Below are 72089 nucleotides of genomic sequence, written 5' to 3' on the forward strand. Positions count from 1 at the left end.
TGCCTCCCAATACAGGAGACACAGCTTTGATCCCTGGTTTGGGAAGGTCCTCTGGAGAAGGGAATGGCAACCCATTCCAGTACTCTTGCCTGGAGAATTTCATGGACAGAGGAGCCTGGCGGACTACAGTCCATGGGGTCACAATGAGTCAGAGACAGCCGAGCTACTAGCACTTTCGCTTTCATTATTTGATTTCATAATTGATTCACTGTGCTGTATAACAGAAACTAATAGAACTTTGTAAATCAATATACTCTAATGAAAATTTTGAAAAAAGAAGTCAGCAATTTACAGGCTCTAATTTTTATTCAGTGATATATTTTGAAGGTTTTTTTTCTTGTTTGAACCTTGTATTGTAATGTTATCAATGTCATCATCATTTCTTCATACTTTAAAAAAAAAATGTGGTTAAATGTAAAAATAATATAACACAGAAAAAAACATAGAAAACCCCCAGAATCCAAGAATATTAGAAATAGTATTAACTTAATCACCAGCAATTAAACAAAAATGGGACTCAGAGTACATAGCATAAAGCAAAATCATGACTGTGGCATCTTTAGAAAATAGCTATAATGAGCCAAACACATCATCAAAATCTGTGAACTATGGTCAAAGTTAGAGGAAAATTTATAGGCTTCAATATTTTCATTACTGAATAGGAAGCATAAAAATAAAGTATTGAACACAAGAATTTTAAAAAGAGAGCATAATTTTAAAAATGTCCAAATAGTGATATCAAAAATACAATGGTGGGGGGCAAGGGGGCAGTTTGTTTGGTTGGATGATTACATTAATCTAAAAAACTCTCAGCTCTTTTCTAGGTACTTTTTAATAGAATATGTTATTACATATGTGGTTTATAGTCAGGGTCCATCCAAATCTCAAGAATAGCTCATCCTAATCTTATCCAAACTCTTAAAGAGAGTATGAGATATAAGAAAAGCTTCCCAAGTACTTTGAGAGGCCAGTATATCTTCTAAACTAAAATCATGTTTAAAAAAAGAAAATTATGAATATAGCTTAAACTATCTTAATTAAGTATCAGCATTTTGGCCAAACTTGATTATATTACATCCTTTCTAATTAACAAACTCTCTGTGAGAAATTAAGATTAACTATTAGCTTTCTTGAATTTTAAAACAATAAAACATTTTAAGTTCAAAATATTTTTCTTTTCCTTCATACTTAGAAGTCCAAAGACCAAAACCTTAAGTTTAAGTCTAAAACTGTTCTCCCCAATTCCTTTTTTCTGTTGAGCTTCAAGTTTCTTCTCAAAGTTTATTTTCTTTATGCAATTGCAGCCTATGCTGTTTTGTCTGTTGATTGTTAAAGTTTCTGTAGAGTCTCTGAATTGTATTGGTTCAACATTAAATGTATAAATGTGTCCATACTTTTAAATTGCCAAGTGTACAATTTAGTGTACTTTTCAAATATGCACAGCCCTGTAACCGCTACTGCAGTCATGATGTGTAACAGTTTTATCACTTCCAAAATCTCCTTTGTAAGACTTTTCATTTAACTCCTGGACCCTGGCAATTAGTCAGCTGTTTTCTATCATTAGACTTTCCAGAATGTTATATGAGTAAATGATAAGGTATGTGGACTTTATGTCTATTTTATTTCCCTTTTAAGAGGCATCCACGCTGTTTCTTGCTTTTAGCAATACATAACCAGAAACTGTAAATAACCCAAACATCTACCACCTGGTCAATAGATAAATTATCATACATTTACCCAGTGGAATTATTCATATTTTAAAGACAGTAAAAGATTAAGAAACAAGATCTTTAAAGCATTAGCCATATATTTGGGAAACAAAGTCACTCCAATGCTAAACACTCCAGGACTGAGTACACAGGATTACTATAGTCCAAGAATGAGTTTTATTTGTACTCAAGTGAAGGAGCGAGTACAGAAATGTACTGTTCAGCTTTAGTGTTAAAAAAGAAAAAAAAAAAAAAAACAAAAACAGAAACACCGGGAAGTCTGGAACACCAAGAAGTCTGTGCCAGTTGTCTGGAATCCATGATGGATTCATTAACATTCAATTAGGAAAAGTTCCAACAAGAACTTAATTTTGTTACAACACATTTACCACATCTAGAAGCCAGCCATTCTATGAAGTCTGCCTCCTAGGCAAGGTCCCCACATGTGTTTCAACTGGAGAATCAAACTCACCATATTTTTGACCTGAAACTGCTATGTTGCTGAAGCCTAGGCCACAGTGGGTGGAAATTAGGGGTGAGGTGAACTGGAATGGACCAAACTTCAGTTATGTGCTCTTCAAAATGCTGTTTTCCTCCATTTTCAATTCTGTAAGTTGTTCAGGAATAATCCCTATGTGCACAAGCAGTATCTGCATACCCACTTACTATCATCCTCTCACCTTAAACTCCACTGTAATATTTTCATAGAGTAATTCTCATTCTCGAGCTTGTGGACAAGTCTCTATATCCCTCCACAGAATCCTCTATGGCCCAGAACGCAGAAAGGAATTTGATTCAGTGTACTTAGTCATGTCTACATAAGCCTAGCTCTAACAATTTAAAGCTGGAAATTCCCCTGTGCTCCATAGAACAAGCAAGCTCAGATGCCTTGCATTTTAACTGCAATGGAAATTATTCTGCACATAAATGCTTAAAAAGACTGAAAATATCCATTTTCTTACAATCAAATCTTTGCTTCAACCAAACATCCCTAGGAGATACTGCACCTGTATGCAAATTAGCAACAGCCTGAAAATTTACAATACCTCAGCCTGCATACACGCCCTTGGAATTGTGACTACTCTCTTGGCCACCTAGTGTTGGAGAGGTCACCCATCTACTGTTCTTATAATTGAATTATCTCTGGATCTGTGCCCACCTACTTTGGTTTCTATACCCTGTAGTATATATGAGATTCTCTTCCAGCCCCCAAGTAGCCATTCATCCCTTTCCTTTTGCATTTGCTTTTGTTCACATAAACTCATTTACCTTTACATGTTTGCATTCCCAACACCTTCCCCAAGACTTGTTTACATTTTCCTACTTCTTCACTTTGCTAAACATAGCCATTGAACCATGAACAAAGCTTCTTCCATAAACAGGACTCATCACCAAATTCAAAATACCATAAAGCCCAAGGCTTAAAACTTGTCAAGATGCCACTAGAAATCATTAAAATCAAAAGTGAAAGTGAAGTCGCTCAGTCATGTCAGACTCTTAGTGACGCCATGGACTGTAGCCCAGCAGGCTCCTCCGTCCATGGAATTTTCCAGGCAAGAACACTGGAGTGGTTGCCATTTCCTTCTCCAATGCATGAAAGTGAAAAGTGAAAGTGAAGTCACTCAATCCTGTCTGACTCTTAGTGACCCCATGGACTGCAGCCCACCAAGCTCCTCCGTCCATGGGATTTTCCAGGCAAGAGTACTGGAGTGGGGTGCCATTGCCTTCTCCGATTAAAATCAAAGCTCTACTCAAATCCTATAAGGTCCAAAGACACATAGCTTGATTTCACAAAAAGTCACTTCTATATATTTTGTGTTTTCCTACTCTACAAAGTCTACAGTCATGCAAAAGATATTGGTGTCTCCAACAGGGCACCTCTCCTGTTGAAGTTCTAAAAATGTTTAAAAAAATTAAAAGCAATAGCTAATTAGGTAAGGAATAAAATATGACCGCTATTTTTTTTTATAGCAATTGGATTAGAGAATACAGTTAGTATGGAATACAAATGGGCCTTATAACTGAATTCAAGGAATTAAGGAATTACATCTAGAAAATTACTAACAATATCAAGCCAAAGAATGAGTCTCCATATATGTAGTCTGGCTAGTTATATTTGTAATATGGAGAAATAGAAGACAATCCATGATTTCTATTAGTGCAAAGATCATAAGAGAAAGAGGACAGACTGAGGTAAGAATACCCAGAATATTGTTCCCATAGAGTGAAAGAAAGAGGACAGACTGAGGTAAGAATGCCTAGAATATGGAACTCTAAGCATGTGCAAGAATTTTTCATGATTAGAGGTAATTCTTTCAAGTAGGTTTAAACAAATTTATCTTGTAAAAACTACTCTTGTAAACATAGATTTGTTGCATCTTAGGTGCATTAGCAAAAGTTCTGGGGAAATCAAAACATCAAAATTCTACTATATATTTGTTCTAGGAAGATCAAAATTAGGCTATTAGGTATTTTCAATTATAACTATATTTACATTAAAAAAATTAAGATCTCTTTTCCTTTTGGAATGAAAAAACTGGAAGAATAAAGTTGAAGAGATAGATGTCTCTGAGGAGGCAGAGGGACACCAGGGACTGATTTACATGTGGGAGAACTTAGGAAGACATGACTGATATTAAGTGAATAAGACTAAACAGAACTAATGTTGTAAAGAACTGTGAAAAGAATGCATGTGATCTGCAGTGACAGTTAGGACCCCTTGTGAAAGTGAAAGTCACTCAGTTGTGTCTGACTCTTTGTGACACCATGGACTACACAGTCCATGGAATTCTTCAGGCCAGAATACTGGAGTGGGAAGCTGTTCTCTTCTCTTCTCCAGGGGATCTTGCCAACTCAGGGACTGAACCCAGGTCTCCCGAATTGTGGGCAGACATTATAAAGATGTCAATTCTCCTCTAATTAACCCATTAATAAAATGCAAAAATAACTCTATAATAAATGCAATTTCTATGCAATATCAACAGCTTTTAAACCTGTAATCAACAATATTTTAGCAGAAACTGTCAATCTGAATCTAAACATTTTGTGAAGAGTGAAGGACCTAGAATAGCATGCAATCCCTATTAAGCTACCAACAGTATTCTTCACAGAACTAGAACAAATAATTTCACAATTTGTATGGAAATACAAAAAACCTCAAATAGCCAAAGCAATCTTGATAAATAAGAATGGAACTGGAGGAATCAACCTGCCTGACTTCAGGCTCTACTACAAAGCCACAGTCATCAAGACAGTATGCTGCTGGCACAAAGACAGAAATATACATCAATGGAAAAAAATAGAAAGCCCAGAGATAAATCCACGAACCTAAGGACACCTTATCTTCAACAAAGGAGGCAAGAATATACAATGGAAAAAAAGACAACCTCTTTAACAAGTGGTGCTGGGAAAACTGGTCAACCAGCTGTAAAAGAATGAAACTAGAACACTTTGTAACACCACACACAAAAATAAACTCAAAATGGGTTAAAGATCTAAATGTAAGACCAGAAACTATAAAACTCCTAGAGGAGAACATTGACATTAAAACTTGTCAAGATGCCACTAGAAATCATTAAAATCAAAAATCATTAAAATAAAAAACTCTCCAATATAAATCACAGCAAGATCCTCTATGACCTACCTCACAGAATATTGGAAATAAAAGCAAAAATAAACAAATGGGACCTAATGAAACTTAAAAGCTTTTGCACAACAAAGGAAACTATAAGCAAGGTGAAAAGAAAGCCTTCAGAATGGGAGAAAATAATAGCAAATGAAGAAACAAAGGATTACTCTCAAAAATATACAAGCAATTCCTGTAGCTTCATTCCAGAAAAATAAATGACCCAATCAAAAAAATGGGCCAAAGAACTAAACAGACATTTCTCCAAAGAAGACATACAGATGGCTAACAAACACATGAAAAGATGCTCAACATCACTCATTATCAGAGAAATGCAAATCAAAACCACAATGAGGTACCATTACATGCCAGTCAGGATGGCTGCTATCCAAAAGTCTACAGCAATAAATGCTGGAGAGGGTGTGGAGAAAAGGGAACCCTCTTACACTATTGGTGGGAATGCAAACTAGTACAGCCACTATGGAGAACAGTGTGGAGATTCCTTAAAAAACTGGAAATAGAACTGCCATATGACCCAGCAATCCCACTTCTGGGCATACACACTGAGGAAACCAGATCTGAAAGAGACACGTGCACCCCAATGTTCATTGCAGCACTGTTTATAATAGCCAGGACATGGAAGCAACCTAGATGCCCATCAGCAGATGATTGGCTAAGGAAGCTGTGGTACATATACACCATGGAATATTACTCAGCCATTAAAAAGAATTCATTTGAATCAGTCCTAATGAGATAGATGAAACTGAAGCCCATTATACAGAGTGAAGTAAGCCAGAAAGATAAAGACCAATACAGTATACTAACACATATATATGGAATTTAGAAAGATGGTAACGATAACCCTATATGCAAGACAGAAAAAGAGACACAGATGTATAGAACAGACTTTTGGACTCTGTGGGAGAAGGTGAGGGTGGGATGTTCTGACAGAACAGCATTGAAACAAGTATACTATCAGGGTGAAACAGATCACCAGCCCAGGTTGGATGCATGAGACAAGTGCTCAGGGCTGGTGCACTGGGAAGACACAGAGGGATGGGATGGAGAGGGAGGCAGGAGGGGGGATCAGGATGGATAACACATGTAAATCCATGGCTGATTCATGTCAATGTATGGCAAGAACCACTACAATATTGTAAAGTAATTAGCCTCCAACTAATAAAAATAAATGGGGAAAAAAAGAAAGAAAGAAAAGAGTTGAAGTACATATAATTTAAGGATCTACAAAATTACAATAATGAAGGAAGCATAATATTATTAAAATGATAAAATGATCAGTGGAAGAGAATAGAGACAGGAACTAGATGTACTTGTATATTGTCAGTTGATTTTCAAACGTAATTCAATGGAAGTCTTGGAACAATTAGATTAGCACTGGAAAAAACATCAATCTTGAACTATATCTTGTTCAAAGCTACACTAAGTATATACAAAGCACTTTGGTCAGGACCTTTGTCTACATAAACAATTTGAAGCAGCCCAGATCAGAACTTCAGCAACACTCTGAGGTCATTCATAGCCATTAGTGTTCCAGAGACAGAAAAGGAAAAATATTCAAATGAAAAAAGCTGAAGAAAGAATGGTTGAAAACGTTCTAAATCTGTTAATGTCTGAAGACATTCTAGATTTGTTAATTTCCTAAATCTACAGATATAAGAAGCTTAATACAATAATATATGTATACACACACACAGACACAGACACACACACACACACACATATATATATATATATATATATATTCAGAGAAATAAATAACCAGAAAATAAGAATCAAATTTTTTAAAGCCATTGAAAAAGAAAAATCTTAAAGCAGCCAGCAAGAAAACAGGAGTAATCTATAGGGTAGTAACAAATTGAATAACACAGGATTGCTCATCAGAAGCCAAGAGTTTGGAAGGAAATAACATTTTTCAAATGCTGAAAGAAAAAGATGGGCAACCCATAATTATCTAGTGTAAATGTTCTTTAGGGCTGCAGGAGAAAGACACTGTCATATGAAGAAAAATCAAGAAAATCTCTTGCTCTCAGAAAAGGAAAAGATATACCCATCTGAATTCAGAGTTCCAAAGAATAACATGGAGAGATAAGAAAGCCTTCCTCACTGATCAATGCAAAACAGAGGAAAACAATAGAATGGGAAAGACTAGAGATCTCTTCAAGAAAATTAGAGTACCAAGGAAATATTTCACGCAAAGATGGGCACAATAAAGGACAGAAAAGGTATGGATCTAACAGAAGCAGAAGAGATTAAGAAGAGGTGGCAAGAATACACAGAAGAACTGTACAGAAAAAAGATCTTCATGACCCAGATAATCATGATGGTGTGATCACTCACCTAGAGCCAGACATCTTGGAATGTGAAGTCAAGTGGGCCTTAGGAAGCATCACTATGAACAAAGCTAGTGAAGGTGATGGAATTCCAGTTGAGCTATTTCAAATCCTCAAAGATGATGCTGTGAAAGTGCTGCACTCAATATGCCAGCAAATATGGAAATCTCAACAGTGGCCACAGGACTGGAAAAGGTCACTTTTCATTTCAATCCTAAAGAAAGGCAATGCCAAAGAATGCACAAACTACTGCACAATTGCACTCATCTCACTCTAGCAAAGTAATCCTCAAAATTTTCCAAACCAGGATTCGACAGTACATGAACAGTGATCTTGCAGATGTTCAAGCTGGATTTAGAAAAGTCAGAGGAACCAAAGATCAAATTGCCAACATCTGTTGGATCATTGAAAAAGCAAGAGAGTTCCAAAAAAACATCTACTTCTGCTTTGTTGACTATGCCAAAGCCTGTGACTACATGGATCACAACAAACTGTGGAAAATCCTTCAAAAGATGGGAATACCAGACCACCTGACCTGCCTTTTGAGAAATCTGTATGCAGGTCAGGAAGCAACACTTAGAACTGGACATGAAACAACAGGATGGTTTCAAATAGGGAAAGCAGTACATCAAGACTGTATATTGTCACCCTGCTTATTTAACTTATATGCAGAGTACATCATGAGAAATGCTGGGCTGGATGAAGAACTAGCTGGAATCAAGATTGCCCGGAGAAGTATCAAAAACCTTAGATATGCAGATGATACCACCATTATGGCAGAAAGCCAAGAAGAACTAAAGAGCTTCTAGATGAAAGTGAAAGAGGAGAGTGAAAAAGTTGGCTTAAAGCTCAACATTCAGAAAACTAAGATCATGGCAACTGGACCCATCACTTCGTGGCAAATAGACGGGGAAACAGTGGAAACAGTGACAGACTATTTTTCTGGGCTCCAAAATCACCGCATATGGTGTCTGCAGCCAAGAAATTAAAAGATGCTTGCTCCTTGGAAGGAAAGCTATGACCAGCCTAGGCAGAATATTAAAAAGCAGACATTACTTTCTAACAAAGGTCCGTCTAGTCATGGCTATTTTTTTCCAGTAGTCATGTATGGATGTGAGAATTGGACTATAAAGAAAATTGAGTGTGGAAGAATTGATGCTTTTGAACTGTGGTGTTGGAGAAGACTCTTGAAAGTCCCTTGGACTGCAAGGAGATCCAAGCAGTTCATCCTAAAGGAAATCAGTCCTGAATATTCATTGGAAGGTCCGATGCTGAAGCTGAAACTCCAATACTCTGGCCACCTGATACAAAGAACTGACTCATTGGAAAAGTCCGTAATGCTTGAAAAGAGTGAAGGCGGAAGGTGAAGTGGACAACAGAGGATGAGATGGTTGGATGGCATCACCGACTAGATGGACATGAGTTTGAGTAATCTCCAGGAGTTGGTGATGGACAGGGAGGCCTGGTGTGCTGCCGTCCATGGGGTTGCAAACAGTCAGACATGCCTGAGCACCTGAACTTGCTACCAGAATTGCTTTAAAATAACTTCTAATGGAATTTCTTTAATCATAAAGGAAATTTAAAAGGTGGGATATATAAATGTTTACTAATGACAAAACTTGATTTAATGACTTATTTTAATTAGATTGTATCAACTGTTTCTTGTTGTGCTATGAAACTATTAGTTATTTGTTAATTTATTCTCCAGACATTCTGGACTTGACCCAATCCATGCAATAAACAAACCTGCATTAAGTATCTGGATATCTGTAAATGATATTAGCTTTGTAAACAACAGGATTAATTTCTACCTATCCTTCAGGTCACAAATGAAAAAATTTTCTCTGGTTAATTTCCTGAAGTCTTCAAGGAATTAATAATAGTTTATGTGTTTCTACATATGTTACTGCTACATGGCATTTCTCTTATTATAGTACTTATCACTCTTTTAGTTACTGATTTATTATAAATTCTCTCAGGAAGGACTGTGACTATCTTTCAACATTTTATTCCTTCATCTATCAGACTACTGGACCATAATAAACACAGAAAATAATCAAATAATAAGCATGACATAATGGGTACTCTCTCACTATATCTTTATCTAAATACATAAATAAATTTAAGAAACTATAAATGCTTTTTATCACACTACATTTTTTTATTTTGCTGTTTTTTATTTTGCTTTTTATTTTGCTGTTCTGAAATTCTCAAATCACCAATTTTAAACAAAAAGAAAATAGAATATCTATTGAGCACTTAATGTTATATAGACTATCTCATTGAATTCTCACAATTTATGAAGTTGGCTCTATTACTTTTCTTACTTTTATAAGGGAGAAAATTGAGCCACAGAGAGGTTAACTCACTCTCCTAAGTCATAATTGGTAAGTGACTGGGCAGGGTTTGAATAAATGAAATTTTAAGAGGTAGTTCAACAATTCATTATTTTATAATTCCTAGTTTTTATTGCATTTAAAAGATGAGATTGCTTCTAAAGAAAATTACTCCTCTGTTGACAGTTTCACAATTGTTTATTTTTCACATTGTCCATTTCTCCTAGGTAATAGGTTGTGTTATTATAGATTAGTCAAGAATAGTGGTCAGATGTATGTGATGCTTCACCACATTTTTAAGTGTTAACAAAAATATACAATTATATGATGACATTCAAATGTACTTTTGGAAGTGTCAAGATTAGACTGCAAGTATGACCTTAAATAATCTTTACTATCAGCACGCAGTCAAGCCATTGTATAAAGGTTGACTTTGAAAGAATCAAAGTGCATAAAAATAACATTTATTTCTCACTATGTATTACATACTTTTATGAGAAGTAAATGTAATTAAATTAAACTTTTATCATCCCAGTGTGTAAGATAATGTGTTTCCCTGTTTAGTAGGGGAGAAACTGAGTACCAGAGAAACAACTAGACTTTTTCAACAACACAGGCAATTATTATTTGTGAAGACTGCATCAATCTGTATGTTTGGAAGGACTTACCAAATTCCCCAGAGCATACTCACAATGAGGTTTTATTTGCATGTTACAGAATGAGAGTGTACAGACAAGCACTGAGAATGCGTGAGACATCCGGGAAGAATCTCACCAAGGTCCTTATGCACACATGGGCATGGTTTGTCTCCACATAAAAACACCAGGTTTTTAGTGTGTGTCCTGATTCAGAATAGCCCAGGGCACAAGTTCCCCAGAAGTGGGGTCTTTTCATGCCCCTCTGATTGGCTAGTCAAGCCCAGCAGTCTAACCAAAGAGGTCAGGTGAAAAACATCAATAGACAAACTGGCTCTGGGTGTCACCATGGGAGTTTTGCACCTTATAAACTGCCCATTATAAATTCCTTTGCCCTGATATTAGCCAAAAGTCAAGGTCAGATATGCAGGCATCCCCAGAGATAAGGCTAGCATTTCTATGTCCAGTTGTAAATGAACACTATTCTCCACCTCATTGGAACCTGGATTTTAATCCCAGCATTCTCGTTCAAGAGACCATGTTCTTAAAACTACATTACTGGGGTAACAGGAGAAATTTACTATTCCTTTGGCCTAATATAAAAGGTGAAAAACCTAGTCTTGGAGAGGTAAGTTGATGTGCTAATATTAATATATCATTTCATCATAATGTTAATAACTGACATTTACAATATTATAAAGTAGATAATTTTATAAGTATTCTCATTTTACAGGCAAGGAAACTGAGGCTTAGAGAAGGTATTCAATGTTATATAGCTGTTCTTAGAAGATCTATCCATCTATCCATCCCCACTACTGCCTTCATGACAAGTATAAATCTAAAGCTAGGCTGCTTGGGTTGTAGTCCTTGCTCAGCCCCTAAGTGTTTTTGTTTTTGACCACATTTCTTTACTGTTTTGTGCATTAGTGACCCTATTTCTAAGCAGGAATGATAATGGTACATATGTGCAATATTATCTTCATTGCAAGGATCAAATGAATTGATATATAGGTGACATGTATAACTGTGCCAGGCATACAATTAATGCTACTATGCATCAGCTATTATTACTTAGTCAATATATGTTTATGGAGTGTTTACAGGACCTGTTCTAGACATAGGGCATATAGTCCTGAATAAACCAGACAATGTTAATGCTTTCAAGGAGTTTACATTCTAGTGGGAGAAGGCAAATAATGTCTAAGCAAGTAAATATGTACCATATTAAGTGACAATAAGTACTATCCAGAAAATTAAAAAGCAGATAAATGTTTTAGAGGCAATGAATGAGCCTGCTCCTTCATATATATAACATATATGTATATATGTGACATATATGTGTGTGTGTGTGTGTGTACCCATTTGAGGACCAACCTAATAGAAACTGGGAGAGAGGCAATCAACTGGGAAAGATGCAGAAGCGCTGAGGCAGGCCTACGTTTGGATAGTACAAGGGTGCAAGGAACAGCAGAGGAGGGCAATGTGGCTGATACAGCGAGAGGGCGGGGCTGGGGGAGGGCAGATCATGTAGAGTTTGTCCATCATGAGGACTTCAAGCTGTATTAAGAGCATTTAAGCATGATTAATGACAAAATCTAAGTTATATTTTAAAAGTCTGTTGGTTCCTGTGTGTAAACAAGAGCATATGTGAAAAGTGGCAAGGATGAGCGTGTACTCTTTGAGGAGGATGGACAATTGCTCAGATAAGAATAGTAGATTGACATACAGGTAAGTAGTATAAAATTGAGTGTACTGAAATGGTGACACTCAGATTTAACCTGGGCCTGTTTAGCTTCAAATCCCGTAAGTCTTAAGACCAGACACAGGAGAAATAGCTTTATCTCCTAACTCCCAGGATTGCATGGTTACAGCTAAACCATATCTCTGCTTCTCCAACTGAGGAAGGACTCTGTTGATGCTGAGCACTTTGCCCACAATGTGCTACAGCCTATTCTCTCTCCCAGGGTCTCAAATCATTCTGTATTCTTTTTCTGGGAAAGCTCACTCCTATCCTCTTAATTATCATCTATACATGGATGCATTGCAAATCTATAACTCCGGCTGAAATATAACATTGCCTAAGACTATTTATAATTTTCTATGGGAAAAAAACAACAACAAAAAACCTCAAACAAAACCAAACCACCTACTTCTTTGTCTTTTAGTCATAGCAAACTCAAAACCAAATTCAATATTGAACACTCTCTGCCTAACTAAGTCTGCTTATTATCCAACAGGCAAACCTAAATTTGTGCTTCCTCTATTCTGCTGGTTGCTATCTCAGTGAATGTTAACAATGCTTCAACTTGTTGCAAAAAAAAAAACAGTGCTTCAAAAACAGATACCAAGGCACATTGATGACTACAGATGAAAAGAAGTTTAAGTTGTATATCGGCTTTAAATAATCAGTAGCAGCTGGCAGGATTAGAGAATGAGAAAGCACAGCACAGTTTACATTTCATGTCTCTTTAACATAAACATAATAGGAGTTCAGTGTAATTATTCCTTTATTATGCAAAGATTCATTTAAACAAACTGAAATTACATTGATGGTTGGAAGGGTATCTGAGCATGTGATTTTTATTCTAAATTTTGAGTAAAATCCCACATAACAGGTTATATTACAATACAGGATAATATTTTAAAAAATTTGTAATGTGATATATTTAATTATAGGATATCTGTTTGTTTGAGAGACAGTAAAATTACCTTGGTTCAGAATGGATCTTAAGGTCTCTAACTTGGAAGTTACAATTAAAAATATCTCAAACAATGTAGGACTCTACTCTAAAACAACCCTTGACAGACTTCTAGACTCTGCATGAGAATGTTCAACAATGTAGTAAGGAAGAACTCTTGTGGTGGCTAGTGGATTTTAAAAACTCTAATTATTAGACAATTCTTTATTTCTTATTAAAAAGGAGTTATGGAGTTACTTGAGCAGAGAAACATAATGAAATTTGAAGTACTTAGTATGCTATTCAAACATTTTTACAAACTAAATCCAAATAGCTGGTCTACCTGCTTCATTGTTTATCTTTTAAATGAATCTAGCATCCCTTCACAAGTGTAACCAGGGTAAATATCTCTAAACCAATTTCACATTAGATTTTCTGCTCTCTACCTGAATAAGAACAAGTTTTATCCTCACTATATCTCAGTCTCTATATCTATAAACAAAAGATTCGTTATAACAAAGTCCATCTCTTAAATACATAGAGAGAATTAAATGAATTAATATACATAAAGTGCCTAGGACAATGCTTAGAACAAGTGATCAATTTATGCTAGGCATTATTATTGTCATTGTTATTTTTTACTAATATTATAATATCTTACTTTCTCTTATTCCCTACTTTTAATTCTAGTCCATTCCTTTGACTCTTGTTGGCCATGTATTTCCATGGATAGGACTCATCTTCGGCATTTGTCATCTGATTTGATTTTTGCCATATCCCAGACTGTGACTCCTGCTTTTGTCCTTGAGCTTCACCTGCAAAGTCCAAGTCTCATTTCACCAGGAGCTGGCAGTTAAAGTGAGAGAACATTCCTGGAGTCAAAAATGCTCTAGGGCTCCCAACTGCTGCAGGTTCACATAGAAAATCTGAGCTCATGTTTCTAACGAGACAATTTTTTCACTTCTAAAATTCATATCAGCTATCACTCTTTGGTACAGAATGCAAGCTATGCATTTCTAACCTCCCACCTTCCATCTTCATGGGCTATTATCTGCACAATTCTTGCTTGGTAAGCTTTGTGGTGTTCTTTGAGACTCTCTTTTGCTTTTGTTAAAATAGCAAATAATGAAGACCTAAATTTTCAGGGCATTCTAAGAAATGCACATCTTTAATGTCTAGCAACAAAGCCACTGCTTCCTGTCCTGACATCTTGATGTCTATTCTGCATGGACTATTAGGGGCCCAGGGTGGTAAGGTTCATGAAGAATTTTCTACCAATATCTTTTATCCCTTAGGGGCCAGTGTTTTGGTGATCCTCAAATCTCCTGATGTTTTCCACTACTTTCTCCAAACCCAAGTAAAGGTAATTGAGTATTGTGGATTTATTGCTGTATACCTCTTTTGGCATTAATGGATACGTATGAATCTCTCCTTGCAAATGTTGTACATGGCCATTTAGGAGAGAGCTCAGAGAACTTCCTGTGCAACTCAGCAGTTTCTTTAGATACTCATCACTTTAAATTTTATTCAAAATAGTTTTTGAATATATTTTAAGATATTTATTTTCAAGCATAGATAATTATGCTTCAGTTATCTTCTTTGTATTTATTTGTAATAAATATCAAGTACAACTCATACATCCATTCTTACCTGCTTATCACAACTAAATCTATGCATCAACCACCATTAGCACTTCCATTCTATTGCAGTCCTTGAGTCAGTCCTGTATTCAAGGGTCCTATCCAGATATGACTTTAAAAATATATAAATATATTCTACATATAAATTTAAAAAAAATTGTGCCAAAGTCTAGGATATTGCTTCTCCAACCATCCATGAGGAAAAGCCAGATTTTCTTCATCCATAAAGAAAAGCCATGGATTGATTTTACTATAAGACACATACACAACCAAAAAAACTAAGAACTAGAAAATGAAATTTAGAAAAATATACACAAATTATAAACCCCAATTTTTACTGTTAAAGTTACATTTCAATAAATACAATTAAAGCTTATCATAAAAATTAAAAATAAGCACATAGGCAATAGAGAAAATGGTTTTATATTCACAACTGTTTGATCTTCTGCAATGAAACTGTGGCTGATTCATGTCGATGTACAGCAAAAACCGTCATGATATTGCAAAGTAATTCTTTTCCTATTAAAGTAAATTAATTAAAAATGGCATAAGTGTAAAGCAATTATCCGTATTTAAGATATATTTGCACATTTTGAACATTACACATATAAAGTGTTATGAGTTTGCTTATTTGTTTGTCTTACCTAAGTTGAATTGATGACAATGACACAGTATCTGACACTCTACCGTGAAAGTTTCTATGTTTTATTTTATCATCACTCATAGGAGAAACACATCTAACTAAATATATAAATGAGAGCAAAAGAAAAAATCTAAAGCAATTTCAGCAACCTCAGGAAATTCTTTTTAAACTTTTACTGAAAATGGAGCAAAATTTGGGATGATGTATTTTTTTTTTTATTTTCCATTATTTATCAAAATCTGGAACCAACAATTTATCTTATAAATTATAGATAAATTAAATAATAATTTGATAAAAAGAGTAAGTTATGGATTTTTATTACTTTTTCTTCTGGATTAAGAAAATTGCCTAATGTTATATTCTTTTCACTAATTTGCTCTCTTTGCTAAAAATATCAGGTTACTTTTTTGTGTGTCATATAACATAACTTAATCATGGAAGTGATATTCCATCATATTCAAAGGTTCTGCTTACATAAAATAACAAGGGTTATTCAATGGTTTTGGTCATTGGCAGTCATCTGAAAATTCTGCATTTTTTTTCCTTTCCAAAGCCAATGCTTTAAATACATAGTTGGCAAGTAACATATACTTATAAAAGACATTTAAAAATATACTATAAATATTACATTATTTTACGTAAGAATTAGCAAATTAATTTTGATGACAAAAAACAACAAAATTCATGCCTTAGCCTTAGTATGGTCACCAAAATACTGATGATCTGAACTCAGCCTAGAAGTTTCTAAACCAGTGGGTTTGATTTAATGGAGGGAGCTAATATTTGACTTTAACAACAGCAGTTTAGCTTAAGTACCAGATATAATATAACCTTTTATTTTAATGTAGCAATTTTAGTTTTTCCTAATCCATATTGGCATACATGCTTTGCTTATTACTTTCTAAATGGTGTAAGTACCAGCTAAAAATTTTATATCTTAAAAATAAATGTAATATATTTTAAAGATATCTATGAAAACACTTTTGGAGAATCACCTAGCAATACTGTTATAGATTTACATGTTTCTTAGAAAGATTTCACGCTCTATGGTAAACTTCAAATTTTTAAATCATTTATCAGCATCTCTGTATTCATATACTGAATCCTGTCCCTGGGAATGAACTTTAATTTCCACCATCTGTGCCTTGGCCAGGAATGTCCATATTCCTTTAATGCATAAATACATTCCAGATATTTCTCATTCTGTTAGTAAGAGCTGTGAAGCACAGAAAATAATGTTTCAAAGAGGAACCACAAGGGATCATTTATTGCTCCAGCACTTTGAAAAATCTATGAAATTTCTTTATGGCTTCTTCATTATATTTTCAATGGAGCAATTAGCTTGAGTGGCTACAAACACTGAATTTTCATGACCACATTAGCCTTTGAAACCAAATTATTGAATGTATTATTCTCAGTGCAAAATATAGTGGGATGTGGCAAGTTAGCGATTAAAAAGCATAAGTTGCCTCCAACCGGAAAACTAGTTGAGAGTTCATTTCCTAACAGCCTATCTGGTCACACTTTAAAACCCACTCAGTTCACATAATTCAGCTTTTTGTTCCAAGGATCCATTTTGCAAGTGTTGAGATTAGTAACTCTGGCCTTAAAAAGGAAAAAAAAAAAAAAAAAGTATATATATATATATATATACACACACACACAAACACATACACATTAGTAAAGCTCTTGCAATGAACAGTAACATCTCAAATACAAAAGTAGTCCCTTGAAAACTTTGTTTGCAGTTTCTAAAGGCAATAAGACATTCTCATGCCCAATTCATTCAAACCCACACCATAGTTACCTCAAAATTACAAAGAGCACAAATTTACCACCAATTGAAGTTATTCCCCATTGTTTAACAGAGGGAAAGTGTGATGAATATTATAGCTTTACTTTTCCTGGATCTTATATGTTTCATATTAAAATTCTAGCATATTTGGGTAACATATGAATGTTTTGATTCTAGACCAATGGTTAGTATTTTCTATAAATAAAAATGTAGTAAACAGTTTAGATTTTGGGCCACCAAGTCTGCATAACAACCACTGGACCCTGGCTTTGTAGCATGAGAGCATCTCTGCACAATGCTTGAGTGAATGGCTATTCCAATAAAACTTTATTTACAAAAAAGCTGGCTAATGGAGTTTGACCTTCAAGACCTGCTTTGCTAAGGTGGCTTAAATCAAAAGAATAAGACCCTTGTCTCCCATTTTTTCAACCTAAAACTACTTTCCTGGTTGAAGAGGCAGTCATATCAAGAAATAAATACATTGTCCTTTTTGGAAAAACATTCTATATTCATTGCAGCAACTCTACTTCATTCAATGACCTTGTGGTTGTTAATTTTATGTATCAACTTGACAACTCCACTGTGCTTGGATATATGGTCAATCTCTGGTCTGGATGTTTCTAAGGAGGTAAAATTTCCAATGATATTAACATTCATTTGAGTAAAGCAGATTATCCCCCATAAAGTAGGTGGGCTCCATCTAACTAGATAGTTAAGTCATTGTCTCCGAACATACTTCTGTGTCCATGTGTGTTCAGTTGTACCTGACCCTTTGGGATCCCATGCTCTATAACCAGGAGGCTCCTCTGTCCATGGGACTTCCCAGGCAAGAATACTGGAGTGGGTTGCCATTTCCTTCCCCAGGGGATTGGCCTGATTAAGGGATCAAAGCCACATTTCCTGCACCGGCAGGTGTGATCTTTACCAACTGAGCCACCTGGGCCAGCCCCTGTTCCCGAGTGCAACTGTAGAAGTTAGGTTCACATGTATCTTTATGAAACATGCCTTTCACCTAAATAACTATTCTCCTGCAATAACCTTATTTATTTGAACATGTTGTAAGTGAGGATAGATGTTAATTGGTAGGCTTCATTACAGCAGCAGAAGTTTACATAGAACTTACAAATTGTTAACATTATTTCTTTAAATAGAAAAGAAGCTGAATTAATTCCAACAATGGTTTAATTTTTGGCAACTAATTCATGGAATCAAAAACCTTTTGGAATTTCACTCTGGTTAAACATGAAACATCTTGTGTCATTGGGATTATTAACATAAATTCAATTGGAAAGCTCAAAATTCAGAGAAATTTTTGTAATAACACAAGCACAAGTTTTGGTATAGGACATGATCTTGATAAACATATCACTTAGTAAATAAGAAAAATATGCAGTAAATATATGCCATTATTAGGAACATAAAATAAAAATTTCATCTAAACAAGTTGCAATATTAAAGTAAAAATTGTCAAAAGTTTAAAATGTTTTATATGCCTATTATACTTGTTATATAAAAATGTTGATAAAACATAAATATATGCATGCAATAATATGTTTTCTCTCTGCAGTCTGCTATCAATAAGACTTTCAAAATATGTGTACCTTTGATGAACTACTTCATAAATTAACCTAATTCTATTTTAACATTGTATTTTTTTGTACATATTCTAAACGTTGGTTGTCATTTGTTTCAGTTCAGTTCAGTTCAGTCACTCAGTTGTGTTTGACTCTTGGCAACCCCTTTAACTCCAGCACGCCAGGCCTCCCTGTCCATCACCAACTCCCAGAGTTTACCCAAACTCCTGTCCACTGAGTCAATTATGCCATCCAACCATCTTATCCTCTGTCGTCCCCTTCTCCTACCTTCAATCTTTCCCAACATCAGGGTCTTTTCCAATGAGTCAGCTATTCACATCAGATGGCCAAACTGTTAGAGTTTCAGCTTCAACATCAGCTCTTCCAATAAACACCCAGGACTGATCTCCTTTAAGATGGACTGGTTAGATCTCCTTGCAGTCCAAGGGACTTTCAAGAGTCTTCTCCAACACCACAGTTCAAAAGCATCAATTCTTTGGCGGTCAGATTTCTTCATACTTCAACTCTCACATCCATACATGACTACTGGAAAAACCACAGCCTTGACTAGATGGACCTTTGTGAACAAAGTAATGTCTCTGCTTTTTAATATGCTGTCTAGGTTGGTCATAACTTTCCTTCCAAGGAGTAAGCATGTTTTAATTTCATGGCTGCAATCACCATCTGCAGTGATTTTGGAGCCCAGAAAAATAAAGTCAGCCACTGTTTCCACTGTTTCCCCATCTATTTCCCATGAAGTGATGGGACCGGATGCCATGATCTTAGTTTTATGAACGTTGAGCTTTAAGTCAACTTTTTCACTCTCCTCTTTCACTTTCATCAAGAGGCTCTTTAGTTCTTCTTGGCTTTCTGCCATAAAGGTGGTGTCATCTGTATATCTGAGGTTATTGATATTTCTCCTGGCAATCTTGATTCCAGTGTGTACTTCCTTCAGCCCAGCGTTTCTCATGATGTACTCTGCATATAAGTTAAATAAGCAGGGTGACAATATGCAGCCTTGACTTACTCCTTTTCCTATTTGAAACCAGCCTGTTGTTCCATGTCTAGTTCTAACTTTTGCTTCTTGACCTGCATACAGATTTCTCAAGAGGCAGGTCAGGTGGTCTGGTATTCCCGTATCTTGAAGAATTTTCCACAGTTTATTGTGATCCACACAGTCAAAGGCTTTGGCATAGTCAATAAAGCAGAAATATATGTTTTTCCGGAACTCTCTTGCAATTTTAAATTAGCCAAAAGTTTGCAGTCATCACAAATAAAAAAATGGAGTAAAAAAAAAATGGAGTCAAAATAGCAAGATTTTTGTTAACTAAAATGGATGTAAAGAACGATCCCAAACAGATACAGATAATTCTACAAAATAATGAAAGAAATAGTACAAGCTTAAAAAATGAGATTTTGAAATTCTTTGAACTTTGTTCTATCTCAGCCTTAAGAGGAAAATATAGTATTTTTTCCTACCATGTAAAAAAAAAATAAAAAGTGTGTACACTTTAGTGGCATTAAGTACACTCACATTTTTTAGCAAACTTCACCACCATTTCCTAAACATTCTTCATTTTCCAAAGCTGAAAATTTGTGCCCTTTAAGCAATGGCTCCTTAGTCCTCCTCTCCACTTCCAGGCCACAACTGAGATAAAGGTGTCTATAGGACCTTTGAGCTGACCTGTAGATAATAAATCCTCACTGCTCCCCCCCTCCCCCCATCCAGGTGAAGAAGTTAACTACATGATGACCAGACTATAGCCATGATATAAGCTGCCATATCTGAGAACTGGCCTCAAAGAAAGGGAAAAACTGACCCTGGAACTGAAGATTAACTGTACTTAACTGCTCATCAGATCACAACGACCAATTTTAAGGTGACTGTGAGAGGTGACTGTGCCATTTCTGCATGTAGCCCCTCCCTCTGCCTATAAAGTCTCTTGAATGTTAATTATCAGGTAGCAGGAGTTAGCCTTTGGACAGGAGTGACCCCACCTTCTGTTGCCAGCCTTTGAAATTAAGTTAAAACAAATTTGCTTTCCTTTCCTGTCCTTTCTACCTATCTTGCCTCTTTATTGACTTTAGAGCTGTGAGAAGCCAGACTACACTTTTGGTAACACTATTGTTTAATATTGAAATAAAACTGAGAGAGACTATGATACGAACTGTGGAAAATTCTTCAACAGATGGGAGTACCAGACCACCTTACCTGCCTTCTGAGAAATCTGTATGCAGGTCAATAAACAACAGTGAGAACAGGACATGGAACAACAGACTGGTTCCTAATTGGGAAAGGAGTAAGCCAAGGCTGTATATTGTCACCCTGCTTATTTAAATTATATGCAGAGTACATCATGAGAAACTCTGGGCTGCAGGAAGCACAAGCTGGAATCAAGATTGCCAGGAAAAATATCAATAACCTCAGATATGCAGATGACACCACCCTCATGGCAGAAAGTGAAGAACTAAAGAGCCTCTTGATGAAAGTGAAAGAGGAGAGTGAAAAAGTTGGCTTAAAATTCAACATTCAACAAACTAAGATCATGGCATCCAGTCCCATCACTTCATGGCAAAAAATGGTGAAACAGTAGAAACAGTGACAGACTATTTTCTTGTGCTCCAAAATCCCTGCAGATGGTGATTGCAACCATGATTAAAAGACACTTGCTCCCTGGAAGAAAAGCTGTGACCAACCTAGACAGCATATTAAAAAGCAGAGACATTATTTTCCCAAGAAAGGTATGTCTAGTCAAAGCTATGGTTTTTCCAGTAGTCATGTATGGATGTGAGAGTTGGACTATAAAGAAAGCTGTACGCTGAAGAATTGATGATTTTGAACTGCGGTGTTGGAGAAGAGTCTTGAGAGTCCCTTGAACTACAGGGAGATTCAACTAGTCAATCCTAAAGGAAATCAGTCCTGAATATACATTGAAAAGACTGATGCTGAAGCCGAAACTCCAATACTTTGGCCACCTGATATGGAGAACTGACTCATTGGAAAAGACCCTGATGCTGGGAAAGATTGAAGGCAGGAGGAGAAAGAGACAACAGAGGATGAGGTGGTTGGATCGCATCACCAACTTGATGGACATGAGTTTGAGCAAGCTCTGGGAGTTGGTGATAGACAGGTAAGCTAGCCTGCTGCAGTCCATGGGTTTGCAATGAGTCAGATGTCTGAGCGACTGAACTGACTGGTGATACTTTGATATTGTAGCATCTAAATTTGGCAAGGAGGCAAGAATATACAGTGGAGAGAAGACAATGTCTTTAACAACTATTGCTGGGAAAACTGGTCAACCACTTGTAAAAGAATGAAACTGGAACACTTTCTAACACCATACACAAAAATAAACTCAAAATGGATTAAAGATCTAAACATAAGACCAGAAACTATAAAACTCCTAGAAGAGAACATAGGCAAAACACTCTCTGACATAAATCACAGCAGGATCCTCTATGACCCACCTCACAGAATATTGGAAATAAAAGCAAAACTAAACAAATGGGACCTAATGAAACTTAAAAGCTTTTGCACTACAAAGGAAACTATAAGCAAGATGAAAAGACAGCCTTCAGAATGGGAGAAAATAATAGCAAACGAAGCAACAGACAAAGAATTAACTTCAAAAATACACAAGCAACTCCTGCAGCTCAGTTCCAGAAAAATAAATGACCCAATCAAAAAAATGGGCCAAAGAACTAAACAGACATTTCTCCAAAGAAGACATACAGATGGCTAACAAACACATGAAGAGATGCTCAACATCACTCATTATCAGAGAAATGTAACTCAAAACCACAATGAGGTACCATTACATGCCAGTCAGGATGGCTGCTATCCAAAAGTCTACAAGCAATAAATGCTGGAGAGGCTGTGGAGAAAAGGGAACCCTCTTACACTGTTGGTGGGAATGCAAACTAGTATAGCCACTATGGAGAACAGTGTGGAGATTCCTTCAAAAACTGGAAATAGAGCTGCCATATGACCCAGCAATCCCACAGCTGGGCGTACACACTGAGGAAACCAGAATTGAAAGAGACACATGTACCCCAATGTTCATCGCAGCACTGTTTATAATACCCAGGACATGGAAGCAACCTAGATGTCCATCAGCAGACGAATGGATAAGAAAGCTATGGTACATATACACAATGGAATATTTCTCAGCCATTAAAAAGAATACATTTGAATCAGTTCTAATGAGGTGGATGAAACTGAAGCCTATTATACAGAGTGAAGTAAGTCGGAAAGAAAAACACCGATACAGTATACTAATGCATATATATGGAACTTAGAAAGATGGTAACGATAACCCTGTATGCAAGACAGCAACAGAGACACAGATGCATAGAACAGTCTTTTGGACTCTGTGGGGGAGGGGGAGGGTGTGATGATTTGGGAGAATGGCTTTGAAACATGTGTATTATCATATGTGAAATGAATTGCCAGTCCAGGTTTGATGCATGAGACAGGGTGTTCAGGGCTGGTGCACTGGGACGACCCAGAGGGATGGGATCGGAAGGGAGGTGGGAGGGGGAACACATGTACACCCGTGGCGGATTCATGTCAATGTATGGCAAAACCAATACAATATTGTAAAGTAATTAGCCTCTAATTAAAACAAATAAATTTATATTAAAAAATAAATAAATCAATTTGGCAAAATTCAAAAGAATTATAGAAACAACTTAAGTGCCACACTTTTTCCAGCAAAAATATCCATGTATAATCTCTTTTGTTTAATTCTCTTTATATAGTTCAATCAAGCAGAACTCCTACCTAAATTGTAGCATGGCATGAAAGGGGGTTGAGGGTGGTGCACACCCTTTAGATTTTCATGTTAAAGGAAATAATGCTATTAACTATGCTTCATCTGAGATTCTTAAAAATTAATATTAACATATGGTAAAGTACAGAGCAAAGAAATGCCTGTCTCCAAGGTTTGGGGTAAAATCTCACACAAATCCAATTTTCTATCTAAATAATTCTATGTATCCACTTACTTATCATTAAAAATCAGGCACAATGTGTTGTTTAGTTGCTAAATTGTGTCCAACTCTTTGAGACCCCAAGAACTGTAGCTCTCCAGGCTCCTCTGTCCATAGCATTTCCCCAGCAAGAATACTGGTTGTTATTGTTCAGTCGCTCAGTAGTGTCTGACTCTTTGTGACCCTGTGGACTGCAGCATGCCAGGCTTCCCTGTTCTTCACCATCTCCCAGAGTTTGCTCAAACTCATGTCCATTGAGTTGGTGATGCCATCCAACCATCTCATCCTCTGTCAACCCCTTCTCCTCCAGCCTTTGATCTTTTCCAGCATCAGGGTCTTTCCCATGAGTCAGTTCTTCTCATCAGGTGGCCAAAGTAATGAAGCTCCAGCATCAGTCCTTCCAATGAATATTGAGGATTGATTTCCTTTAGGATTGACTGGTTTGATCAACTTGCTATTTAAGGGGCTTTCAAGAATCTTCTTCAATACCACAGTTCAAAAGCATTAATTCTTCAGTGCTCAGCCTTCTTTGTGGTCCAACGCTCACCTCCATACATCACTACTGGAAAAACCACAGCTTTGACTAGATGAACCTTTGTTGGCAAAGAATACCAGAGTGGTTGCCATTCCCTTCCCCAGGGGATCTCCCTGGCCCAGGGATCAAACCTGTGTCTCCTGCTTGGCAGGTGGATTCTTTATCAGTGAACTGCCTGGGAAACCCACGTATAATAGCAGATACTACCTGTAATGTAAATTCCATTCCCTATCTTAGAGTAAATGAGAGACTTATAAGAAAAGTGTCAGTGTATTCCATGTTCATGGTGTCTCTATTTCTCTGCTTCAAGTTCACAGGGACAATCCCAACAGAACAGTCCATAGACTCTTTAACAGATTATTTAAAACTGAAAGAACAGAATGTAGCAGGAAACAGTATAAAATCAGCTGTTTTCATGGTCCCAGACATCAAACTTGCTTTGCTACTTAGTTATATTTTAGGCATTTAGGAGATTCATCATATTTCTGTAAGCTGAATAATTGTGTTCAGACATAAAAAATTATAGACGGAAGATTTTGAGTATCCTCTGTAGTCAGACAGCTAGGCTTTGTGTAAACAAATGGAATTAGAAAAAATTGCTGCCAGTTACAAGACAATAAACTTCACCAACAAAATGTTGACCATGGATTAGGAATTTGCAAACCTCTGAGAATATTTAGCAGATTGTCAGCAACAAAAACACATCAGAAAACCTGTGGTTTTACTATGCCCCAGTGGTATTAAATGAACTGTAAATCACTTATTGAAAATTATTAATGGGGTTGAACATATAGTTAATTGATTTATTCTTTCATTTGTCTTATCTTCTTAAATTATTTTGTTGAAATATATCTATTTGTAAGTTCATACTAATAGAAATGTTAAAGATGAAGTCAAAAACTCTTGATTATCCAAGTAATATTTTTAAAGAAGAGTCCCTTGATGTTAGATTATAATTCCATTTTTTTGTATATGTACTGTCTTTTACCTGGTGTTTGTAGGTGTCTTATCTGACAATGCAAATCAAGTTACTATTGCTTTAGTAAATAAGATTAGTTGGTTTGACTTACACTGCATTATAGAAGCAATGTCTATCTTATAATAATAGATGAGCTGTATATTAAGTTTATTTCTTCCTACTGTTCATGTGATAATTGAGTCTTTAAATTTGAGTCTTTAAATTTATGAACAGTCATTTTTTGGTGATGAAAAAGGCAATGGTAAGAATATACTAACTGCATAACTGAACTCTGATTAGGAAGTTTTAATTATACAGCAATGCAGAATTACCACCTGGGATAAAAAATGAATAAAATGTAACACCAATGTTCCTTTTTCTTTATTGTATAGGTGGTGTTTATAATCTGGGAACTTGATATAGTTTCTCTACCTTCTTGTATCCCAACTCCAACACTTTGTTCACAGGAATACTGAACAAATTGAAATGCTGAACGAATTAAAATCCTGAAAAAATTCTCTAAGAAGAAAAAAATAAAACCTCTCTCCTCCCCCTATTAAATAGAAGTAAAAGAGACAATGGATGAGTCATCTGAGAATTTAAAATTGCAATTGTTTCTTTAAAAGGAGCATTTTAAAGTGTTCCTTCTAAGAAGACACAACTACTTTTGATAATTGCCTTCCTACTTGGTCAATAATAATAATTTAAGAATCATAAAAATAAAACAAGCAGAAAGTACAAGCAACTACTAGAGTATATAAACTGCTGAGAACTTTCATTCTTTGTAAGAGACAAATATTATATATCATTCTTATATAACCTGTAATAACCTGAGGTGCTAGAAAAATCCCTGTTGCTAAGAGATAGAGAACTTGCCTAAATTTCATTTTCAGGATTGCTAATTTTCAAATTCATATATTACAGAAGCCTGTGGAGAATAGTGGAAAACAGTCTACAGAGACAGAAGAGGACTTTATTATCTGATATGGGTTAAAAGTGTAACATACGAGATATATGATTTGGGCCAATGACTTAACATCTCTAGACACTTAAGTGGGTGAGTACATGCATACTATTGATAGAACATTTAATCTGAGCCAGGCATTGTGGGTTGTACGCCTCCACATGATCCATAGGCATTTTATGTATCTTTTCTGAAATAAATCTTATGATAATGTAATGACTTAAGCAAAAACTAGCTTTATCTTATAAATTGGCATTATTTTTGAAAAACATAGTTATTTTCTCCAAATAATATGCAAGTAACAAAGCTAGGATATAAAAGTAATACTTTTTTCATTCATAAATTTATAACAACTATGTTTCATTGTATTAATTTATCAAAAGTGATCTGTTTATACATATATATTTTAATTGGAGCATAATTGCTCTACAATGTTGTGCTAATTTTGGCTGTACAGCAAAGTGAATCAACTATACATATACACATATCCCTTCTTTAGTGGATTTCCTTCCCATTTTGGTCATTACAGAGCATAAAACTATCCTTGGATTATGCTCAATAAGCTTTAACAATTACTATGCAGTATTCCACAGTAATTGTTATTCCAAGTATTCCAGGAATAACTTATTCCACACTAATATTAGTCCAGTATTCCAAGGATCAAACATCAGCAGCAGAGGGTCTCTAGAATTTACTTAAAAACAACTTTTTTCCTCAGTGTGTTTCCTACCAGCTATCTTCTAATGTAATCCTTTAATGACAGATTAAAACCATGAGAATGTTTAATATAATAGGTTCAGGAAAGTTGCATTATCCTTTATACCAAGAATTATAATGTTAATTAAAAAGAAGGAAGAACAAGTTCATGTTTCTGACTATCTTACAAGAAATAGATAAGCGAATGCAGGCTGCCTTGTGACCCTATTACATAAAATAATAGAGATTACTTTAGAAAAAACAAGTCCAGAAGAACTTCCAAGATGGCAGAGGAATAGGACAGGAAGAGCACATCCCTCCCTGCAAATACATCAGAAGTCCATCTGCATATGGAATGGCTCCTACAGAACACCTTTTGAACATGGGCAGAAGACCAAAGACTTCCAAAAAGGCAAGCCAATCTCCTTAGAACAAGAGCATTTGGATCTTCAGGGAGAACAGAATTTTCCACCATATGCTGATGGCCATGTTTCATCACTTCATTCATCAGGTGGTTAAGAAAAATGACAATGCTTAACAGCAGGGATTTTTCAGCCTTCACACTGCTGGGCTATATCTTCTTGTTCTGGAAGTAGCAAACAGGGTAATTCAATCAAGTTTTCCACCCACTGCTGTTTGACAAATATGGTCAGATTCTAAAGAGGAGTGGCCTCAACAACCCAGCTTGGATGAGAAAAGAAAAAAGAGGAACCAAAGAACACTGAGGCCAACCCAAAGAAGAGAAGGAAGAGGGAAGCCCTGCAGCAAAGAGGTAATGAGGATGGATGAGGTTACTAAAGAAGAAGAGGATGAAGAGACACAGGAGGTGAAGAGATTTTTTTTTTCTTCTTCTGAAGACCGTTGTCAAATTCTAAATGCCACCTCTCATGTTTGAAGAGCTTTTCAAGACTTCTTTCCAAGTTCTCCCTAAAAGAGAATCCAGAGTGTATACATAATTGAGTAGAAAGTCTTTGTTGCATTAGCTAGTTTTGAACCAGTTCTTCATGAATTTCATGTTACACAAGCTGGAAATCTCTATGAAGCAAAATATATACCAGAACTGGCCTATCATGGGTTGTATTTGCTTTGCTCCCCTCTACACAGAGAAGGAAACAAGATTCTCAGATGTATTTTCCATCAAATACTCTATATAATATTAATGAGACAAGTGGGCAAAGGCTGCCATCACAGCCCCCTTGCCATCATGCCTCCAGTTGTCAGCAGTAGAAACCTGGTCATCCAGCTTGTAAGTTCTAGATGAACTAAGATAAACTATATATACATCTAGTCCTTTGAATTCTGCTACAACACATCTGTGGCAAGCTGTTCAATAAATCCGAATATCAAACTTATCAAAATTGCACTCATCTCACACACTAGCAAAGTAATGCTCAAAATTCTCCAAGCAAGTCTTCGAAAGTATGTGAACCAAGAACTTCCAGATGTTCAAGCTGGATTTAGAAAAGGCATAGAGACAAGAAATCAAAGCACCAACATCCATTGGATCATCAAAAAAGCAAGAGTTCCAGCAAAACATCTACTTCTGCTTTACTAACTAGACCAAAGTCTTTGGCTGTGTGGATCATAGTAAACTGTGGAAAATCCTTCAAGAGATGGGAATACCAGACCAACTGACCTGCCTCTTGATAAATCTGTATACAGGTCAAGAAGCAACAGTTAGAACTGGACATGGAACAGCAGACTGGTTTCAAATTGGGAAAGGAGTGCGTCAAGGCTGTATATTGTCACCCTGCTTATTTAACTTCTATGCAGAGAACTTCATGCGAAATGCCAGGCTGGGATGAAGGACAAGTTGGAATCAAGATTGCCGGGAGAAATATCAATAATCTCAGATATGCAGATAACACCACCCTTATGGCAGAAATCAAAGAGGAACTAAAGAGCTTCTTGATGAAAGTGAAAGAGGAGAGTGAACAAGCTGGTTTAAAGCTCAACATTCAAAAAACTAAGATCATGGCATCCGGTCCCATCACTTCATGGCAAATAGATAGGGAAACAATAGAAACAATGATAGACTTTATTTTCTTGGGCTCCAAAATAACTGCAGATGGTGACTGCAGCCATGAAATTAAAAGACACTTACTCCTTGGAAGAAAAGCTAGACCAACGTAGACAGCATATTAAAAAGCAGTGACATTACATTGCCGACAAAGGTCCATCTAGTCAAAGCTATGGTTTTTCTAGTAGTCATGTATGGATGTGAGAGTTGGACCATAAAGAAGGCTGAGCACTGAAAAATTGATGCTTTTGAACTGTGGTGTTGGAGAAGACTCTTGAGAGTCCTTTGGACTGCAAGGAGATCCAACCAGTCCATCCTAAAGGAAATCAGTCCTGAATATTCATTGGAAGGACTGATGCTGAAGCTGAAACTCCAATACTTTGGCCACCTGTGCCAAGAACTAGCTCACTGGAAAAGACCCTGATGCGGGAATGATTGAAGACAGGAGGAGAAGGGGACAACAGAGGATGATATGGATGGATGGCATCACTGACTTGATGGACATGAGTTTGAGCAAGCTCTGAGTCTCGATGATGGACAGGGAAGGCTGGCATGCTATGGTCCATAGAATCACAAAGAGTCAGACATGACTGAGCAACTGAACTGAACTGAAACCTATGTGGTTCATTCTCTGGGCCAGCTGCTCAACAAGCATCCTTGTGTGGAATATGCTTCTTTCATGGCCTGACTTTACGAATTAGCACCAAATGCCAAGATCTCATACCAGGTTTCACTCTGGATGTGGCCTTGGCTCTTCTGGAATTATCTGAACAAGAGGTTGATGACCCACTTCCCCTGGAGCATGAGAAGTTCCTGAAGCATAAGTTCTTGGTCCAGGAAATCTTACTAGCCCTCTGTATAGACAAGGACCCAATGGTCCACAGCAAGGCTATGTCCAGTTTCACACATGGCCTAGAGTCCTCTGGCACGTCCCCATTGGACAGCATTTTGGCATTTCTGGATAACACTCCTGCAGTTTCAGGAGTAGAGAGCCACCAAAGAGTTCTCAGAAAAATTCAACAGAAGAGGATTTCATGATGATGCTGAGGAACAGCGTTAGTGATGAGAAGACCAACGTCAGGAAATCTGCAGTCCAGTTCTTAGTGAATATCTTGAAACACTGTGCCATGTTGTGTATGAGAGACAAGCTGCCTGTCCTGCATAATCAGTGTTTTGATATCACCATATCTGTCGGCAAGCAGGCTTTGCAATCTCTACCGTGCTGCTGATGGCCCCATCCTGGTGTGTCCATCTACAGAAGGCCTGGCTAGAGGGTGTTATCCTGGCCGTGACGGACAATGAGAGCTCCTGTCTATGCCCACCTCCAGCTCTCACACCAGGATGGGGACACTCTTCTTGGCAAGGTCCTTGTGCTGTAAGCACAGCTTTCCCAAGATGAAGATGGCTTGTCCTCTGATCACAGAGGGCATGCCTCGTGTGAACCTGAAAGAGGGGCTAGAAGGTGGGCATAGGCAGGAATGTCCTCAACAGCATCATCCCATGTGAGCTCTGTGTCCACTGCACAGCCCCGATGAACAAGTACATCCCCAGCATCCGCACACATCTGAAGGACCTGAATCCTTTCTTCCAGAAGCAGACACTACTTTTGTTCACCCGCCCCCTACAGGAGGACTTCGTGAAGTGAAAGTGCTGCCTGTTCCTCTGTTTCATTAGCACACTAGTAGACCTGAACCCAGAGGTCACCAGCACCAGGGCGGTCTGTCTGGCCCATTGCTCCTGAAGAGGAACCCAAACATATTTTTCCAGCACCTCATTGTGTGCATTTTCCACTTCAACAACTTTGAGAAGCACAAAAGTTTCAATAGGTTCCCCCAGGTGGAGAGAGAGAAGTGGTATTCTCCCTGAAAGGGGATACGGACAAGGAAAAGTAGATGAAAATCTAAAAGTCTTTCCTGGAACACTATTTCACTGATGAACAGGGGTTCAGCATCACTTCCAGAATCTTCAGCTACACCCTGGCGTTCTTTGCTGACGGTGACCTCCTGTGGACACAGAAGACAGAAAACTCCTCTCAGACATGCTTGGGTGCTCCATTTGAAGGAGATCAGGCTGCAGGCATTGAGGGCTAAACCAGAAAAGGACCAGTTTGTGGAGGAGGAGGACCTGTCCCAAGCCAAAGTGTTCATGTAGGAGGTGCAGAAGGAGCTTGCCTCAAGTTCAAAGGAGCAATTTCCTAGAGGATATTATTCCAATTATCATCTCCCTGAAGTATGCCCTAGAGAAGAACAAGATCCCAGCTCTCTGGGAACACATGCACTATCTCAGGGAGGCAATGTGGGATTACTGAGATGAAATCAAGGACTTTTTGACAGTTGACAAGCAGCTGATCACAAAACTTGAGTAGGACATCAGGTGCTACTAAGAGCAGCTGACTTAGGAGTAGGAGCTGGGGAGGCAGGCAGCCACAGACAGGGTGGCCTCAGGTGCCAAGGAGGCACAGGTCAGGTAGGTTGTTCCAAGTTTGGAAACAATGTCAGCTCCTGCTATCTGAGAAAGACTCCACGGTCACTGCTGCAGACCATCCATCCACATCCAGGCCCCATGCTACCCACATGACTGAATTTCTGTTCCTGGTGCCCAAAGACAGGCTCGTGTCAGTGAGAACCAACGTTATTCTGAATTCCTTCAGTAAGTTTGGGGAGTCATGCAGCCAGTCTTGTGGCTAGAGAGTAGAGCTATAGACCCTTAACATGTGTCCTGAGACCCCAGGTAAGTTGGGTAATGTGAATCCTTGAATGGCTTAGAGATGGAGTCCAGAGGAGTTATTGACCTCGAAAGGAAGCGAGGGATCAGGACCCCTGAATGGACTATCCAGAATGTCATGTTCTGAGACGAAATCAGCTATGTCTCTCACTGGGCCAATCTTTTCCCCCCAGAGGCCAAACCCTCCCAACCTGGTCCAGAAGGCGCACCCTGGGAAGTCAGAGGCAGACAAAACCTGCGGACATTCTGTGTCTGTCACTGCCTGACTTGCAGACCACGCAGCCATCCCAGACTTCCCAATGGAATGTGACAATCCCCAGGAGGTTGGACTGTGAGGCCTGCAAGAAAAAGGCAATTGATCACCTCTCCCTGGAAGCTTCCATCAGGAGCACCAGGGCCACCTATCTGTTCACCTGTGTGGTTGGTCAATACCTAGTTTGGAACTGTAAGATACTAGAGAAATGCCTCATGCATTTAATGCAAATTTTAATATTTGAAAATATTTGACTTATTCTATTAGGTTCTATTCTGGTCCTAATCCTGAGCTTTCTCTTCTGTAAGTCCAGCTTCTGGTAGTTGTACATAGCTTCCTCTATCTGATGTCAAAATCCTATATATAATATATTTCTGCATCTCCTGCATTTCAGGCAGATTCTTTATTCACTGACTCATCTTGGAAGCCCTAATATTTTTCTGATGTTATTTATATTTTGCAAACTTTTCAAAGCTTGTTCAAATAAATAAAGGTGGTTGTTGTTTGGTCACTAAGTTGTGTTCAACTCTTTGAAACTCTATTAACTACAGCACTCCAGGCTTCCCTACCCTTCACTATCTCTAGAGTTTGCTCAGATACATGTCCAATGAGTCAGTGATGCCATCCAATCATCTCATCTTCTTCTGCCCAATGAGTGTGCTCTTTGCATCGGGTGGCCAAACTGTTGGAGGTTCAGCTTCAGGATTAGTCCTTCCAATGAATATTCAGGGTTGATTTCTTTTAGGATTGACTGGTTTTATATCCTTGCTGTCCAAGGGACTCCCAAGAGTCTTCTCCAGCACCACAATTCACAACCATTAATTCTTTGAATTGATTAAGGTTAAGTGTGGAAACAAAAAGTCCAAAGTTACAAGGCAGAAAACTGATTTTCAGCTTTATTTGAATGCACAAGCTAGATAGGTTTCTATGGTTAAAATTCAACCTTGATTGATAAAATTTGATTACCCATCCTTATATTCTCTCTCCCTTCCCCATTCCTTCTTTGACTGATTAGATCATCCAAGAAGCCTAACAAATAGTCCAATAAGTATTAATTCCTTTCAACTCCCATAACTCAGTATCTAGAAAAAAATTATACACAATTCATTTCACTATTTATATAATATATTTTTTTAATTTATCATTTTAAATACATTATTTTACACTTGAATAATCATGTATCCCAAGTTATATTTCAAATCTTTCTTACTGATGTTATTTACTTGTGTTTTCATATCTTTATTTATTCAATCATTCACTATCCAGGCACTGGAATGTCTACAAAGAATAAGACACAACTCATGACCTAGAGGAACAGTATAATGTGAAGGGTTCCTGGCAAATGGACAACTATGATACTGAGAAAAAAAGCTAGCCCAGTTCTGTGGAATTGCAGAGAAAGGAAAATCTAACTGTACAAGATGGATTACTACATAATGGATTACTTAGGATTTAGCCCTCAAATAGGGTTTGTTTTAGATTAATATATATTTCCTAATCATCTATCTTTTCTGACATAACCAGACTTCAAATTGCCAGTTAAATGAATTGTTATTTCAGCTGTAACAAAATAATTCTGGATTCTATCTTGAAAAGTACTTTTTTTTAAAAAAAAACTTTATGGGAAGTGAACTAGAAGTATTAACCAAATCCTGTTTAAAGAGTAAAAAACAGGGAGTATTAAAACACTGAAATTTTCATCTTCTCTTGCTTAGTTTTCAGACACTCTTTGCAGCAAGGCCTTTATCACATCTATGTAATAAAGACACTGAAAGTCTAAAGAGAGGAAGTAGATACCATATGTTTATCTAGGAAATCACAACATTAACAAAAACAAATGAACAAACAAATAAATAGTCTCATGGTGAGTAAAGAGCTTGATGTTGATATGTTTTCTCCAACAGAATGCCACCTCTTAATTTACCACAAACATTTCTATAAAACATAGTAAAATTAAAAAAAAAAAAAAAAGGAGTTCAAGTGTTTCCATTTTGTGGCTGCAAAAGTCAGCTTACACAGCATATTGTTTCATGGCATCTGTTTACTCCTTCAGTTTTAGGGGTCATTAAAGAGACATAAAATGATTTTAAATCTTGGATATTAAAAGAAAACCTGAAAATATGCATAAAGTTTTAAAATTTCAATTTTCTTAAATAGATTCGAGTTTTCTTGATCCATCAGTTGAGGGTCTTACATGATAAAAGATTATTTCCATTTCCCTAAAGAAAAACAAAACAAATTCTCCCCTTATTTGGGAAAGATGATTTTTAATTTATTGTTAGACCCAGAAACTTATTGTGACATAATTTAAATTGACATAAAAAATGTGGTTTACACTAGCCAGATTTTTATTCAACATCTCAAAAAATATTTCTAATTTTTACAATTCAATCACATATACTTTATACCAGCTTTAACATTATTTGCAGATATATCTCTAACATTTTGTTTGATACAGAAAACTGATTTTTTAAAGTTGACAGGTATTAAATCAAGGCTTAAAGCAATGAAGGTAGTCAGAAGCCTTTATCCTAAAGACCTAACTTTAATTAATCAGGTCACCTATCACCTTGACAAGTGAAAAGGGCTTTCAGAGTAAAGACCCAGACTTTATAATTTTATAGAGTGATTATGAGCATGATTTTGATCTGGTGACATTTACATGGGCTAAGTTACAAGATAAAGATCATCTTTCTAAGACTGGCTGGAGTTAATTTATGGGTTTAAAAGATGATTAATAATGCTGTGACAGGAAACAAGAAAGAGAAAGAATGTTTCCTGGAACTCCTTTCTCCTATTCTCCAAGACAGGGTCAAAGGTATGATTTGCCCAGGTGCAATCCTGCACAAATCAATTCTATTCTGTTTATGTCTCTCCCACCATCTATTCCCTCTTTTGAGTTAACTACTCCTATAGGGGAAGAAATATTTTCAATGATGGTGAGATACACAACAAGGTCTTCTGAATGTGTCTCTACCCACTGTGAAAAGGCATGTTAATCTTTTAAATTGTTTTATTTTTGGAGGGTGAAAACACAGTAAAGTGGAATTATACTAATGAGACAAAATGCATAAACATATTATTTTGTACAAAAAAAAATATTAAGAGGTTTTAGGGCAGTGAAATTCCTCTTTGTGATATTATAATGATGGATATATATTATTATACATTTGTCCAACCCCAAAAAAGTTATTTAGGGACCACACTAAGGGCAGTTCCTAACATAACAATGGACTTTGATTGATAATATCAATATAAGTTCATCAATTGAAACAAAAGAATCACTCAAGCAGGGAATGTTGACCACGGAGGAGGCTATGCATGAGGTGGTACAAGGAATGGACAGGAAATCTCTGAACTTTCTGTTCAATTTTACTGTAAACCTAAGATTGCTCTAAAATGAAGATATTATGAGGTGCTTAATAAAATGATTATTTAATAATATATTCTACATGATTTAATACATTTAATGTCATTATTTTCAAAGTGTCAATGCCCACCAAGCTTAATAAAGCAATATATTTATAAAGAATAAAGTAAAACAAAAATAAAATCAAAGTAAATACTGATTCTTGTGGGTAAAATAAATAAATAAATGTATAACTGTGTCAATAAAAATAGACCATTTGTATTAACATATCATCCATATCTGGATAAAACTTATTTGGCTCAGATGTTAACCTGTGATTTATTAATAAAATATGTGAAACACATTGTATAGTGTTTAGTACATAGATTATACAGTTATTGAAGGTGTGTCATATTTAATCTTTGAATGAAATCCTCAACCAATTATAATGGTAAAACTTTATGTTTGTATTATTTTTAACATTAGTGATATGCTATTGTCATTCAGTTGCTAAGTTGTTTTCAACTCTGCGACCCCATTGACTGCAGCATGCGAGGCTTCCCTTTCCTCCACTATATCCTGAAATTTGCTCAAACTCATGCCCATCATTATAAGCATTTAAACAAGGAGGTCATTACGCTGAAGTGGCTCTAATTCCTTGGTAACCTACCTAAGCAAAACAAACTCTAAGCCAGAGTCAATGCACTTAAATCCAAGAAAATGAAACAGTGGCAATCAATTATAAACAGTCAAGGAGGTTCTCCCAAGTAGGGGGTCACCTTAAGCTATAGACAATCAAATAACTTTCTTTGCTTTGCTTTCATGTGTTTTCTATAAAAATCCTCTCCAAGCTCCTGTTACTGGAGTGACCCTATCACATTTTATTTGAAACTACTGGGCTGAAATATATGCACATTCAAATAAACTTTTGAAAAATTATAATGTGCCTCAATTTACCTTTTAACAGCTCATACACTACTTATTCTGATTCCAGATAGGAAAAGAGTAGGTCAAGACGGTATATTCTCACCCTGCTTATTTAACTTATATGCAGAGTACATCATGGGAAATGTTGGGCTGGAGAAAGCACAAGCTAGAATCAAGATTGCCAGGAGAAATATCCATAACCTCAGATATGCAGATGACACTGCCATTAAGGCAGAAAGTGAAGAACTAAAGAGCCTCTTGATGAAAGTAAAAGAGGATAGTGAAAAAGTTGGCTTAAAGCTCAACATTCAGAAAACTAAGATCATGGCAACTGGTCCCATCACTTCATGGCAAATAGATAGGGAAACAGTGTAAGCAGTGGCTGACTTTATTTTGGGGGGCTCCAAAATCACTGCAGATGGTGATTGCAGCCATGAAATTAAAAGACGCTTACTCCTTGGAAGGAAAGTTATCACCAACCTTGACAGCATATTAAAAAGCAGAGACATTACCTTGTCCACAAAGCTCTATCTAGTCAAGGCTATGGTTTTTCCAGTAGTCATGTATGGATGTGAGAGTTGGACTATAAAGAAAACTGAATGAGGAAGATTTGATGCTTTTGAACTGTGGTGTTGGAGAAGACTCTTGAGAGTCCCTTGGACTGCAAAGAGATCCAACCAGTCCATCCTAAAGGAGATCAGCCCTGGGTGTTCATTGGAAGGACTGATGTTGAAGCTGAAACTCCAATATTTTGGCCATCTGATGCGAAGAGCTGACTCATTTGAAAAGACCCTGATGCTGGGAAAGATTGAGGGTAGGAGAAAGGGACAACAGAGGAAGAGATGGTTGATGGCATCACTGACTCAATGGACATGAGTTTGAGTAAACTCCGGGAGTTGGTGATGGACAGGGAGGCCTGGCATGCTGAGGTTCAGGGGGTCGCAAAGAGTCAGACATGACTGAGTGACTGAACTGAACACTAATTATTCTGTACTTAAGAAAGAACACCTGTTCTCCAAATGCTATGGTGTAAATCTGTGATTTGTTCTTGTTTAGTTGCTAACTCATGCCTGACTCTCTTGCAATCCCATGGACTGTAGCCCACCAGGCTCCTCTGTCCATGAGATTTCCCAGGCAAGAATACTTGAGTAGGTTGCCATTTGTTTCTCCAGGGGATCTTCCCTACCCAGGAACTGAAGCTGCATCTCCAGCTTTGGCAGGCAGATTCTTCACCACTGAACCACATGGAAGTCTCAAATTTATGGTACATGTCTCAAATTCATCCTGGTGTTCTATAATAGATGGGACATTGGTGGCATTTATTTTTTCCTAAACCTAAGAAAATGTTCAAGTAAAGGTAATATTGTTTAAATAAATTTTAGTAACCATAAATATACACATTTAATTTCCATTTAGAAGATTAGAAATACCTACTATGTGAATTAAGAGAGGCCACTGAGTCTTTTATTCTAAGCATGATAAACTTTTTCCTGTGAATACCCAACTTCAGTTCAGTTCAGTTGCTCAGTCATGTCTGACTCTGCAACCCCATGGATTGCAGCACGCCAGGCCTCCCTGTCCATCACCAACTCCCAGAGTTTACCCAAACTCATGTCCATTGAGTTGGTGATGCTATCCAACCATCTCAACCTCCATCGTCCCCTTCTCCTTCCACCTCAATCTTTCCCAGCATCAGGGTCTTTTCCAATGAGTCGGCTCTTCACATCAGGTGGCCAAAGTATTGGAGTTTCAGCTTCAACATCAGTCCTTCCAATGGACACTCAGGACTGATTTCCTTTAGGATGGACTGGTTGGATCTCGTTGCAGTCCAAGTGACTCTCAAGAGTCTTCTCCAACACCACAGTTCAAAAGTAGCAATTCCTTGGTGTTCATCTTCCTTTATAGTCCAACTCTGATGTCCATACATGACTACTGGAAAAACGATAACCTTGCTAGGCAGACCTTTGTTGGCAAAGTAATGATTCTGCTTTTAATATGCTGTCGAGGTTGGTCATAACTTTCCTTCCAAGGACTAACTGTATTTTAATTTCATGGTTGTATTCACCATCTGCAGTGATTTTGGAGCCCCCCAAAATAAAGTCTGCCACTGCTTCCCCATATATTTGCTATGAAGTAATGGGACCAGATGCCATGGTCTTAGTTTTCTGAATGTTGATCTTTAAGTCAACTTTTTCAATCTCCTCTTTAACTTTCAGCAAGAAGCTCTTTAGTTCTTCTTCACTTTCTGCCACAAGGGTGGTGCCATCTGCTTATCTGAGGTTATTGGTATTTCTCTCAGAAATTGTGATTCCAGCTTGTGCTTCATCCATCCCAGCGTTTCTCATGATGTACTTTGCATAGAATTTAAATAAGCAGGGTGACAATATACAGCCTTGACATACTCCTTTACCTATTTGGTACCAGTCTGTTGTTCCATGACCAGTTCTAACTGTTGCTTCCTGACCTGAATACAGATTTCTCAAGAGGCAAGTCAGGTGGTCTGGCATTCCCATCTTTTGAAGGATTCTCCACAGTTCATTGTGATCCACACAGTCAAAGGCTTTGGCACAGTCAATAAAGCAGAAGTAGATATTTTTCTGGAACTCTCTTGCTTTTTTGAAGATTCAATGGATGTTGGCAATTTGATCTCTGGTTCCTCTGCCTTTTCTAAAACCAGCTTGAACAGCTGGAATTTCATGGTTCACATACTGTTGAAGCCTGGCTTGGAAAATTTTGAGCATTACTTTGCTAGTGTGTGAGATGAGAGCAACAGTGTGGTAGTTTGAATATTCTTTGGCATTGCCTTTCTTTGAGATTGAAATGAAAACTGACCTTTTCCAATCCTGTGGCCACTGCTGAGTTTTCCAAATTTGATGGCACATTGAGTGCAGCACTTTCACAGCATCATCTTTTAGGATTTCAAAAAGCTCAACTGGAATTCCGTCACCTCTACTAGCTTTGTTTGTAGTGATGCTTCCTTAGGCCCACTTGACTTCACATTCCAGGATGTCTGGCTCTAGGTGAGTGATCACACCATCATGGTTATCTGGGTCGTGAAGATCTTTTTTGTACAGTTCTTCTGTGTATTCTTCCCACCTCTTCTTAATATCTTCTGCTTCTGTTTTCTGTACAATTTTTGTCCTTTATTGAGCCCATCTTTGCATGAAATGTTCCCCTGGTATCTCTAACTTTCTTGAAGAGATCTCTAGTCTTTCCCATTCTATTATTTTCCTCTATTTCTTTGCACTGATCACTGAGGAATGCTTTATTATCTCTTTGCTATTCTTTGGAACTCTTTATTCAAATGGGTATATCTTTCCTTTTCTCCTTTGTTTTTTGCCTTTCTTCTTTTCACAGCTATTTGTAAGGCCTCCTCAGACAATCATTTTGCTTTTTTGCATTCCTTTTCACTTGGAATTTGATTTAGGTCATACGTAGTCTAGTAGTTTTCCCTACTTTCTTCAATTTAAGTCTGCATTTGGTAATAAGAAGTTCATGATCTGAGCCACAGTCAGCTCCCAGTCTTATTTTTGCTGACTGTATAGAACTTCTCCATTTTTGGCTGCAAAAAAACATAATCAATCTGATTTTGGTCTTGACTGTCTGGTGATGTTCATGTGTAGAGTCTTCTCTTGTGCTATTGGTAGAGGCTGTTTTCTATGATCAGTGTGTTCTCTTGGCAAAACTTTACTAGTCTTTGCCCTGTTTCATTCTGTACTCCAAGGCCAAATTTGCCCATTACTTTAGGTGTTTCTTAACTTCTTCCTTTTGTGTTCCAGTCCCCTATAATGAAAAGGATATCTTTTTCATGTGTTAGTTCTAAAAGATCTTGTAGGTCTTCAAAGAACCATTCAACTTCAGCTTCTTCAGCATTACTGGTTGGGGCATAGACTTGGATTACTATGATATAAATACACGAGACACCACTGTTAATCTCACAAGAAGATCATTACCACCTAGTCATAGCTAACTAAGAAAATTCTTGAAAAGAGTGCCATGACCTCCCTTATCTGACCTCCCCAGCAAAATTTCCCAAAACCTTTACTACTTCTCTGTACCTGCCCATCACCTGATTGCTCTAACTATAACTTATCTGTCCCCAGATGCCAAGGACTCCCCAGCAGATCTTTTAGCAGTGACATTTTTTCCTCACAACTTACATATCTCAACATTCACCAGGAGATGTTGTCACCCTCTTAGTCTTTGTTGCTACAATATCCAGAAAGCCAGCATGGCCTGTCTCTTTCTTTGGAATACTAGTCCTCAAAAGTAGTGACCTCAGGATTCTTTACCATGATATGATGCTTGGTGGTGGTGGTTTAGTTGCTAAGTCATGTTGGACTCTTGCGACCCCATGGACTGTAGCTTGCCACTCTCCTCTGTCCTTGGAATTTTCCAGGCAAGAATACTGGAGAGGGTTGCCATTTTCTTCTCTAGGGGATCTTCCTGGACTAGGGATCAATCCCACATCTCCTGTATGGCAGGTGGATTCTTTCCTGCTGAGCCACCAGGGAATCCCTGATATGATGATTAGATAACTACAGTTTGCTTTCCTGTTTATAACAGGCTTTAGATTTCCTTCATTCTTCTGTCCTTAAAGACTTTTCTAATGTTAAATAACTGCTGTGTTGTGCTCCTTATCTATGATTCAGCTCCTAGTTGAGTCACTAGTTTCTTCAAGTTTACCTGGATGACTTAAGTATCCCAATGATTTTGTATATCTATGTCTTAACTCTGGCTGTTATATTAAAAACCCAGGGATTGGTTAGCTTAAATAAAATATAAATTTATTTACCACAGTTCTGATGGCTAAAGAGTCCTAGACCAAGATTCTGGCCAATTGGCTCTTGGTGAGAGGTATTTTTCTGGCTTGCACATGGCTGGCTTTTTGATGTACCCTTGAGAGAGAGCACAAGCTCTCTAATCTCATTTTATAAGGGCACTCATTCTGTCATGAGAACTCCACTTTCATGATTTCACATAAATTGAATTGCTTCCTTAAAATTCCATCTCTAATTACCATCACATAAGGGCTTCAACTTATGAATTTTGGAAAGAACCAAGACATTCAGTCCATAATCACTTATTAATCTATAACTCTACAAAGTTAATTTAAAAAGGCAGTCAACCACCTTATGTCTAGCAAATTCTAGCTTTAACCTACACTTTCCAGAAACACAAACCTGCTTATAATCCCTCTACTCAAAACCGGCTATTTGTCAGTTGTGTCCTTCATAATTTTGTTCCTGTCCCCCTGTAAATGCCATTCCTCATCACCTGACCTTTACATGGACAATATCTACTCTGCTTTAAAACTCAGACCCCTCATACTGAAAACCTTTTGTTGCTGTTTGTATCTTGTCTTCCAGGCTAGGTAAGGTGAATCTGATACTATGACCTGTCTCATATTAAGATTTATATTTGTAGTGTCCAGCACCCAAACTCAATTGATATTTAATAAAACAATGCATGAAAGCCCATGAGATATTTTTTTGTTGTTGATCACAAGGTACAAAGAGAGTCAAGGAGGAAAAAAAAAAAAAAAAAAACAATGACAAAAATAATGGGCTAGGTAATGCGGATTAGCTACCCTTCAATAAAAGCTACTCACTTCTTCCTTGTTTCTTTTATTTCATTTGGGAGTGGCAATGTTCCATGTGCCAGGGTATGAAACATATTTGCTCCATGTCACTTGCCGGTGATTAGCATATGAGTGAGCATATGACACACTCTTGGCGTTTAATTATGGGAAGTGGGTGCAGGTCTTCCAGGCATGATTTTCTTTTCCAAGCAAAACAGATAAACAATCCTTTCCACCTTTCTGTTTCAGTAACTAAAACAAAGAAATGGTGCTCAGAGGCTACTGCAGTTTTCTTATAACCAAAATGAATGAATAAAAATAGACCAAAGAAGTGAATATGGAGACCTTATTTGTTCAAATGCTGTATCAGGTCTGGAATTTCTTAGCATGGACTACCAGTAACATGGAAATGCAAATTTCTATTATTTAACATACTTCAAGTATCTTTTTCTTGCAATAAAATGGATCCTATGTGACTCAAATGGACCTCGAATAATAGACCTTCACCTGTTAAGAAACACATCTGGGCAGAGATATTCCCTCATGTTAGGTCCCCTTTTACTTGGCTTTTGGAAGCAACCCTGGAATTGGACGCCTTAGGTACAGATTTTCCGGTATGTTGCCCATTTTATTTAGGCTTTTATAGGGACTTTGTACTTTTTTTTCCAGCAAATACTATCTTTTAATAATAATAATAAGCTTCTATTGCCAACCAAGGAATTTCTTCCCTTTGTCTTCCTACAACAGGAGCTCATTTCTCTGAGAAAGTGGTGCAGGGCAAGTCCTTGCTCTCACTGATAAATGGTTACAGAGGCATGACCAAAGAAACAGATACAATCAAACCGCTGTTTGATTAAAATACTATTAAGGACTATAGTATTTTAAATAGCTTACTATTTCTCTTCAGAAGAGGTCAACTATCCCACTACCTATGATAAAGGACAACTTGCTTCCTTTGAAGGAACTCTGTTTTTTATTAAGCATCCAGCATTGACAGGAAGTACCTTTTCCCTCTCCTTCCACTCACATTATGATGCCCTCATGTTCATAACAAATCCCCCTGCTAAACAACCTCATCCCCTGCAAAGCAGCAGGTTTTATCATTATAAAGATAAATACTAATAATAAAAGTTAATACATAACATCTTTAAAATGCAAAATGTATCAGTGAATATTGTTAAATATATTGCAATAACAGAAGTGAGCCTTTTGGATAGGACACATTTGCTTTTTTTTTTTTTTTAGGACACATTTTCTGCTTTGAAAACAGACTACCTAGCCACCACTATTGAAAACTTTTTTATATTTTTAGGTATTGCTTAATTAAAACATAAAGAATACTATTAGAAAATACTACTGCTTTCAAAAATCTTTTTATATCTTATGTCTGACTTTTGAGAATTTTAAAGGCAGGGTATATGTTGTTAATTATTGCTTATTTAGGCAGAAGACCTGACTCTTCAGCGTGACTAGACAGCATACATTACAGAATATATAGTGTTTCAAGATATTTTAAAAGACATATCCAATATATAAATATGTTTTTATTGCTTCTTTCCACTACTATCGTTGCTATTTTAGTTGCTAAGTCATGTCTGACTCTGTGACCCCATGAAGTGGAGCTCACCAGACTCCTCTGTCCATGGATTTCCTAGGCAGGAATACTGGTGTGGGTAGCCATTTCCTTCTCCAGGGAATCTTCCCCACTCAGGGATCAAACTTGCATCTCCTGCATTGGCAGATGGATTCTTCTGAGCCACCAGGAGAGTCCTCTTTCTCCTATAGACAACTAATAGTTAAAAATAATTACATAACAATGCTTTAAAGAGCATTTATCAAAGATGAGAAGTATGCATTTAAAGCAAATTTTGAATTTAAAAATAAAAAGGCATTATGCTTTACTAACATTTAATATTTTCACCAATTATGGCATGTTTTCTGAGACCATATCTATCAGAAGGTCATGTGTGATGTTCAGAATAGGATATATCCTTAAGGAAGTGTAAAGTTCCATAAGGTAGTAGGTGAAAATTGTACCTGCTATAGCTTCTTTTCTCTCCTTGTGTTTTGACAAAGTACAGCATACACACGCCAGATTAACATGATTTATGTGCTATAATGGCTAGCTTAAGCTAAATAAATCTTGAAAATGAATAATGACCTAAGGACCTTAAAATATTCTTGTAAGATAACTTACTAAAAATAGCACCAGTGATTCAAACACAATGAGAAAAAAGGAGATAGAACATCTGCTTTAATACATCCCAGTTAAAGCTTTTCATCTGCTATATCATGAGACAAAATGATGATTATTTTAATTATATCTGATAAAAGATTGGCAACAGATGTGAAATATCAGATTATTGGAAAAAGGGATTTTATTTAAAAATAAACAGTGCCCTATCTTGTGGTTTAATTTCTGAGTTAAGAATGTGCTAAACTTCTTGTGATTAGAAATATATTTATAAAAATATTTCCTCTTAAAGACTTTCGAGTGTTCTGATTAAGTTTATAAAACATGTGCCATATGATGATAGGCACCCCATATACAATTTACTTTAACATATTTATATTTTAGAGTAGTGGTTAATAATTATTTAGTAACAAAAAATAGTAAAATAATAAAATATAGCAAAATAGTAAAATATTTAGTAAAATAATTTACTAAAAAAATATTTACTAAAAGGTTTGGAATTTTTTCTGAAAATTTGAATACCACTACTCTAAGAGATGAGACATTTAATGAAGATTTTAGTGAGAATGTGAATTCAGTTTAATCTACTTTTAATTGAGTAATAAGGACTTCAATCTAAATCTAGTAAACAGTCTATAAATTTCACTATTTTTAAAGTAAAATATATTAATTATACAATCTGAAAACTGTTTTTTTCTCTTTTTTTTTTTTTTTTATACTTATCACACAATTCCCATGCAATTAGTATCTGACCAAGTTGATTATAATCTGTTCAGCTCAGTCGCTCAGTCGTGTCCGACCCTTTGTGACCGAGTGAACGAACCACAGCACTCCAGGCCTCCCTGTCCATCACCAACTACCGGAGTTCATCCAAACTCATCTCCATTGAGTCGGTGATGCCATCCAACCATTTCATCCTCTGTCATCCCCTTCTCCTCCTGCCCTCAATCTTTCCCAGCATCAGGGTCTTTTTCAAAGCTCTTCGCATCAGGTGGTCAAAATACTGGACTCTCAGCTTCAGTATTAGTCCTTCCAATAAACACCCAAAACTGATCTCCTTTAGGATGGACTGGTTGGATCTCCTTGCAGTCCAAGGGACTCTCAACAGTCTTCTCCAACACCACAGTTCAAAAGCCTCAATTCTTTGGCACTCAGCTTTCTTTATGGTCCAACTCTCACATCCATACATGACTAATGGAAAAACCATAGCCTTGACTAGATGGAGCTTTGTGGACAAAGTAATGTCTCTGTTTTTTAATATGCTATCTAATTTGGTTATAACTTTCCTTCCAAGGAGTAAACATCTCTTAATGTCATGGCTGCAATCACCATCTGCAGTGATTTTGGAGCCCCCCAAAATAAAGTCAGCCACTGTTTCCACTATTTCCCCATCTATTTGTCATGAAGTAATTGGACCAGATGCCATGATCTTAGTTTTCTGAATGTTGAGCTTTAAGCCAACTTTTTCACTCTCCTCTTTCACTTTCATCAAGGGGCTCTTTAGTTCTTCTTCACTTTCTGCCACAAGGGTGGTGTCATCTGCATATCTGAGGTTATTGATATTTCTCCCGGCAGTCTTGCTTCCTGCTTGTGTTTCATCCAGCCCAGCATTTCTCATGATTTACTCTGCATAGAAGTTAAATAAGCAGGGTGACCATATACAGCCTTGACGTACTCCTTTTCCTATTTGAAACCAATCTGTTATTCAATGTCCAGTTGTAACTTTTGTTTCCTGACCTGCATACAGATTTCTCAAGAGGCAGGTCAGGTGTTCTGTTATTCTCATCTGTTTCAGAATTTTCCACAGTTTATTGTGATCCACACAGTCAAAGGCCTTGGCATAGTCAAAAAGCAGAAATAGATGTCTTTCTGGAACAATAATATTATGTTGCGGAAAAAAAATTTGTTCCTGAGGCCATGGATGCAATGCTACTTACTTAAGTAAATACTGATGTCCAGATAGTGTAACTTATTTTGAGAATCTTTAATTAGAAATTGTTGGAATGCAGCTCTATGTTAACCTGGGCTCCTGTTTTATCTTTCCTGGGAATAGAATACAAAAAACACAATTAAATATTTTCATTTTATAATTAAAATTTGGTCAATATTATCTTCATAGGCAAACAATTCATCTTTGAATTATGTAAGAGAATCCATTTTATCTAACAAGCTATAACCTATATTTCCCTTGAACACTCCTAAAAGAAAAAATAAGTTTACATCCATGACCCTAGACTCTTTCTCTGGCTGTACCATCTCTCCTCCATGCTACCCACATGCCTGCCAACTTCTAAACTTTCCTACTCATTCTGAGAGTCCCTGGAAATTTCTAAAATGTCCCTTTATACATTCTTTCAGCATAGCTTAGTGTTTAAAAGCACAGATTTTGCTTTTGAATCTTAGGTAGGCATATATTATGTACAACATTGAACAAGAGGGCTAAGGTCACAGGATTCAGTGAGTCAGTATGGGGCACCCTTGGAATGGGTGTGGCACATAGGAAGGCCCTGAGCATCTTTTCTATTATCATCATTGGCAACAACTTCTGGCGTCATAGACAGCTAATGCATCATTTGGCCACAGGTTCCAAATTTATTGCTATCACACTATGGCTCAACAATTACCAGAGGTATCTTTGTCAGGAAAGTTGCCGAGTCCTGATGCTGTGAGCACTGATGGATGCTCTGAGGACCTGCTTGCTCTTGGCACTGCTCCCAACCCAGCAGGGACCACTGGCTCTGAGGGTGCTAATGCTGTGGCAATCTCCCTGTCCCACAGAGACCTGACTTAGTCAAAGAGCTCATCTGTTTACTTGCTGTCTTACTGTACAGTGCTTTAGCTTTCTCCTGGAGCAAACACAGTGGTTGACTGATTGACCTTTAACCAAATCTTTATGTCCAGAAGAGGGATTATGAACTACTACTGGTGGCAGTATTAATATATTCTTATACCTTTAAGTTGGGCCTCTAATTTCCATTGCCCACAGACTTATTTTTAATTATTACATTCAATCCTAATACATTTCCCTGCTTGGTTTTTGAAGACATTTATTTTTTAGACTTTAATCTCTTTCTTACATTGTAGGGTAAATTAATATCCTGTAGGCTCTTTGGTACTCCATCTATATAAACTCTGGAAATCCATCTCAGTATTTCCCAAAATGTTCAATAATTTAAGATTGGTGTGGTCTGGGTTTTATGTGGAAGTTTTACTACAAACATGTGATAAGAAAAATGTTGATAAAGAAAACATTTGATCATTTTATAAATACTTTATAAAGCCCAGAGACTACCATAAATGCCCCTAATAGATTCAATGAATGGATATATTGATTAATAACTTCATAAGCATGCTTAAGATATGTTCTTGCACAGTGTTATTTCAAAACTTTGGAGTTTCTTCATGCATTTTTTATATAATATGCAAATGGAATCTACTATCTAACTGAGCTACTTTGAGGTATATTAAAATGTTAAGAACAAGATCCTCTGGAGAAATGAATGGCAATCCACTCCAGTATTTTTGCCTAGAGATTCCCATGGACAGAGGAGCCTGGTGATCTTACATTCCATGGAACTACAAAGAGTTGGACATGACTGAGTGACTAACACTATTACTAAAAATAAAGAATGAAATTTAAGAAACTTTTTGAAAACTAACTGGTATTAAAAGTAAACATTTTATTATACAGTAGGAATTAAAGTTTCTGAAAACTATACCAACAAAACCAAAGCCGTTCAGGGCACGAGGAGAAATTTCTACAGTCAAAATTACTTTTCACTTTTCAAAAATATGACTGAAAGCAAATGGTTGAATGTGCTGAAAACCAGCTGCAAAGCTCTTCTGTCTGTTGTAGCAGATGAACAAAGGAGTTACAGAAGAACTGCCGTGATGGTGACTGAAGCAGAGGAGGGAAGATGGAAGCTCCCAACCAGGACATTAAGCTCAGGGCAGAAGTCCCTCTACGATTCAATTTTGATCATTCTGACAAGTGACTGTCCCACCGTTAGTCTTCTTCAGAAGTCCCTAAAAAGGGCTCTGATTTCTTTCTCTTTACCTTCTGTTAGAAACAACCAAATTGCCTCAGTATCCAGACTTCCCTTCTTCCTTTATAAGTAAATTTTCAATTTCTAGTGAGATATCTGACCATCCAGAGCCTAGCCTGTATTTTTCCACCTTTCAAATAGCTGTTACCTACACATTCAAGTTACAGCCAATGATATCAAGATAATACAGAATGCCAGGCTAACAATGAGAATAAGTGGTCTTGCTCTGTATTAAACTGTAGTAATACTTTCAAGGATGCAGGTCACAGTGAAACCTGAGTGAAATGTGGAGACATCTGGGCTACTGAAACCACGCTCCATGTCTCGACTTTTCATGTTAGGATGATTCTTTGCCCAGATTTAACATAGGAGATCCCTGAGTGATGTGTGTTACTCAAAAGGAAGCTGTTTTGGTCATGGTCAATGAAACAGCTTTATTTTATTCTCCAATAGTTACATAGTTTAACTGACATTTTCCATGAAGCCCCTCCCCAAAGATTTCAAAATTCATAGATTTCAAACATGGTGCTTACAAAAAAATCCTGAATGTGTCAGGTATAACCTGCTAAAATGATTTCAAAGGCAAGGACACTCCAGCTAGCAAATGCCATTAGTGGGTTTGCCAAGGTATTACCATGATTACAATAAGATTTGACACACTACTTAATTTTTACTAATCAGATATTTAAGCCATCAATTCAGGTCTTACTTCCAGGATTCATTCACTAAAAATTTCCAACAACTCAACTGCATTTTGCATTGACCAACATTGAGTCCACATGTTGGTCAACCAAACAAGAGTTGGCACCTCTGATACAAATTATTAATGCACCCTTATTGATAAAACCAGTTTAATTTAAAGTCAGCTTCTCTCATGTAGTACTCTGTGAATTCATTTCTACACATGGTCTCAAGATTCACACTAACATAAATAAAATTTTGAGATTCTTCTGATATAAAAAGCTTTTCTGAGTTAAAAATATTGTGTACAATGTCTTGCAAAAGCTAGGATCTGATCTAATTATAAATCTAGATGTAATTATAGAGGGATAAGAGGAATACGGCATGAGGAGAATGGCTCATGCCATTCATGCAGTTGATGCTATTACATGTTTTTCAGAGCATGACCTACTTCACTGAACTTGTAAGGAGGCAGCCTGTGTCAGAAGAGGCTTATGAAGCTAGGGAACCTGGGTTATAAAGATCTATTTAAATTCACCAAAATGTCTCAATTACAGTAGTGGGATCTCTCTGTTTACCAATCAACATACTACTTTTCATTAAAAAAGACCAGATAAGGCTGAAGTTTAAACCATTCCTGTGCTAGTTAGTGGTTTTCAGTAGCTGTACCTTGACTCATCAATGATGGGCTTTCATCAATAGGTGAGAGTTCTATATCTGCATTCATTCTCTCGTTTATTCCTTTAATGACAATAGTGTTTTTGCTGCCTTCTACTCTAATCATGTCAGATAACCATCTCCAATCCCTATTTCCTTTAGAGTCTGTTTTGTTGCCTGCATTGTCTTTTGGTAAGAATTGCTAAACATAAAACCTAACAAGTTACAAATAGCAAAATTATTTCTACTTACCTTAACTAGAATTAAGTTTATCAATAGATTGAGTTCCAAGAATCAAAAGAATGGATATAGATAACTGAAAAAGCATACAACCCAATCAGAAATCAGGCAGAAGATCTAAATAGACACTTTTCTAAAAGTACAATGAGGTATCGCCTTACACCAGTCAAACTGGCCAAAGAATCTACAAATAATAAATGCTGGAGAGAGTGCAAAGAAAAGGGAATCCTCCTACATTGTTGTTGGGAATGTAACTGTTACAGCCAGTATGGAGAACAGTATGAAGACTCCTTAAAATCTGAAAATAGAACTATCATAGGACACAGCAACCCCACTCTAGGGCATACATTTGGAGAAAGCTGCAATTCAAAAGGATGCATGCACTCCAATGTTCACTGAAGCACTATTTACAACAGCCAGGACATAGAAGCAACCTAAATGTCTATCAATAGAGAAATGGATAAAGAAATTATAGATAAAGAAGATGAGGTACATATATACAATGGAATATTAGGCATAGAAATGAAAAAAATAATGCCACTTGCAGTGACATGGATGTATCTAGAGACTGTTATACAGAATGAAGTAAGTCAGATGAAGACAAATATAGAATATCTGTCATTTGTAAGGCTTCCCTGGTGTTTCAGACCAGAAAGAATCTGCCTGCAATACGGGAGACACACTTTTGATTTCTGGGTGGGGAAGATCCCCTGGAGAAGGAAATGGCAACCCATTCCAGTATTCTTGCCTGGAAAATTCATGGACAGAGGAGCCATAAGGAAAGCTGAGTGACGAAGAACTGATGGTTTTGAGCTATGGTGTTGGAGAATATTCTTGAAAGTCCTTTGGACTGCCAGGAGATCTGACCAGTCAATCCTAAAGGAAATCAGTCCTGAATATTCGTTGGAAGGATTGATGCTAAAGCTGAAGCTCCAATATTTTGGACATCTGATGCCAATAACTGACTCACTGGAAAAGACCCTGATGCTGGGAAAGATTGAAGGCAGGAGGAGAAGGGGACAACAGAGGATGAGATGGTTGGATGGCATCACCGACTTGATGAACATGAGTATGAGCAAGTTCTGGGAGTTGGCGATGACAGGAAAGCCTAGTGTGCTGAAGTCTGTGGGGTTGCAAAGAGTTGGACATCAGTGAGCAACTGAACTGAACTGAACACATATGTAAAATCTAGAAAAATGAGACAGATGAAATTATTTGCAAAGCAAAAGTAGAGTCACAGATGTAAGAAAAAAAGAATGGTTACCAAGATGGGCGGGGAGGGCTTCCCTGATGGCTCAGTTGGTAAAGAATCCACCTGCAGTGCAAGAGACCCCAGTTCAATTCCTGGGTTGGGAAGATCTGCTGGAGAAGGGATAGGCTGCCCACCCCAGTGTTCTTGGGCTTCCCTTGTCACTTAGCTGGTGAAGAATCCACCTGAAATGTGGGAGGCCTGGGTTCAGTCCCTGAGTTGGGAAGATCCCCTGGAGAGGGGAAAGGCTACCCACTCCAGTTTTCTGGCCTGGAGAACTCTATGGACTGTATAGTTCATGAGGTCACAAAGAGTCAGACACGACTAAGTGACTTTCACTTTCACCAAGGGGGGAAGGTGGGGTGAGATGAATTGGGAGATGGGGATGGACATATATCTATATACTACTATATATATATTAATAAAATAGATAACTAATGAGAATCTAGTGTATAGCACAGGGAACTCTACTCAATTCTCTATGGTGACCTATTGGGAAGGAAAACGAGAAAAAGAGTGGATATATGTATAAATGCTTCACTTTGCTATATAGAAGAAACTAACAAGATTGTAAAGCAACTGTACTCCAATTAAAAAATAATTTCAAAAGGAGTTTAAGTTAGACTAAGAATATAGAGAAGCTAGAGAGAAGTAGAGGTATGTAAAATATGTTTTGAAAAAAAAACTGATATCACATGAATTGGAAGTCAATAAAGAGAAAAATAGAGAAGTCAAGGATGACTCTTGGATTTGACTTTAGCAGCTGGGGAAGGGTGGTGCCCCTCTCCCAGGTGGCACCAGCAATAAAGAACCCGCCTGCCAATACAGGAGACATAAGAGACATGGGTTCCATCCCTGGGTCAGGAAGATTTCCTGGAGGAGGGCATGGCAATCCACTCCAGTATTCTTGCCTGGAGAATCCCATGGATAAGGAGCCTGATGGGCTATAGTCCACAGGGTCACAGAGTCTGATACGCCTAAAGCAACTTAGCAGACACATAAAACTGGGGAAGGTTGCTGCCTCTCTCCAAGATAGCAAGCATATCTAGATATGTTTTAGATAAACATATCTAGAAATATGTTTATATAAGGAGAAGAAATTGAGATCTGTTTTTAAAGTGTTTAAATTTAAATACTTAATAGATGTGAAGCAGCAGTTATGGTTGAATATCTGTTACATTTGGGAATATGGCTAATGCTTTCCTGTAATGAGAGCAGTGCCAAGTGGCATCACTGAATGCATCAGACCAAGGAGGGAAAATACATACTCCCTGACTTCGCCTAATAATTCAGCTCAAGGGATGCTGAACATTGCCCTGGAAGGATCAAGACTAGCTCCACGAATGATATGAGGTATTTGAGTTAAGGAATTGGAAAAGAAGACATTCCACAGGAGTGACTGGTCAGCCACAGCAGGTTGAGTTTTGCAACTGTTATTTTTGGATTTTTTTTTTTTTCTTCTTCTTCTTCTTTTAAGCTAGTTCAATTTCAAGCATGTTGTATGTTATTAGGCAAGATGGGTACTTTAAGGTACTCAAGTGGAACGTGTATGTATGTCCCAATGTTGTAGTTAATCCTGAACATATATTAACTAGAAAAATGCAGCTCTCCCATTTCTCTAGGAAGGATAAGCAGGAAGACCAGGTTTATACTAAAACTAAAAAAAAAAAAAAAAAATGTAAAACTTTTATAAATTAATATATATTTTCTAAAACTTCAAATTGTTTTATTTTTATCTTTCTAAAACTTCAAATTGTTTTGCTATAATGAACATTCATTACTTTTTTTTTTATAAAAAATTAAGGAAAATGTTTAAGATTTTTCACTTCTGTAAGAATTTAAATTCCTGTTACTCTTTTGGAAATTGAGTTTGCCATGTAAATTTGCATTCAACAGTTTCCTTGTATGAGATCTATATGCAAAGAAATTCAAACAATGATTTAGGTACAAAGATATTCATGACAACACGATGTACAAAAATCCCTAACATATGGGAAATTTAAAGGAAGATGCATCTCAATAGTAGACAATAATGGGATAACTAAAGCCAAGCTTATAGGGCATCTTATGAGCAAAGGAAGTGTTTATTATATGTTTATTAACTGATTCACCAATATGCAAATTATATTTTTGAAATAATCACAAATGTTTAAAATAGTAATTAAGAACATAATATACTATGACAGTGTATTAGTTAAAGTTACTCCTGAGTGTTGGAATAATCTATTGTATTTCTTCTATGTTATTCTTTTATATTTTAGTATGTTCATTACATTTCTTACATTTTAATCTGAGTAAACTCCCAGTAATATATTTTAGCTCTGTAATTAGATAAAACCAACAAAATAAAAATCATAACAACAAGACTTTTGGGGAGAAATTTTGAGTTATGTTTTCAATATCTAGAATCCAAGACACTCGTGACCTTAGAGAAATAATAAATAACATGTCTCTTCTACCTAAAGTTTGAACTAAATGAGAAACATGACAAAAATAGGAACAGAACATGTGAGGTCAAAATACATTGTTACAGATAAAGCTAGCATCTGCAAGTTAGTTGATTTAATAGTGGACTTCAAAGTTTGATGTCCTCCCTCCCCAGTCACAGGCTACCTGGTTACTCAGCTGGTAAAGAATCTGCAGGCAATGCAGGAAACCCCGGTTCAATTCCTGGGTTGGGAAGTTCTCTTCAAAAAGGGATCAGTTCAATTCCTTCAGTCGCTCAGTTGTGTCCAACTCTTTGCGACCCCATGAATCGCAGCATGCCAGGCCTCCCTGTCCATCACCAACTCCTGGAGTTTATGAAAACTCATGTCCATTGAGTCGGTGATGCCATCCAACCATCTCATCCTCTGTTACCCATTCTCCTCCTGCCCCCAATCCCTCCCAGCATCAGGGTCTTTTCCAATGAGTCAGCTCTTCGCATGAGGTGGTCAAAGTATTGGAGTTTCAGCTTCAACATCATTTCTTCCAATGAACACCCAGGACTGATCTCCTTTAGGATGGACTGGTTGGATCTCCTTGCAGTCCAAGGGATTCTCAAGAGTCTTCTCCAACACGTCAGGTCAAAAGCATCAATTCTTCGGCACTCAGCGTTCTCCATAGTCCAACCCTTACATCCATACATGACCACTGGAAAAACGATAGCCTTGACTACACGGACCTTTGTTGGCAAAGTAATGTCTCTGCTTTTTAATATGCTATCTAGGTTGGTCATAACTTTCCTTCCAAGGAGTAAGTGTCTTTTAATTTCATGGCTGCAGTACCATATGCAGTGATTTTGGAGCCCCCAAAAAACTTAAGTCTGACACTGTTTCCACTGTTTCCCCATCTATTTCCCATGAAGTGATGGGATCAGATGCCATGATCTTAGTTTTCTGAATGTTGAGCTTTAAGCCAACTTTTTCACTTTCACCAAGAGGCTTTTTAGTTCTTCTTCACTTTCTGCCATAAGGGTGGTGTCATCTGCATATCTGAGGTTATTGATATTTCTCCCAGCAATCTTGATTCCAGCGTGTGCTTCATCCAGTCCAGCGTTCCTCATGATGTACTCTGCATATAAGTTAAATAGCAGGGTGACAATATACAGCCTTGGCATACTCCTTTTCCTATTTGGAACCAGTCTGTTGTTCCATGTCCAGTTCTAACTGTTGCTTCCTGACCTGCATACAGGTTTTTCAAGAGGCAGGTCAGGTGATCTGGTATTCCCATCTCTTTCAGAATTTTCCACAATTTATTGTGAAAGGCTTTGGCATAGTCAATAAAGCAGAAATAGATGTTTTTACCCATATTTGTATTGTTGGGTTTCCCTGGTGACTCAGACAGTAAAGAAACAGCCTGCAATGTGGGAGACCTGGGTTCAATCCCTGGGTTGGGAAGATCAGTTGGAGGAGGGCATGGCAACCCACTCTAGTATTTTTGCTGGGAGAATCCCTATGGACAGAGGAGCCTGGCAGGTTACAGTCCAAGGGGTTGCAAAGAGTCAGACATGACTCAACAACTAAGCACAGAACAAAAAGCACTCCCCAGTCACAGGCAATGTTTGGCCACTTCTAACACACCTGCTTTCGTGAAACTCATCACATGGGGTTAGACAAGAAAGGCTGTTTCTGTGGGAGTTTGGGTCCTACGAGAAAAGCAAAGAAATAACAAGCCTTCATGCTTGTCAAGTTCTGCTCTTAAACTCAGTAGCTAAATAAGTCACTAATTTTTGGAAAAGGAATGGGTTGAGAGAGGTGGAGAGCAGAGAGTAGTTAATGTTGCACTTTTGAAATTCCCTTCACATGGAAAAAATACACCAGAAGTTAGAAAATATGCACATGAATAACATCAGATATAGGGACAAATTCATTGCTTATTAATTACGTTTACCTTTTTCTCTTTATGAATTTATACTTCTGTCAGGGGAGTTTGCAGTTTTCTCAGTTCTATCTTGCTGCAACAAAAATTTGAAGCAATAGATGAACCAGTGTTACAGCTCCTTGTTACTGCTCAGTTTTATTTGGCAAGTAAAGGAAAATACATCCTCGAGGTGAGGGCAGGCTGACCCAAAAGACACGAAGAGAAGAGAAGCCCCCAGCTCAGTTTTGGCTCCTCTTTTTATATATTTTTTTCTCCTCCCCCTGAGCCTGCCCAATGTAAATTGTGCTAGCCAGGAGAGCTGTTTATTTTACCTGAGGCCCTCACTCTGGTTCTCAGACCTTCCTTTATTCTATTTTCTCAGACTTTCCCCTTCTTTGTCTTTTAGCCACTGCCCTTTTGGACTCCTTTTTCCTATTCTAACTACCTAACATTCCCTCCTCAAGAGATGGAAGGCCCAATTCTTTGGGAATAGGGGCATTGAGGTCTCTCTGGCTACTTCCTGCTGCACTGGGGTGGTGAGGGGCATTGAGCGCCACCCGCCCCCCCCCCCCCTTGCTATTATCAAGCATCAGAGTCCTTATAGTAATGTAAATCTAAGGGTGAGTGGTATTTTTCATGGCTGGGTGTAGTGTTATATATCCATGTTGAACAGGCACTACATTTTGTAGCTTGCTGACCTGGACAGAGAAAAAACAGGTTAGACAATTGATAATACATGGAGCAATCATAAGCAGCACCAATATGGTGATAACAAGGATTAGTGGGGACATTAGGCCAAGGTGAAAGGGGAGAGAGCCCTCGGGGGTAGACAGGAGGATGGCACAGTTAAGAACCTCACAAAGGGTTATAGTTAGGTGTGGATTTTCCATCAGCACTACATGATATCTGAGGATTCTCTGATCGGACATCCATAAATGGCCTCTCCCATTTAGGAGTTGTTTATAAGTTGTTTCACTTGGTGGCTGGTAAAAATACTTAGTTTGCACCCAAAAGAGAGTTTTAAAGCATCTTCTATCAGGAAGGCAATAGCTGCAAGAGTTTGAAGGCAGGGAAAGATCTCTTCCCAGTAAGGGAGTACCCAGGTACCACCAGAAACTGGTGGGGAAATATTTGCCCATCCCAGCAACAAAGAAGTGCTCGGATGAATCATTCGTAATTGTTTTTTCTGTAGCACCCAAAATGGTACAGGTTTGGGAGGAGAAGTCTCTGAAATAAGAGGTCAGGACAGCATAGTTAGCCCCTGTGTCAACCAAGAAATTCTGGAACCTACACTGCCACATCCAGTTGTACCCTTGGCTCCAGCCCCATGACATGATGATTATTTGTGACAGGCAGGCTGGCTGGGCCACTTCAGTCCTGTTGAACCATCCTGAGGGAAGGCATGGCACTTGACCTTGAGGCTCTTGGGCCCCAAGGGCAGAATGCAACCCAATGTCCCAATTGATGGCATTTGTAGTAAGTCGTTTTAGGAAACTTGTCTCAATTTGGACACTCTTTGGCCTAATGTCCCACTTGTTTACAAATTAGACATTTGCCTTGTCCTTCAAGGACTCTGAGTTTGCCATAGGGCTTCCTGGAGGGCGGCCAGCATCTGGGCATGTGTTATCTCTTTCCTTCTCTCCTTTTCCTGTGCCTTGGCCTCCCTCTCCTGTTCTTTGTTATAAAAGGTATCTGGGGCTGTCTGGACCATCTCATCTAAAGAGGCAGCAGAGTCCTGCTCCTGTAGCTGTTGTAAGTTTATCCTGATGTCTGATGCACACTGGGACAGGAATTTGTCCTTTAAAAATCACCTGTCCCTTGTAAGAGCCTAAGTACAGATTGGTAAATTTTAGAGGGCTTCTTTTAGCGGGTTCACTGAGAGATGCTGTTGTTGTACATGTTGTAGAAAACATGGAAGATGAAGGCCTGAATATCTAGAGGAATTGGATATTATACAGTACTTAAAGGCCAGCTATTTTCTGGTTGTCTCTCCAGAAGATTGCAGAGGCAACATTGTGGGCCCAGATGGGGCTCAGGAGAAGAGCATGAAACAGGAGGGAAAGGGGCAGGGCACAACTTTTGAAAGAATGACAACCCAAGGGCATAATGTAAACCAATTAAAATCAATGGATTCAAGTAGACAAGTCAAATTCAAATAAACCTTGATCCTCAATCTGAAAACTAAATGACACACCCAGAGGCCCCAGGGCATTTCTAAAGAACTATCAAAAGATCAAGGAGTGAATGGTTCCCCAATTGTTGACATGATCCTCCCACTTATTAGCATATGAAATCGCCCAGCTAGGGAAAACGAACCACACCACATTCCATGACCCTCTGCAATGGCCCACAGCCTGTGGAGTATGCTTCTCTTTGAATCTGAACAGATCCACCTCTTACCTATCGCTGTGTCTTTCACTGAAATTTTGCAGTGAGACATCAAGAGCCTGAGCTTCATTATGTCCTAAAATCAGACACCATAGGTTTTGGCCAGGCTCAAGCCCCAGGAGAGGGGAGCTGAAGGGCCGGAGGAAAAAGCAGCAGGGAAAAATTGTGCTGAGGTATCCCCTTCATAACCTGTCAGGAAATCTGCTAAATACCTGACCAGTGCTCACAGTTTTTATTGGCCTGACCCTTGGCACAAAGGAAATTAAGGACAGAAGAACCCCCACCCGCTTGGGCAGTAACTACTAAGGTACAGCAGATATAGAGCCTTCAGGGCACCCTGGGGCACCCACTGCTGCTCACCTGGAGGCTCAAGGAATGAGAGATTATAAAGGAATTAAGATTTTGTTAACCATATGTCCTTCCAGTCATAGGGGTGAGGACTTTCTACCTCAACCAGAGGTTTCCTGGAATCTGAGACTGAGCTGTGTGAGCTTTCTGCTGAGTTTGTTTTTGCTGTCCTGCTTTCCAGCACACTGAGCTTCTTGTCATTTCCACTGAGCTGGGTCTCCTTCACGTTCAGCTTCCACTGTGGGAGCTTTCACAGAGTTGGGCTTATGCTGTGTTTGGCCTCCGCCTCGCGGGGGCCAAGCCGAGGTTGTTTCAGCCAGTTTAGATCCGAGAAATGGCACCATATATTTGGGGGGGGGGGGGGTTGTAATTTCCTCGGTTCTGTCTCTTCACAACAAAAATTTGAAGCGAGGGACAGACCCAGTGTCACAGCTCAGCTTTATTTGGCAAGCAAAGGAAAATACATCCTGGAGGTGTGAGGGTGGGCCAACCCAAAAGACACAAAGAGAGCCAGAGGCTTAATTTTGACTCCTCTTTTTATATGTTTTTTTCTCCTCCTCCTGAGCCTGCCCTCTGTAAACTGGGCTAGGCAGGAGGGATGTTTGTTTCACCTGAGGTGCCCACTGTGGTCAGCAGACCTTTCCTTTGTTCCATTTTAGCGGGCTTTTCCTTTCTTTGTCTTTTAGCCAGTATCATTTTGGCCTCCTTAATCCTTTTCTAACTACCTAACATGTCATATAAATTTATACTTCATATAATTCTTCTTGAGTAATCAAACAAAATTTAGGAAAAAAATTCAGAGTATTTATCAAAATCATTCTGAAAATGGTGATATAATAAAGCTTCTAAATATACCTATAATTTTGATATGTTCTAAAAGAGAAAAATACTTTTTATGTTAAAGGTAAAACTATTCTTCCCCTAAATGAAAGATTAAAAATGATTGTTAAGTACTTTTTTTTTTGACAGAAATTAAATGATGCTCTATGGTGTGATATAATAAAGCTTCTAAATATACCTATAATTTTGTTATGTTCTGAAAGAGAAAAATACTTTTTATGTTAAAGGTAAAACTATTCTTCCCCTAAATGAAAGATTAAAAATGATTGTTAAGTACTTTTTTTTTTTTGACAGAAATTAAATGATCCTCTATGGTTCTAATATATGTCACTTACTATATGTTGGACATCCTTCTATTGTAGCATATAGAGGATGATTTATTTTTTATAAATGCAAAGCAGTCCATTAAACGGGAATGTTTTTATTTCTTTACCTAATTTTCCCTTGGTAAACAAATTGAGAGACATTAAAAATTCAGCAAATAAATATATTTTTCACTTATCAGATTATTTTCTAAACTCCTAATATCAAAATGTCTAGGTAAATAAACGCACAGATAATATTCTAGAATTGGTACACATACAAATCTTAATTGAAAAACAGTTCCACCAAAAGTAATTATTATTTTGTATAGATTTCCAGGTCATGAAAATTATTGTGTACATCATTTTCACTGCATTTGAACACAAAAAAATAAACATTTTATTAGTTATGTTATTCTAGATTTCTTTAGTCTAGCAAAACATGAGTATAATATTTGAAGACTCATAATTGTACAATATTTCAGGAGAAAATCAGTAAAACTTAACGAACTTGTGTTTGTTACAAAATATAATTTTAATGTGTCTCCAATTAACACATTTAATGAGTAAAAGAATAACTGACATGTTTTGTTTAGAAACATCCTTAACAATTTGTCCAACCAGAGCTTGAACAAAGAGAAACATTATCCTCCTTGACTATGTATTCCAAAAGCAGCACACACACTTTAAGCATATTTAGAAGCTTCATTATGTCCAAATTTCTAACCTACAATGTTTTTGGAAATAGCTCATCCATTCATCCATCTATGAACAACATATACCTTCCAAAGTTTCAATTACAGTGGTAAACACTAAGAACACATAGATGTGTCAGACATGACCTCTATCCTTTAGGATTTAATGGAAACTGACTCATTCTGTTAAAAAAAAAAAAAAAGAAAAAAGATGGGTATTGTAGAATCAGGCAACTTAAATAATACTTGCTACATACTTATATCACCACAGGACTTATTCCTTGAATGAATGTGTGAATTACACCATTCTCTGATTACTAACTTGAAGTATGCAAATAATGAAGTATCCAAGTGTGTCTTCAGAAACCCTCCATTTTAGTGTTTAAGGTTTAATGTTTGTGGTATATATTTTACCCATTCTTCTCTCTGCTTCCATCAGTTCAGTTCAGTTGCTCAGTCATGCCCAACTCTTTGCCACCCCATGAGCCGCAGCACACCAGGCCTCCCTGTCTATCACCAACTCCCGGAGTTCACTCAAACTCATGTCCATCGAGTCGGTGATGCCATCCAGCCATCTCATTCTCTGTCATCCCCTTCTCCTCCTGCTCCCAATCCCTCCCAACATCAGTCCTTCCATCAGTCTTTTTCCAATGAGTCAACTCTTCACATGAGGTGGCCAAAGTATTGGAGTTTCAGTATCAACATCAGTCCTTCCAATGAACACCCAGGACTGATCTCCTTTAAGATGGACTGGTTGGATCTCCTTGCAGTCTAAGGGAACCTCAAGAGTCTTCTTCAACACCACAGTTCAAAAGCATCAATTCTTCGGTGCTCAGTTTTCTTTATATTTCAACTCTCACATACATACTTGACTACTGGAAAAAACATAGCCTTGACTAGATGGACCTTTGTTGGCAAAATAATGTCTCTGCTTTTTAATATGCTATTTAGGTTGGTCATAACTTTCCTTCAAAGGAGTAAGCGTCTTTTAATTTCATGGCTGCAGTCACCATTTGCAGTGATTTTTGAGCCCCCCAAAAATAAAGTCTAACACTGTTTCCACTGTTTCCCCATAGAGAAGCAATATTTTCATGACTATCAGATTAACTGTTCCTCTATATGTAGAAATGTCAGTATGTCATTGCCTTTTTCCTATCCAGGTTTCTATCATGAAAACACTGTCCATTATATATTTGGTACATCATAGTCTTCCTCTTAACTAAGGAATTAGTGACCTACTGAGGGGGATTAAAAAAAACAAAAACAAAAACAACTCATTCACTTGTATACATGATGCTCATCTTATCTCAATATATTTTGCCCACAATTTGCTATGAACCATTTTATGGTAGTAAACACACACTAATTTCAAATCCTGCCCATTTGGACAGGTACACACTTCTCTATTTAAAATGGATAATTAACGAGGATGTATTGTATAGCACAGGGAACTCTGCTCAATATTACGTGTCAGCCTGGATTGGAGGGGCTTTGGGAGAGAATGGATACAAATATATTAGGGGCTGAGTCACTTTGCTGTCCACCTAAAACTACCACATACATTAACTTTCTAATTTGTGCTCTTATAGAACTCAACTCCTGCCTTGTGGATTACATGTATGTCTCTTTGTAAGTCATGCACCAGGAAAATAGAGACCAGCTCTCTGTTTCAGTAGCTTTAAACCATAGCACTGTGCCTCCGTTACAAAATACACAAAGTTTAAATAAAATAAAGCAAAAGCAACAAAAAACCTTCTCCACCAGAATGCTAAAAAATATGCACAGTGATTTCCACTATTCCAACCAAATAAAAGTAAAAAGTATTTTATTTATATATGGTGGGAAAGATGAGAATAAATTATATATATACACATTTTCCACTTGAACTGTGGAAACAAGAATCATTATTACCTTGGAATTTTCCTTAAATGGACAATCTACAGTCTCACTCTGCATATGTACTTCAAAAATCATTGGGTGTCCATATTACTGGTATAATAAAAGTAAGAAATACTGCTCTATAGAATTTTGTAGGGACTGAAAAAGAATGAAATAAAGTTACAGAGAGAGAGAGAACTAAAAGGAATGGCAGGTGAAATGGGAGATATATTTGAACACTTGGGCTTCCAAGGTAAAGTATCTGTTTGCAGTCCCGGAGACCCGAGTTAGATCCCTGGGTTGGGAAGATCCCTTGGAGAAGGGCATGGCAACCAACTCCAGTTTTCTTGCCTGGAGAATCCCCATGGAAAGAGGAGCCTGGCGGGCTACAGTGCACAGGGTCACAAAGACATGACTGAACTACTGAGCACAACACAGTGTTCTTCAACAGTCAGCATGGCAGTGGTGGAGAACGGATGGAAAATGTAGGCAGACGTGCTGATCGACAGTTCTCCTTTAGGATAGATAAGCAATAATCCTGGATCTTTCGCAGATACTCATGTTGGGCTCCTCAACTCAGGCAAAATAAAATTATACATCCCAAAGCTTCAGTTCAGTTCAGTCGCTCAGTCATGTCTAACTCTTTGTGACCCCATGGACTACAGCACGCCAGGCTTCCCTGTCCATCACCAACTCCCAGAGTTTACTCAAACAAATGTCCGTTGACTCTGTGATGACATCCAACAATCTCATCCTCTGTCGTCACCTTCTCCTTCCGCCCTCATTCTTTCCCCGGATCTGGGTCTTTACCGATAAGTCAGTTCCTCGCATCAGGTGGCCAAAGTATTGGAGTTTCAGCTTCAACATCAGTTCTTCCAATAAACACCCAGGACTGATCTCCTTTAGGATGGACTGGTTGGATCTCCTTGCAGTCCAAGGGACTCAACAGTCTTCTCCAATACCATAATTTGAAAACATCAATTCTTCAGCACTCAGCTTTTTTTAGAGTCCAACTATAACATCCGGACATGACTACCAGAAAAACAATAGCCGTGACTAGACAGACCTTTGTTGGCACAGTAATACCTCTTCTTTTCAATAAACTGTCAAGGTTGGTCATAGGTATTCTTCCAAGGAGTAAGCATCTTTTAATTTCATGGCTACAGTCACCATCTGCAGGGATTTTCGAGCCCCAAAAAATAAACTCTGCCATTGTTTCCACTGTTGTCCCATCTATTTGCCATGAAATGATGGGATTAGATGCCATGATCTTAGTTTTCTGGATGTTGAGCTTTAAGTCAATTTTTCCACTCTTTTCTTTCACTTTCAGCAAGAGGTTCTTTAATTCTTCACTTTCTGCCATAAGGGTGGTGTCATCTGCATATCTGAGGTTATTAGATATTTCACTGGTGATCTTGATTCCAGCTTGGGGTTCATCCAGCCCAGCGTTTCTCATGATGTACTCTGCATATAAGTTAAATAAGCAGGGGGACAATATACAGCCTTGACATACTCCTTTCCCTATTTGGAACCAGTCTGCTGTTTCATGTCCAGTTCTAACTGTTGCTTCCTGACCTGCATACAGGTTTCTCAGGAGGCAGGTCAGGTGGTCTGGTATTCCCATCTCTTTCAGAATTTTCCACATTTTTGTTATCCACACAGTAAAAAGCTTTGGCATAGTAGGTAAAGCATAAGAAGATGTTTTTCTTGGACTCCCTTGCTTTTTTGATGATCTAGTGGATGTTGAAAATTTGATCTCTGGTTCCTCTGCCTTTTCTAAAACCAGCTTGAACATCTCTAAGTTCACAATTCACGATTTTTTTGAAGGCTAGCTTGGAGAATTTTGAGCATTGCTTTACTGGTGTGTGAGATGAGCCAATTGTGCAGTAGTTTGAACATTCTTTGGCATTGCCTTTCTTTGAGATTGGAACAAAAACAACTTTTCCAGTCCTGTGGCCACTGCTGAATTTTCCAAAGTTGCTGGCATATTGAGGGCAACACTTTCACAGCTTCATTTCTTAGGATTGGAAATAGCTCAACTGGAATTCCATCACCTCCACTAGCTTTTTTCATAGTGATGCTTCCAAAGGCCCACTTGATGTAGCATTCCAGGATGTCTGTCTCAAGGTGAGTAATCACACCATTGTGATTATCTGGGAAGTGAAGATTTTTTTTTTTTTTTTTTTTGCATAGATCTACTATGTATTCTTGCACCTCTTCTTAATATCTTCTGCTTTTGTTAGGTCCCTACCATTTCTGTCCTTTATTGAGCCCATCTTTGCATGAAATGTTCCCTTAGTATCTCTAACTTTTTTGAAGTGATCTCTAGTCTTTCCTATTCTATTGCTTTCCTCTATTTCTTTTCATTGAGCACTGAGCAAGGCTTTCTTATCTCTACTTGCTATTCTTTGGAACTCTGTATTCAAATGAGTATATCTTTCCTTTTCTCCTTTGCTTTGTGCTTCTCTTCTAGTCACAGCTATTTGTAAGGCCTCCTCATATAGCCATTTTTTAATTTTGCATTTCTTTTCCTTGGGAATGGTCTTGATCCCTGTTCCCTGTACAATCATAGTTGTACAGTTCATAGATGTACGTAGTTCATCCATAGTTCTTCAGGCACTCTATCAGATCTAGTCCCTTAAATCTATTTCCCACTTTCACTGTATAATTGTAAGGAATTTGATCTAGGTCATACCTCAGTGGTCTAGTGGTTTCCCTACTTTCTTCAATTTAAGTCTGATTTTGGCAATAAGGATTTCATAATCTGAGTCACAGTCAGCTCCCAGTCTTGTTTTTGATGACTGTATAGACCTTCTCCATCTTTGGCTGCAAAGAATATAATCAATCTGATTTTGGTACTGACTATCTGTTGACATGGAACAACAGACTGGTTCCAAACAGGGAAAGGAGTATGTCAAGGCTATATATTGTCACCTTGCTTATTTAACTTATGTGCAGAGTACATAATGAGAAATGCTGGGCTGGGGGAAACACAAGCTGGAATCAAGATTGCCAGGAGAAATAACCTCAGATATGCCTCAGATGACACCACCCTTATGGAAGAAAGTGAAGAACTAAAGGGCCTCTTGATGAAAGTGGAAGAGGAGAGTGAAAAAGTTGGCTTAAAGTTCAACATTCAGAAAACTAAGATCATGACATCTGGTCCTATCACTTCATGGCAAATAGATGGGGAAACAATGGAAACAGTGGCTGACTTTATTTTTCTAGGCTCCAAAATCACTGCAGATGGTGACTGCAGCCATGAAATTTAAAGACTCTTACTCCTTGGAAGAAAAGCTATGACCAACCTAGACCACATGTTAAAAAGCAGAGACATTACATTGCCAACAAAGGTCCATGTAGTCAAGGCTATGGTTTTTCCAGTGGTCATGTATGGATGTGAGTGTTGGACTATAAATAAAACTGAGCACCAAATAATTGATGCTTTTGAACTGTGGTGTTGGAGAAGACTCTTGAGAGTCCCTTGGACTGCAAGGAGATCTAACCAGTCCATCTTAAAGGAGATCAGTCCTGGGTGTTCATTGCAAGGACTGATCCTGAAGCTGAAACTCCAATACTTTGGCCACCTGATGCAGAGAGCTGAGTCACTTGAAAAGACCCTGATGCTGGGAAGGATTGAGGACAGGAGGAGAAGGGAACAAAAGAGGATGAGATGGTTGTATGGCATCACCAACTCAATGAACATGGGTTTGGGTAGACTCTGGGAGTTGGTGATGGACATGGAGGCCCGGCGTGCTGCGATTCATGGGATCGAAAGAGTCAGACACGACTGAGAGAGTCTTGTGTTGTTGGAAGAGGGTGTTTGCTATGACCAGTGTGTTCTCTTTGCAAAACTCTGTTAGCCTTTGCCCTGTTTCATTCTGCACTCCAATGCCAAATGTGCCTGTTACTCTAGGTGTTTATTGACTTCCCACTTTTGCATTACAGTCCCCTATAATGAAAAGGATATCTTTTTTGTGTGTTAGCTCTAGAAGGTCTTGTAGGTCTTCATAGAATCATTCAACTTCAGCTTCTTCAGCATTATTCATCCTAGAGCTACAAGTCACTTAACCTAGATGGTATCTTTAGTAAGTTGAATGTGTTAAGGTATTTTTGAACAATTATCAACAGTAATTTTTTTCTGTTATACATTCACAGGAATGACGGTATGACAAAGCCACTAGGCAACTAAATCCTACCCTTTCATGAGCCTTGGAGAACATCCTCAGTAAACATTTTAAATGGACTTATTAATTTATACTATTGTAGAACTCAACTCCTGCATTGTAAATTATATGTCTGTCTCTTTGTAAGACATGCTTCATAAAGAGACCGATTCTGTTTCTATAACTTTAATCCATGGCACTGTGCCTACACACAGCATGTTCTCTGTACCTGCTTAATTAGGGACTGTTTGGTTAAATGACAGAGTGAATGATGGACTAAATAGTTTGAGTAAGAAAGATGTTGCTTGTCATCACAACCTAACCAGGAGAAAAAGAAAATCCTCAGCGGTGGTATGAAGAGAATCATTAAGCAACAGGTGCCCATGCCTTGGTTTTTCAAGTAGCAGCTTCTCCAATCCCTCAGCAGGTAATGCCAGATACTCCATCACTGACAGCCCCAGGGAAGCCCACTTAAAGGGTAACTGCCACTTTAGAGGGGTATCATTCACAGAGAGAGCAGGATACTCAGTCTATTTTCTATACATATACTACACAACTTCTGAACATAAACCAGAATATATAAAACAGTTGTATTGAATTGTACTGTCCTCTCTGCCACAGCCAGGGTTGTTGGGTAGTATAGATGCACATTAGAGAGTTACAGGAGTTTGTTTGAAAATAGAAAAAAAAGAGAGATGCAAGGTAATGTAAGTAAAATCGTAAAATGAATTTTATGTATCATTAATTCTGATAACTGATTTTATTGCTTTGGAAAATTATTATGGCAGTCTGCTACAAAATACGTAACGTAATTTAAATTTCAGAACACAGTTTTTGGCAAATCACTAGAAGCAATATTTTTAATCAATGAAGTGGATCTAATTTGGATTTCAGATGCACAGAGAGAGAAGTTTCCTAAGGTAAGCACTTTGTATCTCACAGCTGCGTTTTAAATGTTGTTTCAAGGAGCAAAATTAAATAATGGCTCTTAATTTATATACAGAAAACCCACAAAAGATCAAAGTCTAAGCTCTTTCCTTGTTTCAGATTTTAATTGATATTTTATACAGTCATTACAGTTCCCAGAAATATTTTATGACCACTCCGCCCAACAGTTTTGCCATGAACCAGATGATGTTTAGGGGTTCTGTTAGAAAACCTAGTAAATATTACTTTAGGAATAAGGATATTTAAATTGCTATCACTTGGCTCTAACCAACAACCTAACTTTACCAGTTATTGATTTTCAAAAGTTTAAAGCAGGAAAGACAGGACCACGTTGTTTCCTAAAGTTTAATTTTTTTCCAGTCAGTTCATACTTTTTTGATGGCTTCACCTTTTTCAAAAGGTTTGACTACACCAAACATCAATGCTACAAATGTAGGTCTCATACAGTGGGAAAATAAAATCTCTGCTTTCCTATTTGCTCTACTACTAAGTGTTGCTACATGTGAGAAAGGCAATGTTCATATCAGTTGGTTGACTTCCCACTGTGAGCTGCAGGCAGCAGTCACAGAATCCTGGCTTTGTTTTATTATTCCTAGAGCAATCACCCATGATACTAGCAGATAAAGCTATCCACTGCATTTAACCTAAAACCTAGATGAGGTCAGTGGCTGTCAGCGTGGAACGAGAGCTACTGCTGCTGCTGCTGCTAAGTCGCTTTAGTTGTGTCTGACTCTGTGCGACCCCATAGACGGCAGCCCACCAGGCTCCCCCGTCCCTGGGATTCTCCAGGAAAGAACACTGGCATGGGTTGCCATTTCCTTCTCCAATGCATGAAAGTGAAAAGTGAAAGTGAAGTCGCTCAGTCTTGTCCAACTCTTAGCGACGCCATGGAGTGCAGCCTACCAGCCTCCTCCGTCCATGGGATTTTCCAGGCAAGAGTCCTGGAGTGGGTTGACATTGCCTTCTCTGGGAATGAGAGCTAGTATTGTATAAACTGGGCCTTCCTTTGGACATCTTTGAGGAATGCAAACATCTTTCCAAAAATGATGCCTGTATGATGATGGGAGGAAGAATTAATTAACTCTGCTTATTGATGGGAGATCACAGGCTTTAAAATCACTGGGCCAAATTCTGTTTTTACTTATGTATCTATTATTCCTGATGAAGTCAAGATGTACATAAATGAAAGCAGAAGGTGGCCCAACTCATTCTAGATACCAGCCTGTTTTAGCTTAGTCTTAAAATGGCTTTATATCTTGCATGAAAAAGACATGTTCAGAATACCAACTTTTAGGACCTGTGATTTACAACCTGTTTTTCTATTGACAAAACTTTTTTTTTTTTTTTTTTGTCTGAGCCACCAGGAGCCTCCCAGTAAAGAATTTGCCTGTAATGTAGGAAGCACGGGTTTGATCCCTGGGTCTGGAAGATCCCCTAGAGAAGGGAATGGCAACCCACTCCAGTAATCTTGCCTGAAAAATTCCATGGACAGAGGAGCCTGACAGGCTATGCTCCTTGGGTCGTAAAGAGTTGAACAAGACTGAGTAACTATCACTTTCACTTTCTTTATGGGTTTCCCTGGTGGCTCACTGGTAAAGAGTCTACCTGCCATTGCAGGACATGTGGGTTCAATCCCTGGGTCAGCAAGACCCTCCTGGAAAAGGAAATAGCATCCTGCTTCAGTATTCTTGTCTAGAAAATCCCATGGACAGAGGAGCCTGGTGGGCTTTAGTCCATGGGGTTGCAGAATAGGAAACCACTTAGCAACTGAACAGGAACCTTTCTTTAGGATGTACAGAAGAAGGTGAGAAGACTTAGCTCCCCTGAAGTGAATTTAACATAATTTGGTGCAAAAAGTAAGGTATTTTCAAAATGATGTCAGGAACCAATTTGCTAGGTAGTCCTCAGACAAAGAGCAGGTCACCTGAGTCTCCTGGGGAAGTTATCCCCTAAGGAAATGAAACTTCTGATCCTCTGAGCTGCACACACTCTGATAACTGAATTGAAGAACTTTTGAATAGAACACGAGAGCTGCATTTTTCACAATACAAGTTCAAAATGTTCAATCTTTGTCATGTAGAGCAATTCCAGGAAATTCAGTATGCCATCATCAAGGGGGAAGTAAGATTATCAGGAAATCATATTAAACTACTGATGATTTAATCTTTTCCCTAACAGACCACTTTAGGAAAGGCACAAGTTTCAGGCAATAGCAGCAGCTAGAGAGGATGATACTCTGACAAATGCCCTGTAATTAGGTGATATTATTTGAAAAACCATAATATCCTCAAGGTATCAGAGGACATAGAAGAAATGCATTTGAGTTTCTTCAGAAGGTGGTAAAACAATATGGTTCTTACAAAAGGATGGCTCATCCTTTTATAAAGATAGTGGATCAAAATACACAGAATAATTCCACAATAATGTATGAATAGTGTATATACTCATATTCATTAAAGGCAAATAACCAGAAGGAAATAAAGCAAAATACTGAATGTGTGTCATAGGAAAATTAAGAAGGATTCTCTTCATTATTCCTATGTTTTATATACATTATAATAAAATTAAATTCTTAAATATTAGAATGGAATATAATTAAAGAATTGTATTTTAAATATTTGTGTAGTGAAACTATAGTACATGTAGGCATCTGATTTATAGGTTAAAGAATGCCTTAAATGTAACAAAGTGAAATTTCTTGTCATTTAATTAGGAAGATCATTTTTATACATGAGTGCACTTAAATGGAACATTCAGATCATTTCAGTATGTGCTTACTGTTTGCCAGTCCTTTCCTGGATAATAGGATACCAAGAGTTTTTTGAACTCGCTTAATAATTCACAAATTATGTTAAAATAAAGCATACTATTTAATCTTTACAACTCTGTTAACTTTTCAGTTCAGTTGCCCAGTTGTGTCTAACTCCTTATGACCTCATAGACTGCAGCACGCCAGACTTCCCTGTCCATCACCAACTCCTGGAGCTTGCTCAAACTCCTGTGCATCATGGAAGTGATGTCATCCAACCATCTCGTCCTCTGTTGTCCCCTTCTCCTCTCATCTTCAATCTTTCCCAGCATCAGGTCATTTCCAATGAGTCAGTTCTTGGCATCAGGTGGCCAAAGTATTGAAGTTTCAACTTCAACATCAGTCCTTCCAATGGATATTCAGGACCGATTTCCTTTAGGATGGACTAATTGGATCTCCTTGCAGTCCAAGGGACTCTCAAGAGTCTTCTCCAACACCACAGTTCAAAAGCATCAATTCTTCCATGCTCAGCTTTCTCTATAGTCCAACTCCCACATTCATAGTGACTACTGGAAAAACCATAGCTTTGACTAGACGGACCTTTGTTGGTAAAGTAACATCTCTGCTTTTTAATATGCTGTCTAGGTTGGTCATTGCTTTTCTTCCAAGGGGCAAGTGTCTTAATTTTGTGGCTGCAGTCACCATCTGCAGTGACTTTGGAACCCCAAAAAATAACCTTTTATTTTCAACAAATGTGCAGTTGAAAAAACAAAGGATTCAGCCATACAGTTATGAAGAGGGAGAGGCAGAGATTAAAACCACAGTTTCCCCTGCCATGCTTAATTTTCTTTCTACTTTATAATTGCTTCCCAATAATTGAAGTAAAAGATTCAGTCTTTTTGATTCACTATAGCCTAAATGTATTATTCGTGGAAAGGCTGAGATAAAGTGACTAATGTAATTCCTTGCAGGACAGCAATGACCAGAGACAACAATTTGTGGAATCAATATTCCACAGAATGAGTATGCTTCCTGCACTATATGAAGGTACCAGAGAAGGTGGAAAATGTTAACAGAACAGCACATGGCACATTTTATAAGCACAGAAAGACCAGTGCGAGTGATGTAAAGGGGAAGAGAGACAAAGAGGAGTGGGATGTACTTAGAGAAACAGGCAGAAGCACTCAGCATCAGATCTTGAAGGCAATGTCAAGAACTTTAGTCTTTATCACACAAGACTATAAATATCAATATATTCAAGAATAGATGAAGTATAAGACTCTAATTTAAAAAAAAATATGGCTATACTATGGAAAATTGTAAGAGATGTGTCAGAGAGGAAAAGAAGTGATTAGATTAGGAGCTTTTATAGTATATAAACTATATATAAAGGTGCTGAATATGTGACTTATGATGATGGTTGTGATTATGCCTCAATTAAACCAGGAAAAGGCAGCCTCTGAGTGGTCACAGGATGATCATCATCTACATCCATTTATTAGCCAACCAAAATGTTCACACAAGTCACTTAGGAAGAAACCTAGGTCTCTATTATACAATTATCCTCAAAGCTGGGCCATATTAGTTAGTGACTATCCACTATCACTATGGATTATAAAACAAAATAAATATGATTCATTAACTCCAGAAATTTATATTTATTTTAATGGAAATATGTATTTTAACTATAGCATATGAGATAATTCTAAGAAATAAAATGGGTTTTCATATTATTTTGACTTATTGAATAGTGTTTATTCATTTAAATAAGTATCACTAAGAACTACTTGATATTTGACCTCAGTCATGTATGTGCCCAGTTGTTGATTCAATTGTTTTGCTAAAGGACCTGCATGATTTTCTACTCAGCAGTAGGACATTTATAAAAATAAATGTTTTCTTACTATTTTGTGTATAGTCAAGAATAGGCTCTTGATCAAAATATTTGAAACAATTGAACTGATTAACCATATGTCAAAAGCCAAACTCCACTTTACCATTGAGGCTTACTTAAATTACTATATAACCATGACTCAATATGCTAATCTGGCTTTCTAAGGACCTGGTAAATTGCTGCACCTGAGAATGCTTAATTTTAAGAGCTTATTATCAACTATGCATTGAAAGCCTCTGAGGCAGACTTGAAAAGGCCCCACTTAGCTGAGGAATCCATCTGCTGTCCCTCTAGATTCCCGCCACACTCCCTGCCAGGCAATTCCTGCAGTGCACTGCTTGCAGCCAATGTGTGAGCACTCCAAGGGCACAAATGAAGACCAGTGCTTTGAGGATTCCCCGAGTGGCCCAGTGTTTCAGAATCTCCTTGCCAAGGCAGAGAACATGATTCCCTGGTCCAGGAAGATTCCACCTGCCTTGGCACAGCTA

The 72089-nt window shown here is 37.7% G+C and overlaps 1 pseudogene; it reads left to right on the forward strand.

Annotated features, from left to right (window-relative positions):
* The first annotated feature begins 25718 nt into the window (after positions 1-25718).
* Positions 25719-31549, forward strand: LOC122428004 (annotated as a pseudogene).
* Positions 31550-72089: the final 40540 nt, after the last annotated feature.

This window comes from Cervus canadensis, chromosome 26 (genome assembly GCF_019320065.1).
Source record: "Cervus canadensis isolate Bull #8, Minnesota chromosome 26, ASM1932006v1, whole genome shotgun sequence".
Lineage (NCBI taxonomy): Eukaryota > Metazoa > Chordata > Mammalia > Artiodactyla > Cervidae > Cervus > Cervus canadensis.